The 72,089-nt window shown below is 33.8% G+C and overlaps 5 protein-coding genes, 1 long non-coding RNA gene and 3 pseudogenes across 6 annotated transcripts; 3 read left to right on the top strand and 6 right to left on the bottom strand.

The window, feature by feature from the left end:
• On the bottom strand, positions 7,426-9,271 carry LOC104767213 (scarecrow-like protein 15). Its single transcript, XM_010491256.2, has one exon. It carries the CDS (start codon positions 9,174-9,176, stop codon positions 7,656-7,658), a length of 1,521 nt encoding a protein of 506 aa, XP_010489558.1. The 5' UTR covers positions 9,177-9,271; the 3' UTR covers positions 7,426-7,655.
• LOC104767212 (vicilin-like seed storage protein At2g18540) lies at positions 15,775-18,659 on the top strand. Its single transcript, XM_019240573.1, has 4 exons — positions 15,775-16,069; positions 16,270-16,529; positions 16,628-16,957; positions 17,043-18,659. The coding sequence occupies exons 1-4, from the start codon at positions 15,775-15,777 to the stop codon at positions 18,462-18,464; spliced, it is 2,307 nt and encodes a 768-aa protein (XP_019096118.1). The 3' UTR covers positions 18,465-18,659.
• Positions 36,788-38,336, bottom strand: LOC104767211 (annotated as a pseudogene).
• On the top strand, positions 38,609-39,621 carry LOC109130911 (annotated as a pseudogene).
• LOC104767210 (splicing factor 3B subunit 4) lies at positions 39,991-42,358 on the top strand. Its single transcript, XM_010491253.2, has 9 exons — positions 39,991-40,164; positions 40,275-40,323; positions 40,425-40,513; positions 40,595-40,651; positions 40,782-40,844; positions 40,942-41,007; positions 41,132-41,218; positions 41,357-41,450; positions 41,544-42,358. Exons 1-9 carry the CDS (start codon positions 40,060-40,062, stop codon positions 42,023-42,025), a joined length of 1,092 nt encoding a protein of 363 aa, XP_010489555.1. The 5' UTR covers positions 39,991-40,059; the 3' UTR covers positions 42,026-42,358.
• LOC104767208 (transcription repressor OFP7-like) lies at positions 43,056-44,324 on the bottom strand. Its single transcript, XM_010491252.2, has one exon. The coding sequence runs from the start codon at positions 44,152-44,154 to the stop codon at positions 43,195-43,197; it is 960 nt and encodes a 319-aa protein (XP_010489554.1). The 5' UTR covers positions 44,155-44,324; the 3' UTR covers positions 43,056-43,194.
• LOC104767207 lies at positions 47,754-58,429 on the bottom strand (annotated as a pseudogene).
• LOC104767206 lies at positions 52,939-53,816 on the bottom strand. Its single transcript, XR_764211.2, has 2 exons — positions 53,619-53,816; positions 52,939-53,512 (listed from the first exon to the last, which is right to left on the bottom strand). It is a non-coding gene; the product is annotated as an uncharacterized LOC104767206 (long non-coding RNA).
• On the bottom strand, positions 68,329-69,498 carry LOC104768216. Its single transcript, XM_010492140.1, has 2 exons — positions 69,235-69,498; positions 68,329-69,081 (listed from the first exon to the last, which is right to left on the bottom strand). Exons 1-2 carry the CDS (start codon positions 69,496-69,498, stop codon positions 68,329-68,331), a joined length of 1,017 nt encoding a protein of 338 aa, XP_010490442.1.

Genomic DNA, 72,089 nt, shown 5'->3' with positions numbered 1-72,089 from the left:
TAAATAAATCATTCGTAGTTGGCTCTAGATACTTAATAATGGTGGGAGAATCATATCCAACATATATTCCCATCCTCCTTTGAGGTCCCATCTTTGTTCTCTGTGGTGGAGCAATCGATACATAAACGGCACATCCGAATGTCGTTAGATGGGATATGTCTGGCTCATGACCCGTTAGTAATTGGGATGGCGAATATCTATGCTCACTAGATGGCCTGATGCGTATAAGTTCTGATGCATGTAATACTGCGTGTCCCCAAACTGACATAGGAAGCTTCGACCTCATGAGTAATGGTCGAGCAATCAATTGTATTCTTTTAATGAAGGATTCAGCTAATCCATTTTGTGTATGTACATGTGCCACAAAATGTTCCACACTTACCCCCATGGATATACAATAATCATTAAACGCTTGGGATATAAATTCACCAGCATTTTCTAGACGTATAGTCTTAAGTGGAAAATCAGGAAAGTGGGCTCGCAGACGTATGATATGGGCCAGCAATCTAGCAAACGCAAGGTTTCTAGTTGATAATAAGCAAACATGCGACCATCTGGTCGATGCATCAATAAAGACCATAAAATATCTAAACGTCCCACAAGGTGGGTGTATTGGACTACATATATCTCCTTGTATCCTTTCTAGAAAGTTTAAAGTCTCTTTAGTGACTTTCACTGGTGATGGTCTTATAATGTGTTTTCCTTATGCACATGCTACACACGTGAGATTTTTAGGGATAACTCGTCTCTCTTTAAGAGTGTGCCCATTTGAATTCATAATTAGCTTACGCATCATGTTCGAACCGGGATGGCCAAGTCGGTCATGCCATAAAGTGAATTGTTCATTGAACATCTTGTTCATTGCCATATTAGCCTCTATCATATTAATCTTAGCATGGTAAAGACCAGTGGATAATGCGGGTATAGTCTCTAGGACTTTCTTATGGTCTTGGGTGATTTCAGTAATATATAGAAACTCTTGGTTTCATTCACCCTTAGTTTCAACATAGAAACCATTTAAACGAATGTCTTTAAAACTTAATAAGCTCCTCTTTGAGCTGGGTGAATATAAGGCATCACTTGTTTCAAGATGTGTGCCATTAGGTAAAAGTATATGGGCCTAGCTGTAGCCTTCAATTAAACTTGCTATACTCGCTATTGTGCTAATATTGGCATTTTTCATAATGAGATTAAAAAAATATCTCTTATCCTTCAAAATTGTGTGGCTTAATCTACTATCCACCACAAGTATGTTCTTGTCCTCAACCGTTTCTTAATATGGACAAGAATTTATGTTTTAGACATAAAGAATAAAACAAACAAATATATATTGAAGGAAATAAAATAATTGAATTTAAACCAAAATAATAATTCAATAAAATCATAATCCAATAAAATTCAAAGCATAAAACATGGAAATTAAATCAAAACAATATTTAAATTTAATTATCCTCTCCTAGACAATCCGAAGTCTCATAATCCAATTGGTCATCATTCTCATGGTCGAAATCTCCTTCACCATCGAGATGAACCAGGTTAGCTTCTGGATTATTTTTCAAACTCTCTTGATAGAGATCAACAAGGTGCTTAGGTGTTCTGCATGTCTTTACCCAATGATTCTCCATACCACATCTATGGCAAATGGATTTGTTATGTTGCAGTTTGAAAATTCTGCGGCCTCTACCTCGACCACGACCGAAGTCTGGTCGGTTCCCACGGCCATGACCATAATTGTTTTCTTGGTAATTTCCACGACCACCACATCCTCTACCACGGNAAAACTTAATAAGCTCCTCTTTGAGCTGGGTGAATATAAGGCATCACTTGTTTCAAGATGTGTGCCATTAGGTAAAAGTATATGGGCCTAGCTGTAGCCTTCAATTAAACTTGCTATACTCGCTATTGTGCTAATATTGGCATTTTTCATAATGAGATTAAAAAAATATCTCTTATCCTTCAAAATTGTGTGGCTTAATCTACTATCCACCACAAGTATGTTCTTGTCCTCAACCGTTTCTTAATATGGACAAGAATTTATGTTTTAGACATAAAGAATAAAACAAACAAATATATATTGAAGGAAATAAAATAATTGAATTTAAACCAAAATAATAATTCAATAAAATCATAATCCAATAAAATTCAAAGCATAAAACATGGAAATTAAATCAAAACAATATTTAAATTTAATTATCCTCTCCTAGACAATCCGAAGTCTCATAATCCAATTGGTCATCATTCTCATGGTCGAAATCTCCTTCACCATCGAGATGAACCAGGTTAGCTTCTGGATTATTTTTCAAACTCTCTTGATAGAGATCAACAAGGTGCTTAGGTGTTCTGCATGTCTTTACCCAATGATTCTCCATACCACATCTATGGCAAATGGATTTGTTATGTTGCAGTTTGAAAATTCTGCGGCCTCTACCTCGACCACGACCGAAGTCTGGTCGGTTCCCACGGCCATGACCATAATTGTTTTCTTGGTAATTTCCACGACCACCACATCCTCTACCACGGCCACGGCCGTGATACTTGTCTCTATGGACGTAGTTAGACTCTTTAGTCTCTTTAGGCTCTTTCTTGGTCATATCAACCTTGTGAGCTTCTGGTAATGGGGCAGTACCAGGAGGTCTCATTGCACTGTTCACTAGTAATAACTCATTGTTCTGCTCAGCAAGTAGCAAACAAGAGATTAGACTTGCATATGTCTTAAAACCCTTTTCATGATACTGTTGTTGAAGCAGTATGTTATTGGTGTGAAAGGTTGAGAATGTTTTCTCTAGCAAGTCTTCCTCAGTAACCTCCTTACCACATAGTTTCAAGATCGAGACTATCTTAAATAGCTCTGAATTATACTCATCCACAAATTTAAAATCCTGGATCCTTAGATTTTTCCAATCGAATTGAGCTTTTGGTAGGAGCACCATCTTTTGGTATCCATATCTGTTTTTCAACTCTGTCCAAAGGTCAAGAGGATTCTCAATGGTAAGGTATTGGTTCTTGAGGCTCTCAGCAAGATGATGGCGTATTAGCAAAATCGCCTTGTACCTACTCTTTTCAGTACAATCATTATCATTCTCAATGCACTCACATAGGTCCTTTGATTTGAGGGTAATTTTAGTGTCTAATGCCCATTGTAAATAATTGTCTCCAGAGACATTAAGTGCAGCATATTGGAGATTGTTGATTTTGGACATCTATAAAATACAAAACATGCACCCGGTTATTTTTATGCGGTATTTAAGACCGAATCATGCAATCGTTTTAGTCTTAGGCCATGCGGTATTTGAGACCGAACCATGGAATTAATTTTGTCTAGGCCATGCGGTATTTAAGACCGAACCATGGAGTTAATTTCGTCAAGGCCATGCGGTATTTAAGACCGAACCATGCCAATTTTAGTAAATAATTTCTTGTCTTTTTAATACATAATTAATATATGCACGAAACAATCCTAGATAAAATTATAATCTAGTATGAACAAGGAAATATGCACATAATTTTAGGTTTAGAAATTTTCCTTTTTTCTAGATAAGATTATTTCCTTTTTAGTTTAGTAAATTTTCCTATTCTGAATAGAATTAGGACAAGAGGTTTTAGGAAAAACTTTTCTCTAGGGTTTCGATTTTAAGTTATTAGTTTTAGGGTTTTGATTTGTTGATTGTTTAATTTTAGATTTTAGGGTTCTAATATTTTTAAGATCAGGTTCGATATATGTGTCCGATGAATTCGATTTATTTATCTTGACTGGAATTGATCCGGGAGCTAAAGACCTCGGATATACCTTGAGTTTGATCACGAACCTCGGACTAGTCACGAACAACACTTGATCACGAACAAAAGCCGAAAACGAACACGGATTGATCACGAACTAGAACCGATCGCCGAGCTTGAACAATCACGAACTTGATCCGGTTGAGAGCTTGGACGAACAAAGGATGATGTGCGGCGGCTTTAGGGTTTTAGGGATTTTCTCAGTTGGAGTTTAGGGCAAATTCGTGATGATAACGTGTTGTGAAAGTAGAGATACTCGAAGAATGTATTCTCTTGTATTATTAATCATTCAATCGAATAAGTACATTATATAGTAAAGGATAATGCCCTAAGTACAATGAGATTCCTAAACCGACTTAGAATAAGAGAAGGTGGCCAATGGGCCTTATGGACTTAGACATATGAATGGGCCGGTTATGGAGATCCATCCTAAGTGATTTACAACACTTTTTTCCAATTCTCCCAAATAAATACGTTCACTTCCTATATTTAGTGAAATCAAAAAGTTTAGAAGACATATTATATATTTTGGTAGTATATATATACTAATTTTTTCAGAGATAGAGTAAAGGAATAAAACATATTCTAACTTTTTCAGAACATAGATTAAATCGTATAATATATTTACTAAAATTTTTGGAACATAGAGTAAACAGTAGAATATATACTTTGAATATCGTAAAATTTTGAAATTCGGACTTCTAAAGTATTTAGAACAAAAAACCTTTCCTAAAATTATTAGAACATGTACAAAATGTTAGAACACAAAATCTGGTATTTACAGAACAATAAAATTTGGTAGGAAACGTTTTCTAAATGTTTTAGAACAAATTTACCAAAAATATAACTTTTTCTTTAAAAAATACAAACAAAATTCTTTATATTTCCTCTATAATTGTATATCTAAATATTTTTTTAGATTTCTCATCTTAAAACTTGTTAAATTTGGGTTTATTAATTTTTATGGGTATCTTAGGTATGAATGACAATTTTGAAATAAAGGTATATATGGACAAACTCTTTTTTAGTGATCCTTTATTTCCAATATCCCCATTAGAAATTTACTCCTTGAATGGTTGCTTAATAAGAAGTAACATGTTTAAAAGTGAGATTAGTAAAATAAAAAAATAATAGAAAAAGAGTTTCTTGAATCTTTTAATTTTGAAAACAAGAAATAGTATATGTTGTAAGATGAAGCGGTCCAACCAAATGCTGCATTTGTTGTTAAAAAAACTTCTTTTTGAGTAAATTTTACATTTTATTCAAAAAAATAACAAAAACGAGAAATATAAAGTATTGAGAAAGTAAAAAAAGATTTCTTGAAGCAGAACAATGTTCATTTGTAATTCATTTGGAAACTTGGACACTGACATTTTAGCAGACCCTTCAAGACATGAAGAACCATTTGAGTAGTTTTTTACAAACATTCAAATAAACACCTTTTTTTTTTGCAAACAATAAACTTCATTACTTAAAGCCTCAAGAGAAGAAAGTTAATACAATCAAAGGTTAAAGGAAAATAAAAAGATACAAAGAATGGTTACATGAGTTTTCCAAAGGGATAAAGTTTGGAGAATCTTTTGAGACCAAATCGACCATGAAGAAGGACTACAGGAATTTCCTTTATCAACTTGTGATCATAAATGCCATGCACAAGATATGCGACCAGGCTTTTAGAAGGGTGCTCCATGAGGGAGACAAGGATTAGGGTACTAGCCAACATGAGAAGGAGCATAAACAAAAAACCAAGGATCTTTAAACTTGTGGGCTCATAACTCTTGGCATTAGGTGAAGCTACATTTAGAAAACGTAAGTAATAGGTACAAAGCCGTAACATAGCAAGTGGATCCTCCCTCTTAAATAAACACCTACACAATGATATGTTCATAAGCATTTTTATCTAGGCCGATAGTAAGAGGAAGTGTTTGGTAAAAATCAACTCTCATAGGTTAAAAAATAATTGCTCAATGTACATTCATTCAAGCACTTTACCGAACACTTTTGATGCAAAAGTCCTAAATTTCTAGATTATGGATGATCACACCAATTTCAGCATTATAAAAACATATAAATAGTAGAACCTACAAATAATAAGTCTTTATTAAGAATCAAATCATAAAAATTTAATAACTAATCCCCCATTTAGAAACTTAAAATCTAAGTAGTAGACTACTTATACTTAAAAAAATAAAATAATAACAGAAATCATAGATGAAAAAAACATGATGTATACTAGCGCTAATGTATACCTCTTTTGATTAGTTATGTTAGGAAAATAACAAAGTTTTAAATTTTGGGTTTAGGGATTGTTTGGATGGCGAGTAGCCGAGTATGAACATAACAAAGGTTGTGATAGGTTTGAGAGTTATGTCACTAGAATGGGTACAGAGCAGTTAGGTTGGTTTTTCAGAACGGTGGTAATGTAACACTTTCTTTCGTCACTTATTTTACGAATTCCCTTGTGTTCATCGCCTATATACGGTTCCGGAGACTATCTCCGGCAAGTGGAACTACGCTTATATGGACGTTGTGCGTGTGATCAAATCCAGGCATACCAAAATTCAAAGTAAAAATTGGACGGTGGCAATCAGTAGGGGTGTCAATCGGGCTGGCTCGGCCTGGCCTGAAACCCGTAAAGCCCGCATATGTTTGAGCTCGGTCCGGCCTGGCCCGAAATATTTCCGAGCCTATATTTCAAAGCCTGAGCCCGACCCTTATAGGGCTTTTTGGACTTTTTTGGGCTTATCTTACCTATCAAAAATTCAAACTTATAAGCCTTAAAAAGTAGTGTTCGAAGGTGTACTATAAAACAAATCAATCAAAAATTTAATAACTCATCTATATTCACTACAACCAACTTAATTTAATAAAAAAAGTTTAAAACTAAATAAAATTTCGATACTTTAACCAAATAAACCAATATATAATTCATATAAAACATCATAGATAAAAATTATAAAAGTATTAAGTATGGCAATTAAGTAAATATGAAAACTAGGATTAGAGTTTACAACTTTATTTACAATAAATTATTAATCAAATATTGCAATCAAACAAAAATGTTAACAAAAACGTATAAATATAAAACTCTATTGTCCAAACGGGCTGAGCCCGAAAAGCCCGATTTTTCTGGACATATATATTTAACCCCAAGCCTGATGTTTTTCAGGGCCTGGTCGGGCCAGTCCGTGGGCTTTAGCCCTAATTGACATGCCTAGCAATCAGATTAGGAAACTAACATGTATATTATTTTGGACAAGGTGGCGTGAAAGTGACGCTATATGTGGGATCGTTCAATAAGTTTCTGAATATCTCTGGTGTTGTTGTTGCCTTGGTGGCTACACATTGCTTCAGCTACAAGCAAAATATGTGAGTGTTTCATAGTGCATGGGTTGAATGGTTCTTTATTATAATATCAAAATATAATCTTATTGAAGGCAATTAATAGAACGAACTCTTTGCACACGAATAATGAGAAGATCCATGTTACATGGAAACTAAATAATTAATCATCACATGATAGTTTCCAATTGGTCAACTACCGTGGCTCTCAATCTTAGCCACGATAATGTCTTTTATTCATTATTTCCAGATCATTTGAGTTAAGCCTTCTCGAAGAATAACTGGATAGTAGTAAATCATTATACATAAAGCAAAAACACTTTGATTCTCATTTTGAATTATTGATGGTACATCAAAGGTTACTAGCTCTTATATCAACTTAAACTCTGGCGGTCAATATTGTTAAACTTTCATCTGGTCATTGATGCCAATTTTTCGGTGAATGTTTTAGTAAATTCTCTAATGCTTACAACTTACAAGTAAGTATATAATAAAACCAAACCAAATCCAACTCAACTCAATCCCCGGTTGGTTTATTAAAACCGCCAAGCTGACGTGGCAATGAGAGGTCTTTCATGCCAGCAAAGGAATAACTCTCCTTGTCGTTTCGCCACGTGGAACCCTCTGACTTGCGCTTTCTCCACTAAACACTCAGCTTGGAAATCAACGAATTGGCTCAACGGAACCATCCTCATCCCCGCCGCGCAGAACGCTTCTTGCCACGTCATCATCTCCCCTCCTCTCTTATTCGCAGCCGTTTCGACCGCAGACGCGATTTTAGGTCGCAATACAAACGTTTCAATGATCTTCTTCACCAAATCACCACCACCACCTGCAACTGCGGCGTCGAGAGATTCAAACACCGTCGTGTAGAACTCTAAACCGCTAACGAACTCTCTCTGAAACGATCCAGCTCCTCCTGAGATTCCCGTCCAACAACCTTCGCTATCGACGAAGACGACGACCTCCGGTGAAACTCGCCGTAAATCATAAACGAAACCGGAGATTCCGTTTAAACGACGCAAGATCACCGGAGATATCAAAACGACGGTTCTCTCTCCGTCGACGAACCTAATCGATTTTAAAGATAACACCTCAAACGTACGCATCAGAACGAACTCGATTTGAAATTGGATCTCCAGATCCGCCGCGAACTGAGCTAAGTTCTCTTTAACGAGACGCGTCTCGACGGCGGAATCCTCCGTAACAACCGCCGTCACTCTTAAAAACCTGATCCCGCTGACCGATTTCTCGGCGATCTCTCTCATGAGCGACGCGTATTGAGCACCGAATCCGATTTCGAAATCAACGACGTGAGCGAACGGCGGCGAAGAAGAAGAAGAAGAAGATGATTGATGTTGTTGTTGCCGGGTTAAGGAATCGAGGATCGCTTGATTCGCCGTGAAATGAGAGAAGAGAGGGATCGGAGATACACCGGAGAACTCTTTGATTGCTCTGATCTTTTGAACGATATCGGACCATGAAGATAACCGGTTTTGATTCCGGTTTGTTCCGGTTATTAGAGAACCGAGAGCTTCCTTGAAGTAAAACGCTGCTCTCTCTAACGGCCTTCCCGTCGGAGACCTCAGACGTTGGTTGAGCCGTGACAATATCACCTGAGCGAGTTGTAACTCGTCCGAGTCAACATAATTCACAACTCGGATAAGATCTTCTACGAAATCGAGTCCTCCTCCACCTTCGTTGTTGAATCCGTAACCGTGACCTGCAGGAAACTCCGGGGGATGAAGCTGATCGGGAAAGATAGGAAGCAGTGGAGGATCGGCGGCGGTGGAGAAGTGAGGAGAAGATGGGAAATTAGGCTTGAGGTTATCGTCGTCTAAATCTAATTCTTTCATGATTGAATCCCAATCCATAGAACAACGCATCCCATGATCATCATCGTCTAACGGGAATTGATCGGAGACGAGGAGTGGTTTCTCCTCCGCGGTGGATGGGCTTGGGCTTGGGCTTCTACGGAGGTCAAGCACCGAAGTGGGTTCGTTAAAGCAAACGAGGTTTGAGTTACTGTTGGTGTCTGATGAAGCAGGGACTCTCATGTTTGAGGAAGGAGTCGTTTGTGAAAGTGGGAGGTTTTGAATTGTAATTGTTGTATTTTTATATCAGTGTAATGGTACTGTGGATATTTTTTAAATATTCTTTATTTATTTTTTTGCTTTTTTTTTTGTAAGTTGTATTGTATCACTCCTCTTATTAATTTTAAATTTTTAATCAAGAGATGTTCGACCTGCCTTCACTATGTTAATTTCTGATCAAAAAGACAAATTTTAAAAAGGGTAATGAAAAAGGGTTGTCAAAAAAGAAGGAAAAAAATAAAAAAAGTTGTGTACATATATATATATATATATATATATATATAATTCATGAAGCTAAATCAGGAAAATAAAAGAATAAAGTTTTTGTGTAACCATAATATTGTAAAACTATTTGACCAAAGAAAAACTACCTAGTTATGAAAATCATATTGTTCAGTGTAATAGATAGATTTACTATAAAGTTTAGATCGCTATGGCATATCTATCACACATGATAACTCTAGTTCGAACTTCGAACAAACAAACAAGTGTACATGTTGTTTTAGCACAATTGCACTACATGCAAATTCTTCACTTTTAATTTATATCAAACGCTTGAGGCCAAATTGGAGAGCAGTGCAAATTTTAGGAATCATTCTGGTATATAGTCTTACGCGTTACAGCACAATATCATAGTTGTTTCCCATAACTTTTCATCAGCCATCTAAACCAAACCACAGCACAATATCATAATTGTTTCCCATAACTTTTCATCAGCCGTCTGTCTAAACCAAGCCATTTTAAATGTGATCATATTTTTAAACTAATGCATTAGTCAAATGTTCTAATATTGCCAGTCTATGACTATGAGTATTTTTTCAATTGATCTTCATAATTTCCACGTTAGATTAAGAATTTGGAGAAGTTTATTAGATTAGGGATGTACTTATCATTGAGTTTACATGCACCGACAACCCTCTTATGTAACTAAATAAATTAAGTTTATCATATATTCATAACCAACTTTAATCAAGGCTAAACAGTTTCCCAACATTCTGAAAAGCGTAAAATTTGAAAATTTAAATTTTGTATATATACTCCCTCCATATCATAGTAATTTATTTTAACATTTGTACACCCCCTATCAATAAATTACTTATTTATATTTTTTTTGTAATAGAAACATGATTTACTATCTGTACTTTAACAAAATTCAGTTAATAGTAAAACAAAATGCAAAATATAAAATGATCATAAAAGACTTTAAATCAATAAATTTATCATAAAAAACTGAGAATCAAAAAAAGAAAATTCCTAAAACATCAATTATTTTGATACAAAGGAATATTGTTAACATATATTATTTAATTAAAATGAAATTTAAGGAAAACCTAGTCGTTTCCCTCTCCAAATAATAATATGGATGAAGTTCTTGATGCCTTTATATTATGATCTGAAAATCCTTGAAACTATTCCATAAGTGAGATTTTCACAAACTTTGTTTGTTGCTCAAAAGAGCACGCAAAATCTAGCATCTTATTTTCTTTTGATTATTATCTTTTTAATCAATCAAGCTGGTCCACATTAATTTTCCTTTGATTATTGTTTTTCTAAAACCATCTGTCCTACTCCTAACTAACTAAAACGGATAGCAAAATTTATATGAATCATTTCTTTGTATAAGAAACTCAGAAAGTACATCCCCCATTGGATGGATGTACACTTCATTTTGTTTTCCTTCTTTTTTCATTATCTTTCTCCATTATAAGTTCTTGAGTATGTTTTAGGTCATTCTTTGTATGTTATTAAAGCTTTAGTTATTTTTGTTTTTGGCACACCGAGTTTGTTTAGCAGAAAAAAAAAAAGAGTCAAATACTTAGGAAGTAAGGAAAACAAAGGAGATGGCCGATGATACACAACGCACATACGTTTCATTTAAAAGTAGAGAAAGCTTGAAGCTCACAAAAGCAATAAAGGTTGTTTTTTTTTCTTAGATTCTGATTTTATGTCATTCACACATATAAAAAAGATCGTTTTCGTTAAAATATAACGCAGAAAGGGAAAATTTCATAGAAAGATCGAGAAAGTTTTTTTAATTTTCAAGTTCATATATAGCGCTGTGCATATCTAAAAATAATGTCATTTAGATGGTTCAAAGTTCAAAATAGTGTCATTTAGATGGTGTTTGTTTAGCTTTCACGTAAAAAAGTAGGGTTTAAAACAGCAGACTACTTGACATTAATCAATCTGGTATCGAACCACAAATTATCATATGAACTCCTATAACGTTTATTTATTTCCTTAACTATTCGTGAATCTTGTCCACTTAGTTATACGTGATGACTCATGCATGTGTTACATAATTTTCGCTAGGTACATAAAAAAATATTTTGACTTGACTTCTAGTGTAACAAATCTTTTGAGTAAGTAAGTGGTTGCAAAGGGCAAGCAAAACATAAAAGTATAGTTGGGACTTGTGAGGAAGACCAATAATTTACATTTTTAATAGCTAACTACGTAACAATCGACACTATATGCAGAATAAATCGATTTAAAGAAAATTATTATAAGTAAAATTATTAATTTAGAACCAATATTTGTTTGTGTTAAACATAATCTGTAACTAAAGTTTTTTTATTTATTTATTCAAAGCTGCGTTTTTCGTGTAAAAAATATGTTTCACCTGTGAAATCTTTAAATATGTAAGAAAAATTATTGATAAAATGTTACTATTTATTACAACATTTCTTTTGTGTGGTTTAAAAATCAAATTCATATCTTTTATGTTTTATTTTATAATCATAACAATTTTGCATGTTTCTTATGTAACCATAACAACATATACTAAATTACTCGGTAGTTTAATTAATTAATTTTATTATATGTTAGTAACATTCGGATTCTAAACTAAATTTTCTGAACATAATCTAATTTATTGATTTAATATTTGTGATTAGGCTATTTAAATCTTTTGAGTTAGTCGGTTTGTTAATATTTTCTATAAATAACGGATTATTACCAAAAAAACCATTATGAAAAAATTAATGAAATTTCAAAATCAACGTATTCGTGTAAGAATACATTTCACCCGTGAATTATATGAACGTGGTAAAAAAATATTTATAAAATGTTAAAATTTATGGAAATATATATTTTTGTGTGCTTTAAAAATCAAATTTTTATATTTATGGTTAATCGAGTAACTATAACAATTTTTCATAATCTAAGTTTAATTATGATTTTTTTGGGTACTAAGTTAATTTATAATGATAAGGATTATTGTCTCATTCTTTTTTAATAACACATAGATTAATTTACAATTAAAACGTATATTCCTATTCGGTTATCAATATTTCTATTTTTTTAATGAATAATCACACTAAATGTTGAGATTAATTAGTTTACATACTTAGATATATAAATAATCACACATCATGATATCCTCTAATTTGTTGTCATTTTTATATTTATTTATGAATATATAAAAATAAATATTTATTGGGAATTAAGTTTCCTTTAATGAGTTGGAGATAATTCAGGGGTAATATATTTCTTTTTATAATCAATTATAATAACTATTGAAAGCTTGTTATTTAAATTATTATGGAAATAATACTAACATAAAAAATTATGTTCTTATATGATTTTGTTAATAAGTTATATGTTTAATAAGTTAATGTTCTTTATTTTTATTAACTTTATATGTTTTTATAGCCTTTTTAGAATATTTTAAAAATAATATAAATTTGACTTGTATATTTGTAAGTAAATTTTAATGAAATTCTGACTTAAAATATTATGTAATTATTTAATTAGTTTTAATATTTGATATTTAAATTTGTGTGAGAATGGATGATAAATCTAAGTATTATTCAGTTAATTGTTTTTAAAAAAAAACTATAATGGCATGTTAATGTAATTAAGCAGAAAATTTAAAGATTTTTTGCTAAATGTGTCTCGAGCTCTCTGGCGGGTCGGCGGCAACACATTAGTTTTTTTCAAGAAAGTGTTTCTCTATTAATATACACGGGATGATATCTAATTAATCTTTCAAAACCGAAATTAGAAAGTTTTATCGTCGAATATTTCCTATCAATCTATGACATATGTTCATAACTCAGTCATGATCAAAATTTACACCTTTATTTTAATCTATTAGCGGTGTTTACAAATGGCACAAAACTTAGTCACAATTTTAAAATGTTTTCTTGATCGAACACTAGAAAAATATGGAATATTAGAAATAAACAATGAACTTTAACTAGAAAAAGGAGGAAAAGAGGTAGAGTGGAGTATCTTCAATCTCTTACAATTTGGAAAAGTAACACAATGAGTAGTCACATTCATAACATGCTTTTTCTTAGACATGGGGGAATCCTTTTGGAAGGTTGGATATAGGGATGGGCGTTCGGTTTTTCGGTTTGATTTCGGTTCGGTTTTTTCGGTTTATGATTTTTTTGGTTTTATAAAAATTGAATCATATAGAAACCATATGTAATTCGGTTTGGTAACGGTTCGGTTTTCTCGGTTTATGGCTTTTTTGGTTTTATCAAAAATGAAACCATATAAAAACCATACGTATAACGGTTTGGTTTGGTTTCGGTTTGGTCTCGGTTTTTAACGGTTATTCCATAGTTAAAAAAATAGATAGTTGATGCATAACTAAAAAATAAGCATACAAAATTAAATCTAAACACAATTCAAAAAAATAGAATACAAATATAGTTTTGTAAACCCAAATACTTAATTGAGATTTAAACTTTTAAAAAGTAAAGGCTACTAAAAAAAACCAGAAAAAAAAAACCAAGAAAAAAACTTGGAGATCAATAACTATAAGCCCAATATAAATTTATAAATTGAAAAAACTAATTCTATCTAATTATCTTAAATTTTTTATAAAAAACCAAAAAAACCATTCGGTTTTACGGTTTTTAACCAGACCAAACCTAAACCAAATGGTTAGTTAAAATAAAAACCAAATGGATTTTTAGACTTAACCATAACCAAACCAAACCATTTATTTCGGTTTGGTTCAGTTCGGTTTTTTGGATTTCGGTTTTTTTGCCTACCCCTAATCGGATATGTTTGGTATTTTAGTCTTTGCTCTAGTGTCTCGATTAGGGATATTTATCTAAATGGGGCTTTGTTCCAAGAAAACTTTGAAATTGGGTATTTCTATCTATACTTCTGGATTTGGGCATTTTTTGTGAAGCTAAAATACAATTTTAACCTTCTAACTTCTTCTTTCTTTTCTTCTTCGTTCCCTTCTTCTTTCTCTTCCTCCGACGAAACCGTCGCCTCCTCCTCCAACAACAACCATGGCTCCTCACCTCATCTTCCATCAACATCATCTTCGTCAACTCCTTGCCTCCAAAATACAAAACCGTTCCACGGCTAACACCAACTCAGATCCCATTAATTTAATAAATTCAATTTAATTTTGTTTGAGTGAAGAAATCTAAACCCTAAGAGGATACTATCTTGTGAACCCAAAGGATCGAATCAAAAATAATTATCAAATTAGAAATTCCGATCAACTTCATCTCATTTACCTGGATTTTATCATTATCAGCTCATCACCATCTCGTTCACTCATCGACATCGCAGATCAATAAAAAAAAGATTTCTTTTCCTTTTTTGAGGAGAGTAAAACTGTCTTTTTATCCAACTATAAATGCTCATTTCTGCAATTAGGGACAGAAGTTTCTAATTCAATAAAAATCTAGAAAAAAATGCCTTGTTCTTCTGTAATTAATCCGTCTCGATTATATTACTTTTTACACCTTTTTCATTCGTTTAATCTACTCCCTTTCACTCACATTTCCAACATTATATATTATCAACAATTACCCTTTCACACCTTTATTCTTAACCAAATATAATCGTTCTCTTCTATTTATATTCTTCCAATAATGTGTTCCTCCCCACTTGTGCTAGCATGCTCTACTTGACTTAGATCGAATTTATGCTTAGGTCATGATTAGTGTTAGTTTCAAATAAACATGATCACTAATCTGCAGTGCCAAATTGTATAAGAACTTAATCAAAACAAAGAAAAAATGTAAGAGCCTGAGCAAACATTTTTTTCTCTTTCTTTATTTTATACACGCAAAATACGCAGTTTTCTAAATCCATAAACACACCTCATGCATGCAACTACATTTATTCAGACGAGGCCCTCGGAAGTTATCACTACAGTATATGGGAAATGTTTCACAATTATAACATAATGGGCTGGACGCCTGGACCTATATATTGCTTTTCATACTTATCTCATGGTTATGTTACCTCTATTACACATATCATTAGAGATATTGCCACTAGGATCTATAAAAATATTCAGAGTACAAACGATAACGACCTCTAAAAAAAAAGGAAAAAAAAAATTCCAATTTAATTTGCTTAAAAATGTAGTTACCAATCACATGCAACTATCTTTTCTCGACGAGGTTATAATATTTTTTCTCGACGATGGTCATTCATGAATATTAAGATTAGTATCAAGAAATAATTCACCACGTGTCAAGGTAGTGATACACGTGTTCACTTATTAAGACATGTGTCCAAACACGGACCCGTCTGTGATCGTTGATAAAAGAGATGAAAAATCTCATTTGAGTATATGCAACAAACAATGTCGAGATCTACGTTACTTCCACTCTCTGTTTTTGTCTATCTCATCACCTTCCTCTGCACACAGTCTTTTCCCGACCAAAATGGCCTCGTCTCGTCGTCGTTTTCTTCCCCACTTCTGGTCAAGAGAGACCAACGCACGCCAATCGTTACGACTGAGTTCGGAGAGATATCAGCCGTTCAGATCGGTGATGGATACCATCTTCAGTTCATAACATTGGAGCCAAACGCACTCTTGCTTCCTCTTCTTCTCCATTCCGACATGGTTTTATTCGTTCACACTGGTACGACTCAAGCTACTTATGTGTAACTTTGTTTCTCAAACTCTTGAGAGCTTCGCATGTATACTGAAACTGAACCAAATTCTTTGATACCCCCACAACTTATTTTATTTGATAGAAAAATTAAATAATTATAATGTAATTTAAAATTGATTGCTTATATCTAATTTGGTTGTAATCAAGATTGTATTATTTTTTATTAGGGAGTGGGACTTTAAATTGGGTGGAGGAGGAGAGCGAGAGGACGTTAGAACTAAGACGAGGAGATGTATACAGGCTACGTTCTGGTTCAGTATTTTACGTACACAGCGACTTCGAGAGAGACGAAGTTCAGGAGAAACTTACAGTTTACGCAATATTTGACGTGGGGAAGTGTTTAAACGATCTATGCCTTGGAGCCTACTCGAGTATTAGAGACCTTGTATTGGGTTTCGACGATAGTACTCTCCGGTCAGCTTTTGCGGTACGTTTCTGCTCGCTAGACTCATAAATGTACACATGACCTGATTCTATTTGTGGTTGTTGTTTCACTGATTTGTGTTTCTTTTTACGATATGGAAGGTTCATGGGGATGTTTTGAGGAAGATAAGAGGCGCTGCGAAACCTCCATTGATCATAAATGCTCTGCCGAAAAACAGAACACAAGGCTCGGAGGAGGATAAGTGGAAATCACGGCTTGTTAGGCTCTTTGTCGGAGTTGAAGACGTGGCTGATCATTTGGCGATGAAACCAATCGTTGATGCTAATAAGAAGAAAAGAAGAACGTTCAATGTTTTTGAGTCTGACCCAGACTTTGAGAACAACAACGGTCGGAGCATAGTGGTAGATGACAAGGATTTGGATGCTTTAAAGGGTTCACGATTTGGGGTTTTCATGGTCAATCTAACTGAGGTTAAGGCACTTACAACTAATACCATATTGCCTTGGTTTTGACATCTTGTCTTTTTTTGATGTGACTTAAAAATGAATTTTGTAGGGATCAATGATGGCACCTCACTGGAACCCTAGTGCTTGTGAGATATCGATTGTATTACAAGGGGAAGGCATGATTCGGGTGGTTAACCAACAGTCGTTGTCTTCTTGCAAGAACAATAGCAATAGCGAGAGATTCATGGTTGAGGAAGGAGATGTTTTTGTTGTGCCGAAGTTTCATCCTATGGCTCAGATGTCTTTTGAAAACAGTTCATTCGTATTCATGGGGTTTAGCACTTCAGTAAAGACGAACCACCCTCAGTTCTTAGTAGGGCAAAGCTCGGTTCTGAAAGTGCTGGACAGGGAAATACTTGCTGTGTCTTTCAACTTGAATAATGAGACAATTAAGGGATTGTTGGAAGCTCAAAAAGAAAGTGTGATATTGGATTGTGTGTCTTGTGCGGAGGGAGAGCTTGCAAAGCTTACCAGGGAGATTGAAGAGAGGGAGAGACGTGAAGAGGAAGAAATTGAGCGAAAAAGGAAAGAAGCAGAGGAAAGGAAAAGAGAAGAGGAAGAAAAGAGGAGGCGTGAAGAGGAAGAAGCTGAGCGTAGAAGGAAAGAAGAGGAAGCAAGGAGAAGAGAAGAAGAAAGGAAGAGGGAGGAAGAGAAGAGGAGACGTGAAGAGGAAGAAGCTGAGCGTAGAAGGAAAGAAGAAGAGGAAGCAAGGAGAAGAGAAGAAGAAAGAAAGAGAGAGGAGGAAGAAGCTAAAAGACGAGAGGAGGAGCGAAAGAAACGTGAGGAGGAAGCAGAAGAGGCAAGACAGAGAGAAGAAGAAAGGGAGAGAGAAGAAGAGAAAGCTAAGAGGCAAGAGGAAGAGAGGAGAAGACGTGAGGAAGAAGAAAAAGAGGCGAGGAAGAGAGAAGAAGAAAGGGAAAAAGAAGAGGAGATGGCAAAGAAACGAGAGGAAGAGAGGCAGCAGAGAGAAAGAGAGGAAGTGGAAAGGAAAAAACGTGAAGAAGAAGCGAGGAAAAGAGAAGAGGAGATGGCGAAGAGACGAGAGGAGCAAGAAAGGAAGCGACGCGAAGAAGAAGAGATGGCGAAAAGACGAGAGCAAGAGAGGCAGAGGAAAGAGAAAGAGGAGGTGGAGAGGAAGAGACGTGAAGAGGAGGCTATGAGGAGAGAAGAAGAAAGAAAGAAAGAAGAAGAAGCGGCCAGAAGAGCTGAGGAGGAACGAAGGAAAAGGGAAGAAGAGATGGGGAAAAGACGAGAGCAAGAGAGGCAGAGGAAAGAGAAAGAGGAGGTGGAGAGGAAGAGACGTGAAGAGGAGGCTATGAGGAGAGAAGAAGAAAGAAAGAAAGAAGAAGAAGCGGCTAGAAGAGCTGAGGAGGAACGAAGGAAAAGGGAAGAAGAAGAAGCAAAGCGGAGATGGCCGCCCCAGCCACAACCACCCTTCAGTACCGTGGGAAATATGGCGGGTGTGTCTTAAAGCATGGAAACTTTCGTTTTTATATTTTCTTGAGTGTTCGTTTTGGTAAATCTGGGCATATATATGTTTATGATATAAACTTTGATGTTTCTGACATGTGACAAAGGATGAGATTGTGACAAAGTGGGCTTTGAGTTGTATTGTGAGATGTTTGGTTGTACAAGCCGTCCTTAATATTATGAGACAATTCTCACATAGGTTAAGCTAAGAATGGTTTTTTCATTCTATTGAACTCGAAATGTTTTGTCGCTAATATACATCAAATTTCATCGATCGTAAACTTTTATTGCAAACATGTGTTGTTTCGTAACGTTGCTAGACCATTCAATATATATTTTTATCATGAGAGAAACCGTTTCTGGACTGATAAGGATTTATGAGAGTTTCATTATGTACTCACGTTTACTTATCTTTAGAAGGCTGATGCGTTTCATTTTTTTAATTTTAACTCGATCCGTTACGAATATCTTGTATTAGTTACTCTATACATTTCTAACTCTATAAGTGGGGAGTATATCCTAGCAAATTAAATCATCTCACTAAGAATTGACCCTATTTTTTTATGAAAGAAGTAAGAAAGATACGGTGTTAATATTCAGCTCTTGTCCTTTAGAGCAACTCCCAATTGCGGATGTCAAATGCCCCCCTCCCTAAATTCAAATATTGATAATTATTAGTGTATTTTTATAAGATTTTAGTTAAATAATTAGGCAAATCACATTTTGACCCCCCCCCCCTAAAATTATCAAATTTACATTACAAACTTATTAATTATACAAAAATTTATATAACAACCCTCCTAAAATTATAAATTTTATATTACAAACCTATCAATTAAAAAAATATATATATATATATATATATATATAATTAAGAGTGACACCGCTGAGCTTCTCATTGAAATAGGCCACCGGTTTACCACCTTGTGATAGGACAACCTCAATGCCAATGCCGGATGCGTCGCATTCCATCTCAAAGATCTTGTTGAAGTTAGGTAGGACAAAGAGAAGGGCTAGAATCAGACGCTTCTTAAAATCCTTGAAAGCTGGTACTTCTACCAAATGTTGTATCTTTCTATAACTTTAGATCTGTTTATATTTATGACCCTTTAAGATTTTCTCCTGGATTTTCTACTGGCAACTCCAACGAGAGTTGCTGAACAATAATTGTAATGAATAAAAAAAATATATTAGAAATGTAGGAAGTAGAAGATATAGGAGTTCCAAAAGTTCTCTTTAGACTATGTGTATTGATTAGTTTCTCACCAAGTTTCTCATTAGCAAAGGAATTAATAAAATATAAGAAAATAATTTTTTATTGTAAAAGTTTCTCAAAACTAAAAAGAAAGTTTCTCAAAGATTCCAAATGAGAATCAATCTCAGCTTTTATGAGAAATTCTCATAAATAAAAAATATTATACTATATTTTATTATTTTTTATTTTAAGTGAAAAATTTGTGAGAAACCTCGATATAATTGCTCTTATTGAAAGGATTATAAACTTTTTCGGCACATGTATTATTATTACCGGTCTAGTCTTATTAAAAAAACTAAAATATTGTTATATAATAAACTATTTTTATTTTTATTTTTATTTTTATTATTTTAACTGTTGTAGGTGATCTTAAAAAGCATTTTGTCACAATCTTGTCGTTTCATTTTACCGAATATTAAAATTTTACTGGTTATTCTTCCATTTTGACTGAATATTAACATTTTACTGAATCCATCTAGTTTTTGTAAAAAAGCAGTTTTTATCCTTTTTTTTCTACAAATATTATTTTCAGTAAAATGAAAGTTGAGGTGTATTATAAAGAATTTAGAACTATAGATTGTCCATGCATGACTTTGATTAAACGATATATGGTGGTTGAATGTGTTATAGTTGTAAAAGAAGTTATTAGATAAATACCATAATTTATATAAACATTTGACAAAACTAAGCAAAAACTAAGCAAAGCATAAGCAAAAAGAAAAATACATACGATGATAACAAATAAAAGCCAAAAATAAAAGTTGTGGGTTCATATTTAAGACAATAAATTTAACCAAGTAGTAACTTTTTATTTCTAAAACTTTTCTCCCCATCTCTCTAAACAAAAAGTTTAGACTTCAGATCTACTTTGCTTACCTCTTCGGTTGCCTTTCGGTACTGGAGAAGGTGTCAGTTTTTTCCCTTTTAGCTAATCTCCTTCTGTCTTCGTCTCGTCTCCTTCTGCAAGGTGGTCCCTCCTCTTCGGTTTGGTCTCTCTGGGAGGTGATTTTTGGTAAGTTTTTCGGCGCGTGAAGCGGAGTCTTGTCTGGTGGTGGTTGATGGTGAAAGTTCGGTGAAGTTGCTTGAGGACGGCATCAAATCCGTGGTTATATCTGGCAGATCGGGTTTGGCATCTCCGTGTGTCGGTGTTTCCTACTGACGGGTTCGTTGGCTTTGGTGAGCAGTGAGAGTTTGGGGTTTCTTCGGTGAAGCTCCACTGGTTTGGTTATGGTGTTTTCACCAGATTTTGACCTCTCTCCTTCCAGCCGAGGCGGTGCTTTGCGGTTAGGGTGTGGTCGCGTTGATAGGTAAGATTTGGCGGCTTCTTATTTGGCGGGCAGAGAAGCTTTTAGATCAAGCCACTTGGCCACGGTGGAGCTTTCTCGTGGTTCATCCGTCAAATTGGAGCTGAGGTTGCTGTGGAAGTCGGTGGGAGTTAGGAGGGTTTTGTTGCGCAGTCGCGGTGGTTAACCAAGAAGGTTGGCATCTTATGGGCTCTAGTGGGGTTTGGTTTATGGTGGATGGATTGAGCCATCATCTCCTATACACCGCCACGATTCTTGCTTCCACGGACCGGATTGGAAGAGTCTCTACCTAGAGGATGTGGTGTTACCATCGAAGCCTGTGCCAGTACAACTCCCGGCAACCGCTTCAACAACTGCGCCAGCAAGCCCGCTAGGTTAACATCTCCACTAGGAGCTCCACCTACTGAGACCCCCACACCTGCAAGTCCAGCACAACCAACCAACCCGACACCGACATCGCCCACACCAGCTTCATCGGCGCTTACAGCCCCATCGGCACCACCACCGGTCACACTCACAGATCCCTCCTGGAATGCCTGCGACTCGTCGACGCCCTCAACTGTCAAACTCTGGTCCACAGTGGTCAGTAGCAACTGGACCTTTGCTATTATCATGACCACGTCCGCGTCCACGACCAGCAACAACACCACCTCTAACCATCTACATTACCAAGACAGAAGGCCATACAGTTCAAACCGCATACCCAAACACACAACTTGCTGTGGAATCTCATTGAAGGCTCGAAGAGGACGATACTAGGACTCCATACCACATGCAAATTGACTAACTACTCATAATTAATTCCATCACACAACATCATGCATCAAGCAACATGAAAATAATTCAACCAATTAAATTCCTAAACTGTTCTAAACCATCCATTAACCCGCCCTAGAACCATAAGGGCTCAGATACCAAACTGAAACAACCCGACCTGTTTTTTTATAATAATAATATAATTAAACATCTCATACTACTTAATTAACCAACAAAATAAACATTACTAACCAACCATGATACCAATAATTAACCAACATCCAATAACATGCACAACGAAAACATAACTCATAACCAACTCCAATAAAACATCAAAACGATATCATTCCTAACCAATGGTTAGCAACCATTCTAATCAACAAACTAGCATACTTCTATAAAAGGTTCCAACAACATATAAACATAACCACAACACAATAATTGAGATCCTAGATCATCCTCCTCCTCATCGCCATGATTTCACGTCACATACCTGCACACCACAAACAACAATTGAGATGCGTGAGTATTATCACAAATACTCAGTGAGGCGATCCTCCCATCTACTGGGCTATACACAGAAGCGAAAAGACAAACACAAACGATACACAAAACAAGCAAATCAGACAATACTGAAGACATCCATGATTTTGCGACCTTGCGTTGACCGACGCAACACTTGCATCGACCGATGCAACATCTTTGCGTCGACCGACGCACTCCTTGCATTGATCGATGCAACCTCCAAATTCCTAGCTGCGTTGACCGATGCACTCCTTGCATCGACCAATGCAACATCCATTGTCTCCATCAAATCCTTAACTGCATCGACTGATGCAGTCGCGCGAAACATCGCCGAACACGATCTCCACCAACTTATCTTAGCTCCGTGATGCCGAATACATCCTCCAAAGGCCACAAAACTCAAGGCAAACACTCACAAACAACCCCATAAGCAATCAATACCCAAAAACACACAAAACACACATTTCATCGTTTAGATCAGCCATGTTCACGCAATCACCTTGATTTACAAAGAAAAGGACGAAGAACGCCAAGATCTCAGCCTTCTAGAAACCTCCAAACGTCCCTCCAAGTTCATATATCCCTTTCCACGGACAAATCCCTCCAAAAACAGGCACAAAAGACTCACAAAATGATTTTACTGAGATTTCTCTTTCTCTCAACTTTCAGAAACAACAATACTCAAAACTTGACCTTAAGCGTTGAATTGCTCTTATATACATGAGTCCTAGGGTTTACACATCAAACTGCGTCAAACCGGAAAAACTAGAACTAACCCGAACACAAATCGTACTTTGCATCGACCAATGCACAATCTGCATCAATCGATGCACACCCAAAACCAGAATTCTGGTTTATGGGCGTTATAATACTAAATAAAATATCAAAACAGGTAACCTATTTTTTCCATAAAATCGACATCTACTTATAAAATATTTGTAAGATGCTAAGAAAAAAATAATGCTTGTGGATCATATTATATAATGGAACGGGTTAGTGTTTACATCAATACAATTTTATAGTTTTTATGGGTTACTCTACTAAACACACATAATATTTTAACCGGATATAAGGTGAGTTAAATGAGATCTGCTATACCAATATTAAACCTCCACATCACACTCATACGCAAAATTGTATTAATTTTTTACAATATAGACTAAAAGTATATTATATTATAAATTTTACATTGTGCATAAAAATTACGAATACTAGTTTATAATAATTAAATTTCACATGATAAAAAATTTGGATATACAAGAAACAAACAATTATGTCTATATTCATATAACTTGTATTTTACTAGGAATTGAACCCGCGCGATTTCGCGCGGGAGCTCATTTTTATAATACATGTTAGGCTAAAGATGATATAGTACACATGTTGAATTGTTCATTTATATAAGTAAAGTATTTTTTTTTATATTTGAAATTTTTTATTATTATATTTTTATATAATAAAATGATCAATTTGTTATGTAATGTGTTTTCATGTTGACTGATGATATGGTTCTTGTTGAAATGATCATTTATATTAGTATAGGATGTTTTTTTAATAAATGGTCAATTCAAATATATCATTTAAGTATGTTTTTATATTAAATGAAAAATTAATATAAACATTAGTTTGGTCAAAAGGAAAAATTACATAGACATTACAATATAAATATATGTGGTTTTATAGTACACAATTTATAAGTTCTTTTCTACTTTTTAATTATTTTAGAATGCATATAATACAATTACAGTTGAGAGAATAAATAGTACAATTACATCATAATTAGTTTAATTTACAACATAAGGTAATTCAAATCGACAATTTGGGCAGGTATGATGTTTTTGAAACCATCTAAGAAGACATTCCTGGTCAAACTCATGTCCACATGGTAATCGTAAGAGTGTTTGTTCCGAAGCATATTCTTGAAGACATATAACACATGTGTTATTTTTGTAGTTTTGGTTTCTCCCGTCTGTTGTGTAAATGAACCTATGTAAATGGTTAATTGCTTCTTGAGTAGTTGGCCTTTGTAAAGGTTGACTTGATTCAAAGGAATCCTGTATAGCAAGTTGCCCCGCAATGTCTTCATTGGAAGTGAATGCTCTTTGAAAATTCACCGTCAATGTAAAAGTTAGAATGCTTGAGCTTGGATAGTTAACCAAAGACATGAGCTCCTTTGCAGTAAGAACAAGACTTCTTAAAATAGTGTTTGCTTCGGAAAATTGTACACCTTCATCGATGAGCGAGTTAAAGAAATCATCTTTATTCACAGATGAGTCTTAACTCTTTGAGTAACTATCTGTTCTTCTGAACGTAGGCGATTAATGATAGTGTTGTAAACAAATGTTTTACCTGTTCCACCTGGGCCATATAGAAAGAATAACCCACCTTGTTTATTTTGTACTGAACTAATAACAGCCTCATAAATTTGCCTTTGTTGAGCATTTAATAATGGAAATTGAGACAGGTGCTCAACGTTAAGTTTATCAATGTCATAACTCTTTTCCTCGCTTATCATTGAGTTTGATAACCTTGCTATTAAATTGTTGTCTAACTTTGGCATTCCAGGAAAATCAATAAGTGACCGATCATAACGTCTAAGAAACAACTCAATTTCCATTAAAGTATAACTCTGCATTTCCTCATCACTTAAGTTTAATTTTCTAAAATTAAACAATTTTATTTGTTCGAAATTATGTCGTCACTTAAATCTTTCCAATGGGCATTCCATAATTTTAAAGGATTTGTAACTTCACAATGAACTAAAAGCATTGTAAATAAATTACGTAGTTGATTTGCTGTAGCCCATAGAGAGGCTTCTTTCATCGCTTCATGCCACTCTTCATCTCCTTCTAGAAGTCCCATAGCTACACATGCATCTTTAAATGATATATGAGTTATACCATCAACTGTAAGAATATCTTCGTAACATGTCGGACCTTTTATATAATTTATTATCATACGAAGATAATACAATTCACCAGAAGCAGGATGAACATTATATATTCGGCCAATTGAAGTACCAATTTTTCGTTTATTCCAACTGCAAGAACTTTTGTTCCATACATATTTGGTAGGAAACTGAACATATGTTAAATTACGAGCTTCGGGATCCTTCTTGTTAGTCTCTAACCAACCAGTAAACATGCTTTGTAGATACTTCCCATTAACGGCTATTGTGTCTAGAGAATCATTATCTCTAAAAATACATTGTTGTTGATTGTGTCAATGAATACTAAGTCTTTGAACAGGCAGATCTTGGTGATGTATTTCAAATTTGAAAATTCGTCATCCTGCTTCACAGGTAGATACATATCTACAATCAAGATAATTATCTATCTCATTTACCGAATCTGTGTTCTTCTCATCACTAAAATCTTTCTCATTTGACTTGCTTTTCTTCTTAATTACCATTGTTGCCTTATCAACTCCTTTAGTAATATATTTAAATAAATATTTAATAGCACTCGTCTTGTTACAAAACTCAACGTTGATATGAGCTTTGTATTTTTTTAATAGTTCTAAGTTGTGATGAACGACGTAGAGATTATCTAACCTTATATCTCCCTTAAGTACAAATCTTGAGATGATATTCCTCCTTCGGTAAATAATATAACCATCTTTATCAACAGAAGAAGAAAAACAAAACTGACGTGGATATCTTTTACTGCAAACTCCATTTTGCATACAAGAATTAGTAGGTCGATCTATCCCACATGGTCCGTGAATCATGTGTTGTTCTAACAATTTATATCCATCTGAACCACTATCCACATCAGGTAATTCAGCATATACAAATTTATCAATTTTTTCAGATGTTGGATTTTTAAGATATGCCTTTAACCAAATAAGTATATGTGCATACGGGAGTCCATGTTTTTGGAATTTAATAGTATAAACAACTATAAAAAAACAATAAATTAATAAAAATAGCAACATAATAAATAGAAAAAAAAGTTAATGTTATATACCTCCATTGGTTGGTCCAAATTTTTTTTTTCTTTTCAATATCATTAACAAGTTGTTTTAATTTCATATGAAATACTCGTGATTCAACACCGAGTCTTGCATTTCCTGACGAATCACCAGTTAAATATAAGAACTCAATAATCTCTTCCCATTTTGGGTTTGCAGTCATTGTAATAAACAAATCTGGGTTTCCAAAACAACGACAAATAGCCATAGCATCTTGATATTTTCAGCCATATATCTTGGACTGCCTGTATGGGAAGATGGCAACACTATACGCTTTCCAATACTTCGTGCATCATTGTCCCCTCTTGTTACAGCATCTCTAACATTATTATATATATCAGCTCTTATTGTTTTTTGATTTAATCTTATCCACTATAGACGGTATGATTCTATTGTTGTATAAGCATCTACTATAAATTGATGAAACAATCTCCCACTTTTAAGTATAGTCGAATATACACACGACCGTGAATGTATAAGGTACATGTAATATTCTCTCATTGATATAAATTCTCTTTGTCCTTTTTCAGCTAAAGTAATTTTATATTGTATACCTTCATAAAATCTAATTTCACCATATGAAAATAATAAAGGATATTGCAAAGTCATATAAAGTGGATATGTGATATATCATGGTTTTGTGGTTTTTAACCATGATATTAGGAGTCTTTTAGAGTCTTTTGATTTGTTTTGTAGGATGTTTTAGAGTCTTAACAGGTTTTCTAGGATTTTGGCATGAAATGAGTAAAATGGAGCAATTAGAAGGGATTTTGGAGCAATTCAGCTAAGGAAGAGAACTTGGAGCCGAGGAAGGATGAGAGTGTCAATCGACACTGGCTTAGCATCGATCAACACCATGTTTAGCCGAGAGAGAAGCAAGTTTTGGAAATTTTACAAATATGCCCCAAAGTTTTCCATATTTGCATCATAAGTCCCTGACGTGTTTTAGGATATATATATATATATATATATATATATATATATATTGTTTTTGGGTTTTAGAAACCCTACAAGTTTTATTCTAGCAAGTTTTACTTTCTGCAATCCTGTGAGATTTTGAGAGCTTTTGGGAGAGAGAGATCTGAACTGCTTTGAGAGAAGAAGTCATAAACTCCCTCTTTACTCTTTTAATTTCAATTGCTTATTATTCAGAAAAGATTTCTTGTTCTTCATTAAACATGTCTGAGTAGTTTGCTTGTTAGGTTGAGGGTTTTTCACAAGGATTTTATGATTTATTAGATTTGTTTATTTAGGATTCATTATCTTTCTAGATCTTCATCATTGGTTGTTCTTCATATTAATCCTTGATTGGCCATCTAGAATTAATAGTTTAGGAAAATAAATTGATATGAGAATATAATTGATTTTCCTTATAAAACCTTTTGATGAGCAAAATTATTTCTTACAAAGACTTACAAAGAGATTTGATTTAGTAATTTTGTGAACTTATCTAAACCTGACTTTAAAACTGATTTTTAACCTAGAATTTTATAAAGAGATTTGGATTTTCTGGTTTTAAATTTAGATAATATTTGCAGCAAGAAATAATTTATTTTACAAATTGTGTTTAGAGTTCTAGATCTGATTTTAATTGCTTGAACCTTAATTAATTTACTGATTTAATATTTCATAATTTTCTGAGAAATTCCCTAGGCTTAACCTTTTGATTTTATGATTTCACAACACTTTTATTTTATATTTTGCATTGTTTATTTTAATTCAAATTATCTTGTTTAGCGTAATCATAAAACTCTATAATCCATTGTGTTTGATCTTGAGTCCTTGTGGAATTCGACCCCTAAGTATTACAGTGATATCTTAATTTGACAGAGTAGCTCTAGGGTTTAATTTGAGCATATCAATGTGTACTTCAAATTCGTTGTAAACTTCCAGATTTTAGTTGTAAAATTATCTCTCTCTCTCTCTCCCATTGTGGAACTAAAGCCACCAACAACTAAAGCAGCTATTTCATTTGTCGAAGGCAACTCATACTGTCTTTTATTTTTATCATATCCAATTAGATGAATTTGAAAATCATCTTCACCAGTATTCTCATACCTATCCCTTGCTTTTCTAAATACTTTTGCTTGAACATTAAATTCATCAACCATTTGTATTAGCAATAATACTGTTTGTTCATCAAGCTCATCAGTTTCACCTCGATTCATCACCGCAAGTCGATTTTTTAACTCATTCGCTGTATCAAATATATACATTTGAGAGAATTTAGGATCCTCTCCTTCACCTGGCAATAAGGATCCTATTCTATGATAACTTTCTCCATGTATCTTAAAACAGTACAATCCATATGTGTTTTGGACCGAGTAATCAATTTTTGCACCCATAGAAGTGAAAGCAAGCATAGAGTTATAAGCTCGCATGTTTCTAAGAAACAATGGATGACTTGGAATTTTTTTTAATACGGATGGAGACTCCTTGGGAATTGGTAGTGATACAAGACCTTTTTTGCAACAGACTGAAAATAATGGACGTTTAGTAACTGGATCTTAATCTGAACTTTCGTATAACCAAACCCAAAAATTACAATTTCCACATTGCATTAACATATTTTCTGGAATTTTTTTAGATGGTCGCCCTTTTTTCCTAATAAACATTAAATAGAAACTAATTATTCATTTTATAATGGAACTCAGAATAATTTTATATTATATTAATATTCTTACTTACGTTTTTCACTTGTTTGAGTGTTGACATTTGATATTGTATGAACTTGACAATCTGAAATTTTTTTAAAGTAATTAATTTTGTAACATTTTTTTTTAAAATTAATATATCAAAATCGATAGCTACTAACCAATTATCTCTGATTGTTTAGAACTATTTCCCACTTCCATCTTACAATCCATAATATATTTTTTTTTTTATCTGTTACAAACAATAAATATCATGTTGTTAGTGGAAAGCTTGTCAAATAAGATAACAAAACACTTTCTAAAGAAAAGATCATAATAACGTAACAACTTAATTATGAGAAGTTTCGATCGGCCAGCTATCATGTTGTTAGTGATCATACTTAAGTTTTGATCTTTCATAGTTAGATTCATGATTTAAATTTAAGTATACCAAAAGTAATTAATTGTTAATCATTACCCTAGAATTTATTAAGTACTTAAAAGTAATTTTAAGAATAGAATTCTATAAATAATGCAAAAGTAATTTTAGTTTAATATCTACCTTTCTGATTACCAACTATTAGTTCCAAAGGTTTGACGCTATTAACATCTAATGTTAAATCACTTGAAATTTTGTTGGAAGACTCCTCTCTAATATAATTATCAACAAAATTGTATGCTTCACTAATAGAACGTTTAGTCAGTTTTAAACTTTCTATAAAATAGCAATTTTAATTCGATATTCTATTAATAGTCATCAATATGAACAGTTGTAATCAACCATCGTGACCATTTAGTGTCGGTTATATTAATATAGAGACCAAAATCGAACATATATATTATTAACCATAAAGGTGTAACTCTTGGTAACACCTGTTTGTAATCAACCATCGTGACTGTTTAGTGTCTGTTAAATTAATTTCGATACCGAGATTCTATATATATATTATCAACCATATAGTTCTAATCAAAAATCTATATACGCTGGTGCCTATGCATGTTATGAGGAGTAATACACTAAACGATGTAACTCTTGGTAACACCTGTTCACGCTGCACAGTTACGGTGAAAACTCAGAGGTATATATTTATTAATAGTTTAAATTCATTTTTTATTTGTTCAAACAAAAAATGATCCCTTCGTTTTGGTCTACATTGATGAATACGGTGATGCATTCATTTGAAGTTAATATAGAAAGTGACTCTAATCATGTTTATGAAGGTAAAATCAATGTTGAGGCTAAAATTATTCAAACAGAAAGAGAGATTGAGAAGTTGTTTTACACATTTACAATAGAAGAATTAATTTATTAATGAAGAAGAAAACGCTATAAAAGAAGATTTGTATTACTCTTTAGTAATAGCTAGCGTGGATGCAGAAGATGCAGATGTAGTGATTTCGAATATGATTATGTTGGCATCAGATATTCTTTTGGCAGAGGGATACAGTAGGAAAAATATCCTCAATATTTCATTCATTACTTTTGCATATTTGTTTGGGAGTGACTATGACATTCATGACAACCTACTATTTGAAGAATCTTTCGAAACTACAGAAGTGAAATTTCAACCAGCATCAAAGCAAGCAATAGAAGGCTTAAGTGTACAACTATACAACGACGAACAATGTGGACTTCAGGAAGAATGCGTAATATGTTTAAAATCATTTTTAAATGGATCTGAGATTGTGATTTTACCATGTGGACATAAATTTGGAAAAGAATGTATTGTAAAATGGTTAAATACAAGTAACCTTTGTCCAATATTTCGCTTTAATGTAGATTCTTTTTAAAATTGTATATTATACTTATCATTTAATTTTTTTATTTTTTATATAGTAATGAACAATAATGTTGTAATTTTAAAATCTAGTGGGTTACAAAACAAATAGAAGTTGATGGGTTTTTATTCGTATTTTCATGTCCAATTCTTAATATTTCCACATATTGAATTAGAATTATTAATTTATTTTTTTTATCGTACGCCTACAAACGAGAAAGACAACGAACAAACGAATTATACTTCTTCACTTAAACTGTTTGATCTTTTAACGGATTAATATTATAATAGATTTGACAACAAAATGTGAACACTTTACTTATTAAAATGCGTGAAAAAAAATTATTATACAAACAAAAAGCAAATAGGAATCAAACAAAGACAACTAAGGGTTTTATTAGAGTACGAATCGCAAACTATATTTTTATAATTCTATCTCCTCCCACAAAACAACAAACGAAACAACATTAACAAATATTGAAAATATATAGTCCAGAACTATTATTAGATTCAAAAACTTCTCCACGAATGCGTCTGGCCATTTGAATGTCTTGGGCATGATACTGATCGACTCTCTTGGCATGTAGTGCACACAAATTCGTGTTCTCGAACAAATCCACCAAATATGCTTCCATATTATTTTTTTGGGCTATCTTGCGAACAAGACGTTGAAAAGGCAGTTTACGAATCAGCAATTCAGTACTTTTCTGGTACTTTCGTATCTCACGAATTGCAGCCGGTCCGGGACGTTAACGGTCCTCTTAACACCAACGTTGTACGGTACGCCATGTTTCCTTGCGGCTTTGGTGGCGAGTAGTATCCTTGGACCTTTACCCCCGATGGATATCCTTGTAGTTTGCTTCGTATTCAATAACGTTACCTTCAGAATCAGGAGCTTACTCGTTTATCAGTTCTTATTTAGCAGAAGGTAATGTTCTACTGTTCTTTTGTCAGATCAATTTGTGTATGTAATATGATTTCATGTTCGACAGATGGATATGGTACATGATAAAATAATCATTTATATTATTAAGGATGATATGGTACATGTAATAAATTAATAGTGAAGAAAGCCAAACGTTGGCCTAACCAAAAGCAGTGGTATAAATAATTTGTGATGATTTATTAAAAAAGAACTATTATCACCAATATTTGAATTAAAGTAAATAAAATATATATGTTTCATTTTATACATTTTGTAAGAAATATATAATTTGATGTCGTAAATTACATTTATAACAAACAAATAAACAGTTACAAGATTTCATAAAACTAAATTTGTGTTGACTAATTAGTTGACTAAAAAAATCTTCTCCTTTTATATTGAAGTGACGAATCAGAATCATTACTTTCCTTCTAACAGATGAAATTTTATCTGGAAAAGAATACCATTTAAAACGATTCATTTCACGTTTACTACAATTAAACCATCCAACACAAATTAAAAATATACAAGATAGCCATATGGCTTGAGGATATTTTTTTAGATCTGGACTTTGTAGTAATGTTAATGCAGCTTCCAAATTTCGATATAAACAGTTTTTAAATAGAAATCATCTTTATTACCATATTGAAAAGTCAAATCTAAAAACTCACTATGTAATCTATCTAACTATTGGAAAAACATTTTAGGTATTTTCATTAAACTTTTATATTTAAAATTAACTAAAAGATGTAAATTTGATTCATCATTCCAAATTTTTTTTGTTAAATCAAGAATTAAAATAATATCTTGACTTTTAAAAGAATGAATGCTAGAAAATAATTTAGAATAATGTATAAACCGTTGAAATTGAAGTTTTAGGTTATTTTGTGTCATAGCCAAATAAATGAAAACATTTCAAACAGACAAATATATATAGATTTCAAAAGGTACGAATGTTCCAATCAACACAACTTTACAACGAACAGTTGTAACTTTTCGAAAATAACCATTTTAATGAACCATCACGACTTTTAAAAAAATATCCAAAAGGTACAATTGAACAAACGCAACTGTTGGTCGCATTTATTCAGATTGTTATTATTATATAGATTTTTAGAAAATATTACAAATACAAGTATGTGAATTAAGTCGCATTTATTCAGATTGTTATTATTATATAGATTTTTAGAAAATATTACAAATATAAGTATGTGAATTAACAAACAAAAATAATGTTTGAATATTATAGAAATACATTATTTTTTATATGCAAGATTTTATAGAAATATTATAATATTTATTTATAATTAACTCACATTTAAACTCATAGATGATGACATATTTTTTCACCAAACAAAATAATCAACTAGCTTTTTTTTTTTTTGGTAAATTTTTCTTCTTTGTTTTTTATTAACCTTTTGTTTGACACATCATCGTTCTTGAACAAGTTCCGAAGGCAATTTGTTTGTTGTCTAATCGAAGCAACTATAGAAAAAGATTCCTAGATATTACCACATGTTTTCATCGTCGTTTCTTTGAATTTTGTTTCGTTTCTCAAGTTCATAATGCATACTATGCAATCTTTGACTTTGAAGTGTTAACAAAGTTTTTTATGCATAATAACTAATGTTTTTGGGATTAACAAATTTCTCATGGTGTTAATATTATTTCTATTAATTTGCAGGACATGTAGCATAAAAAAAATTGACTACACAAATGCAAGATAACAACATAGATTATATAACACTAGATCAACTAAACAGAAAGCGTTCTTATCGTCAAACGATAGTACGTCTTACAAGAAAGTGGGAAGCAAAATTTTTTTTTAAAAAACCAATAAGCTCATTGGAATAAAAAATTTCATATAATAGAAAAGAGATTAAAGAAAATATACAGAAAATTATTAATTCTAAAAAATATAAATACTCACGTCTATATAAACATAGATTGTCTCCTATTATTCATCTAATAAAATAATCTATTCAAAAATATTGCTTTCAACTTTGTACTATTGGTCAAACTTTTTTAATGAGAAGACAAATTTTCCATATATTTTTAAACCAAAATATACTCTTATTTTCTACTTTTTCAGTTTGGAATAGGTAAGATTAATATTTTGACCCAAAAAAATGGAAGATTAATATATGCATCTTTTTTTTTTCTAATACTATATTTTAAAATTTATTGTAGTAGTTTTAGATTGTTTTATTTAATTTATATTTTCATCTTTGAATTATTTGAGATTCATATATTATTGTGCTTATAATTTTCAATTATTTCATTAATTATGTCAAATTAATTTTCTTCTAATTTCTCAACCTTGATTGGTTGGTCATAGACCTTTTTTTTTTGTGCAAACATAATTGTTACCATTCGTTCAATTTCAAAAGGAGATAAAGATGAGAAGGTTATCAACCTAATGTTTGGATAAAATAGGTTAATCAAACACAAACCTACAACAAACATAGATAGATTGGAAAAACATAAATCGTTGTTGATAGAAACATTGGAGCTTGGTGACAGAGGCTACATCATGGTGACATTGGAAATTTAACATTAGTTACTATCAAAAGATTTTGTGACGTTGGAAAATGGTCTTTAGTTTCATTGGTTTCTAGAGCAAGCCACTTTGATAGCTAAAAGACGTGAACATCTTCTCTCCACACAGGAGGAGGGCAGAGCCGAAGTTCTCTCTATGGTGGAGTAGGTTGAACTCAAGTTTATCTTCCCAAGAAAGGAAGGGTTGGGAGGTTGGACGCAAGGTTATCTTCCCAAGAGAGGAAGGCAGAGCGAAGGTTCTCTCCATGGTGGAGGAGGTTGGACGTAAGGTTCTCTCTATAAGGGAGGAGAAAAGAACTGAGGTTCTCTCCATAGTTAGTCATACACTATTGTGATGTAATTTATTTTTTATTCAAAGTGTTTTTTGAGCCAACAATTTTATTGATTAAAGAAACTATGCAAAAGTGAAAGTAAAGAGACATATAATAGTTGGCTAAATTTGTTCATATAAACATTTTCTAGGTGGTGGTAAATAATATATTTGTAACATACAATACTAGATTAAGACCCTTGTTAGAGCACGGATTGAAATTCATTTTATTTATATTGTAATTTTTATATAAAATATAATTTCTGTGATTGTTTTTAAAAGTTTTTTTTGGATAAAACATTATGTAATAAAATAATATGCTAAATATGTTGTCTTGAAAAAGACACTTATTTTGTAAGTTTTATTTTTTAAAATAAATTTTTAATATGTTGTATTAGTTTATGTATGTGAAGTTATTTCAACAATGTATATTCTACATTGTCATTATAAGATGTAATTTTGTAAATTTGGTTTTTAAAAAGTGAGTTATTATATTATGAATAATTTAATATATTGTTATACTTTTTGTTTTAATATACTTGATTTCTTGAAATTCTTTCATATTATAGTGACATATTATTGACATTGCTATAACAAATCAATTTAGAGTATTTACAGTTTCTAACTTTTATATCAAGTTTCAATATTTTAAAAATATTTCAAAATAAATTATTTAAACTTTATTATATTATATAAAATTATAAAATTCAACAAAAAAATATGAAATTGAATTTAAATATTCAAATTTTGATCCGTTACTCAGTAAATTTTTTTAATTCAATAGATATTATTTTTAAAGAATAATATTACTAATATCAATAGATATTATTTTTAATTTAAATTTGTTTTTAAAAATTCAACTTGTTGTATATCCGGAAATAAAACTAATTTTTAATTATAATAAATAATATGATAATTTATTTTTTTTCACAAAATAGACTCATATATAAAAATGAGAGGTGAACTATAATGATAATTAACAAATTAATATTTTAAGTTAGATATCAAAAGATTTTATATGATGAATAATTTAATAAAAGAAATTAATAAGTTAGATGATATCAAATGATTTTTTAGAATATTCTCTTTAAGATTTTTGGAAACAATGTGCTCTAGTAATAAAATCTTCCAAAAATAAATTAAGGTTGCATCCAGTATTTAACTTGTAACCAATTAATGTATAACCTATTTGTAACCAACTTATTAAAATTATATAGTCTACAAAACAATGTTGTGTACTTCCGTTTTATTATAAAGGGGATACTTAGGTGTAAAAAATACACTTTTAATGGTAACATACATAAAAATTTGTATATGTATATAAATCAGTGTATTATAGCAAAAATTAAATTATAAATAATGTTCAATAAATTTTAATGTATTTTTATTAAATTTTATTTTATTTACAAAACTTTAAACCCGCACATCGGGCGGGTCCTTATCTAATTGTGCATAAAAATTACGAATACTAGTTTATAATAATTATATTTCACATGATAAAAAAATTTGGATATAAAAGAAACTACAATTATGTCTATATTCATATAACTTCTTACTTTATTTTTAGAAAATATTACAAATACAAGTATGTGAATTAACAAACAAAAATAATGTTTGAATATTATAGAAATACATTATTTTTTGTATGCAAGATTTTATAGAAATATTATAATATTTATTTATAATTAACTCACATTTAAACTCATGTGTAACTTACCACATGTATATCCCACAATTTTTTTTGTGGGTTCAACAACTCCTACTATTTCAAATCAAAGTTAGTAACTCATACTAATTCTTTTTCAAGAAAATAAAACTCAAACTAATTAATTAGAAGAACATCACTCTCACCCACTAATGTATATTTACTACTTGATTGAATCATATTGACCATAATAATAATTTATACTGTACTATCTGAATGATTTCTCACTAATTATATAAAATTATAACTCTTTAATTCCATATATTTTGTAAATGTGCTTCCACCACTAATTATAATTGCATGAACAAACAAACTAAATATTTAAATACCATATTAATAAAAATACCTCTTTTTCCATACCCTTTTTCAAAAATATCCCTACTTAAAAACTTTATCCAAAATGCTTTTAAAAATTTGAAGTATACTCAAATAAGTATAAAAGGAAATCTCTTTATTGAAAACAATTTATAATTTCATGTTTTTCTAATGATATTTTGCAGTTTCAAGTGAGAAAAAAGAATAAAAGTGTAAAAGTTAAATTTTTTACAAAACCAAAAATACTAAAAAAAACGTATGTAAAACAATTATCCAATAAGCTACGCATTGCTTGGTTACATACACTTAGTACAGAGAGCTGAAGTTTTTGTTGTGGAAATTTGCAGGTAACTAAAACTTGTAGCTTTTACAGCTATTTTACGAGAAACAAAATGTAAGAGGAACTCATAATATTATAATCTTCATCACGCTAGATCACAGTTTCCACAAATCATAATATTAGCTGAAGCAAGCAAGCACAGACAAAAACAAGATCACCTTAGCAAAATCTTGAACTTTTTATGCAGCATCCTCTCTTTCTTGATCAAACACTTCTCTTGTTTGAGAAGAAGATGACGCAGTAGCAGCAGCAGCACTGGCCTTGGAATACAATCCAAGCTTTTCCTCTAGTTTCTTCCACTCAGTTACTAAACGCGGAGGGAACTTCTTCTTCACAGTTCTAGCCACTCCTCTAGCGTCTTCCATTCTATTATTCTTCACCAATCCTTCAGTCAAATGCTTACACGTTTTGAAATCCGGAATCTTGTGCACAACCGCGCTCTTCTTAAACACTGCTAAACCTTGATCATACAACCCGTTTATACACAGATGAAATATCAATGTCCTAAACGTGGCTGCGTTCGGAACACAATCGTGTTCTTTCTCAAGCCCTTCATACACTTTCTTGGCTTCACCCATCATCCCTTTCACGCAGTACGCAGTCATAAGATAGTTATAGCTAACGGTATCAGGTTTCAATCCTACACTACTCATTTCTTCCATCAGTTCCTTGACTCTTTCAGGGCTTTCCTTGGCAGCATTCATCAGTCTAACATTATAAACCGTGTTATCCAATTCACAACCTTTACTAACCATCTCGTTCCACAAGCTTTCCGCTGCATCGACTAAACCATTCTTATACAAAGACCCTAAAATAGTGGTGAAAGCAATGATGGTAACTTCAACGTCTTTAACCTCCATATCTCTCATAATCTCCATAGCTTTTTCAGGCGAACCAGAGTCGCAATACGACTTAATCAACATACCGTAAGAGATTTTATCAGGAGTGATATTATTATACCTCTGAGGAATTTCGTCGAACAGTTAGGGGACTCTTTCAAACAAGTCAGAGTGAAGACAAGCGGCGAGCAACGCATTGAAGGAAACAACGGATCTGGGTGTGCCGAGCTGATCCACCTCCTCGAACATCGTCATAGCATGATCAAACATTGAAGCTCGTCCGTAAGATCTGATCAACGTAGAGAGGAAAGTCTCTGTTTTTATCTTTGGGCTGTTTTTGTGAGACTCGATCAGAGCTTCTATGTCGGAGAAGCGTTCAGATTTGGCGAGGCGTTGGACTGTTAGCTCCATGGCGTAGCGTGAGGAGAGAGGAGATGAGGGGTTCTTGGAGACGACGGAGTTGTAAATCGCCAAGGCTTTGTCGGGATCGTGTATTTTGCGGAGTTTGAGTTTAGCTTTGGAGATAGTGATTGGGGCGGGAGAAGTAGTGGTTACAGCGGCGGTGGAGAAACGGCGGAGGAAGTTCAGATAGAAACGAGACGGCGCCATTGCAATTTGCAAGCAAGATTTCGACCCCACCGAGCACGGAGGAGGGAAGGATAGTGTGTGGTAAAAAAAACTAATGCAAATGTGTTTAGGGTTTAAGTAAGACTTTAAAAGTGGGTTTTGCAATTAAATAAATAAAAACTTAATTGTTAAGAAAAAGGATCATTCATTCTATTACCATTTACCACCAACATTTGAATGATTTTCATGCTTTAGAGAAGCTTAATCTTAATTTTAAAAAATCATCAAATGATCAAACTCAAGTTTTTTTTTAATTTACACATTTTCTACAACATTTTTGCTGGAGTATGTAATTCTTCTATATGCTAGAAAAGTTTGTTTGTTCGTTTGTTTTTTTTTCTCTTGCAAATTGTAGAAATTGATAGATCGAAATAATAGTTAAGACCTTTAGTTCGGCCTTTCATTGTCTGTGAAGTTGGTTCTGGGGAAACTGCAAGCTTTTGGCTTGATAACTAGACTGGATTGGGACCTCTCCTCGACATCACGGGTCCCCTTGGTCCGCAAACCGCAGGAATCCCCCAAAGAGCAGTGGTGAGAGACGCTTTGAGAGGTGCAAACTCGTGGTTAGTCACATCTAGAAGCCGTAACCCCATCATCAATTTGCTTCGGAGCGCCCTTCCAGCAGCTGATGATATTATTTACTGCCAGCATGATGATACTTATTTATGGAAGACGGACCATCGTCATCCATCAACTACATTCTCTACAGCCGCGACATGGCAGGTGCTTCATCCTTCCTCTACCACCCTTTCCTGGCACAGTTCAGTATGGTTTTCTCACCACATACCTAAACATGCTTTCATTACTTGGGTGGGAGCATGGAATAGGCTGCATACCAGAGACAGATTGAGGAGTTTGGGTCTCTCGGTTCCAGCGGTTTGCATATTATGCAATTCGCATGATGAATCCAGAGACCATCTATTCTTCGATTGCGCGTTCAGCGAGGCCATATGGACCTATTTTACCAGACGTGCCCATCTTAACCCGCCAAACCAGTTTATGCTTTGTCTCAATTGGTTACAGGGGGTGTCTACCAACAAGAATATAGCTCTAATCATCAAGTTGGCCTTTCAATCCTCACTTTACCTCATTTGGCGTGAACGGAATCAACTGATACATGCTGCCACTCCTCGGCCACCTGATACTTTGCTCAAGGAAATCAAACTCCTACTCAGAGCTAAACTTGATCCTCTCTCGAGAGAACAACGTTATCTGTTTAACGGACAAACTCTGCTTCACACGTGGTTTGAGCTGTTTCAGGATTGAATCCTCCCCAATAAAGTCTCCTCACTGTAATTTTGCTTGCTTTTTATATTTCTTGTTGTTGGTGACCAGGAAGCTTAGGATTGCCGTGCTAGCGGGCGAAGATTTGTTTTTACCCCTGTACGACCTGTGGCTGGCTCTTAAGCCTTGTAAAGATCCTTTTTCGGAAATTTAAATATATATTAAAAAATAACAAATAAAAAAATAATAGTTACGGATTCAATTTGAGAAAGAGTATTTTATTTTTCCTCTTGCACAAAAAAAAAAAAAAAAAAAAAAAAACAACCCCCAAATTGATTTGTAAAGAAGTAAAAAAAAAGGTGCTAAAGAGCTTAGTGGATCTACAAGGAAACGCTTAATGGGTATTATAGGCCCATCTAGTGACGGCACCACTCCTAAAAGAAACCTCTTTTCTTCACTGTCCGTTCTAAAACGCTACAAAAATCTCAGATTTCTCAATCGGCGACGGAGTAAGAAGAAGAAGAAGAAGATGACGACTCGAATCGCTCCTGGTGTTGGAGCTAATCTTCTCGGCCAACACTCCGCCGAGAGGAACCAAGACGCCACTGTTTACGTCGGGAATCTCGATGCTCAGGTAAGGTTCTTCTTTTTTAACATTTAGGTTTCGTGTTTTCTCATCTTCCTCTGTGATTTTAGTTGACGATTCGGTGAAATTGATCCCATTTCCCTCTTTTGAAATGTCAGCTTTCTGAAGAATTGCTTTGGGAATTGTTCGTTCAAGCCGGACCCGTTGGTAAGTTTCATATCAATTTCTCATAGGTTTTTTTTTTTTTGGTTAGGGAACTTAGTACAAATTATGACATTAGCTTTCCCTGGGTTTATGAATTGTATCAGTTAACGTCTATGTTCCGAAAGATAGAGTGACAAATCTTCATCAGAACTATGGATTCATTGAGTACCGTAGTGAGGAAGATGCTGACTATGTAAGTTGTTTCTCTTTTCCCTTTACTTTTAGACTTCTGTTAGGTACTATGTTTTACAAAAGTTCCATGTTTTTTGTGTAGGCGATTAAGGTTCTTAACATGATTAAGCTCTACGGGAAGCCTATACGTGTTAACAAGGTATCAAATTCTTTCTGTATCTTCCAGTGTTTAGCATCTTATCTTCCAGAGTTTAGATGCAGAGACTTGTTTAGTTTAACTGTTATTACTTGCTAAACATTTTGATTGCTGATTTATATTTTTTTAATAGGCATCTCAAGATAAGAAAAGCTTGGATGTTGGTGCTAACCTTTTCATTGGGAACCTTGACCCTGTAAGTATCTTCGCGGGGTTCACTCTGATTTTAGTTACTCTACAGATGTAACTTATTCTCGTAGTCGTAGCTGACCAGGTTTTGTTTTGTTTTATAGGATGTGGATGAGAAGCAGTTGTATGATACTTTCAGTGCATTTGGTGTGATTGCTTCTAATCCTAAGGTATTGTCTTTATTTCATTAGATTTCAGTCCATGATTCTTTATCTCGTTAAGACATCATCGTTCCACTGCTGAAAATAATGGTCTTGCGATTTAGACTCTCATGTTAGAAACTTTTCATTTCAGATAATGAGGGATCCCGATACTGGAAACTCACGAGGTTTTGGTTTCATCAGCTATGACTCCTTTGAGGCATCTGATGCTGCTATTGAGGTAATTAATTATCTGCTTCTTTCAAAACTCTCCGTACTATGATACTTGCTTGATTCCAATATATCTAACATACATAGCTTCTCTGTTCACCTAATCCAATAGTAGTATATTCCTCTGAGCGTTGTCTGACTGTTGCAGGCAATGACTGGACAATATCTATGTAATCGTCAAATTACAGTCTCTTATGCGTACAAGAAAGACACCAAAGGAGAGCGCCATGGTACTCCAGCAGGTTAGGCTCTTTATACTCTACTCTTGTCTTCATTTTTGGATTCAGTTTCTCTCCATCATTTTGAATACAACGCATGACTTTTGGGAAATGCAGAGAGGCTTTTGGCTGCCACGAATCCAACTGCCCAGAAAAGCAGACCCCATACACTATTCGCAACTGGGCCCCCATCCAATGCTCCTCAAGTTAATGGTCTACCACGTCCGTTTGCTAATGGCGGCATGCAACCTATCCCTATCTCAGCCGCTCGTCCACCACCACCACCACCTCCACAAGTATATCAAACTCAGCCACCATCTTGGCCATCTCAGCCACAACAACACGGCATGATCCCACCGCCCATGCAATTCCGTCCACCTCCGGGTATGCCGCCGCCACCACCTCAGTTTCTAAATCATCAACAAGGTTTCGGTGGCCCGAGGCCGCCGCCACCACCTCAAGCCATGGGAATGCACCAACATGGAGGCTGGCCGCCACAACACATGCAGCAGCAAGGAGGACCACCACAACAACAACCACCACCACCTTACCAACACCATCACATGTCTATGGCTCCACCCCCACCACACCAAGGTTGATCATAATCATCTCTTCAGTCTTGGACCAAATCGACTATTTGTAAACCATTTCTTTCATGACAAGTAATCACACCAAGGATTTTCTCACTTCCCTTTTAGATTCAATGAAACCTCAGTGAGAGAGAGAAAACACAATAGTCTATATTGACTTGTCTGCAGAGAATTTCTTATCTTCGGTTTAGAGATAAGAGAGAGAGAGCGCGTAGAACTTAGTGTCAATGTCTGGTTTGTAGTGATGTTCTTGTTTTGTGTTGCAGAATCTCTGAATCTCTGATGCCGTGTGCTTTAATATCTTACCAAAACTTTGCTGTAAAAACTCAATAATTCTTGCTTCTGACCTTGGAGGTTGCTGTTTACTCTAAACAAAAAAGAAGACAGGGAGTGATCAGTGATGGGAACAGAGGTGGCTTGATGTTCAAGTTATGGACCCATTTCTCCTTTCACTTCTTACTACATCCAAACTCCAATGCTCCTTCTGACCATTCTGATTTCTGACTGATTCATCTCGAGAATCAGATTCTGTGATGATGATTCAGCTTCAGTTTTTTAGAAAAACCCTGAAAACACTAAGAGATAGAGACACATCTCTGTATATGTTTTGTTGTCTGAGAAGTGTGAAGGACAAATATTCAATTTTAAAATCAAACTTTTGTTCTTGTCTCTTATTGATTTCAATCATTTGTCACTTCGTTTGCTGAGTCAAAAATGGTCCACATCGACCGTCCAAGTGTCATCTACTAAGCATTTTATAATCGGACGTGTAAGATAAGAAAATGAAAAAGTGAACATCTGTTCCTATCTCAAGTGTTCTCTTGTATGGTAAAAACGTGAAACCCACAGTTCTGCTTCTTGGGTTGGTTCAAACTATTTTGTATACAGATAAATTAACTTCTTCTTTTTTTTTGTAATTTTATTTTGTTCCACAATAATTAATTATTGCGTGTGGATATGAATAACATATTTTTCTTTAGTGGTTGGTGTTGACGAATATGAATAAAAATCAATGCAATCTAAGCATTGGAATCTAAAATCGTACAAATATATAGTATTTTAAATTGGCCTAACGCATTTAAATGATTACATTTTTAATAATTGCACCGCCGCATAATTTACATCGATCACTTAATTAAAAAGATTATTTAGTTAGACATTAAACGTTATTATTGTTTTTAACACTCTTCATAATCGGAGAGTCGAACACTCGAGAAGGAGGATGACCTCCGTTGAACACCACTACCGTTACCACCGGCGAACAAAGCAACCCAAATCTCTGAAAACGCTCTAACGATCGCGCGGTGGTGGCGTTTCGCGTTTAGCGATAGGAAGCAACTGAGAAGCTGCTCAAGCTCAGCTACTTCGAATATCTTCTTCTCTACAATCATCTCCATCATCGAACCTTTGAAATCTTCGTAAGGATCCTCCGATCTCTTCACCACCGCCACTCCTTCAACCATAACCGCAGCCGCCGTCGTACACGGCATCAATCTTTGAACAAACGAGGAAAGCCTCGCCGGAGATGGTGGTGGTGAAGAAGACTCGCTTTCTTCCACGATCGCTGACTTTTTTGGAATGTGTCTCCGACGCCTTGTGACACGTGGCAGCTCTGAGGAGGAGGAATTTTCCGGCGAGAGGTTTGTAGAAGAAGGTAAGAGACTCTCTCTGTCCGTCTCTTCTTCGGCGGAGGAAATGCTCCCTCGCCGCCAAGAGTTTGATCTCTCCTTCTTCTTTAAACGCCGGCGTTTATCTTTTTCCGACCCACCGTCGTAAATTTTCCGGCGAGGCGTTTCGTTTTCTTCTTCCGTGACATGAGCGATCACGTGCCACTTCCCCTCGCTTTCCCACTGAAACGTCGGCGTCTGCGGCGGAGATAACGACGGTGAAGTCTTTCGATCAACAATATCCAGCGTAGTGGAGGAGCGTCCGCGGCCAAACACGGTTAAAACGTGTAGTCTGAAAGAAGAACGACGACGTTGTGGCACGGTGGTGACGACGGATGTTGAGTTGACCGATGGTGGAGTACGACGGAGACTTGAAGGAACAGGATTAAAAGGGAGAGAGGATGGATCTTTTGAACGACAACATTTGAATGAGAGGATTCTTGAAATCTTTAATTTGAAACATTTTGTCATTATTTTGTTTTCTTGTATTTTTTTTTTGTTTGGTGTGTGGAGAAGTGAGTATGGAGCATTTATCAAATGAGAACTGTTGTGCTTGTCTCTTCTGCTTCTACATATATGCAAACACTTTCGTATGTCTATAGTATTTTACATAAAATTGTGATATATTTCCTTGCTTTTATGCCGACATTAGATTTACTAATTATATAATGTATCTTATTTTTGTTGACAAGTTGCAATAAAGGTTAATTGTAGTTAGTTTTTAATCCTAGTAAAATGGTCAAATAAAAATTGTATGTTTAAAACTGTATGTTTTCAAAAGCAACCCAAATGAGTGAGTTGACGAAGGTTGGATACTTGAATTAGATTTGCAGAGCTGCTTTGTGTATGGCAATGGTACATTAACCAAAAGAAACATATAGTACAAGTGAAATCCCTATGATAGATACATGTGGAGTGCTACACAAATCATAAACAAGAGTTTGAATTGTGATATAACCTTTTTGACTTGAGAGCATGTAAATAATCGAATTTGGTTCATAGGAATAAGAAGATAGTTTGTACAAATTTGAACTAAAGTCATCAACATGTGTGAGGCCTGTATAAGTCAAAAAACACCTGTGAAATTGAAAGGTCGAGAAAACGGCTAAATTAAACTACAAAACAACAAATTCCTGTCTACATTTTTTTTTTCCTTTTTGACCATAAAATACGTTTTTTTGTTTGTTTTGTCTTTGTCTTTTAATACATTTTTTCCTTTCTATATATTTAGATGATTAGATCAACGAATTTGTTAATATATATTTTCATAAATCTAAAAGACTCTCGTAACGTCGCATAGAATCTTGTTTAGCCGTATGCAAATCTTGTTTAAACTTGGTCAGTTTTGTAACGTAACGTGTATGTTGAAACTTATGATACAAATTGACAAGCTAATTGTTATGCTCACCGCCTCACACTAATCCTAAGAAGTTTATATACAAAAAGTCCTAGGTCATCAAAGAGATGAAATCGACATTGGCAGAAACAAATACATAGTACGAGTTAGCTTGCATTTGGACTTAGCGATTAACAAGCAAAAGTCCACACAATTGTGACTAACAATTGCAAACCGTAGAGACTATTTTCTGCAACATGAATTTCAATGCCATCAACAATTGTGATTTTTCATTAGTTTTGCTTCTACCATATACAACACATCGACCATTCGTATACTAATCAAATACGGTAGCAAATTTTAAAAGTTACCGCGCGAAAATGAATGCAAGCAACTTAACAATAAAGGAGAAAAGTTGTATGATGAGACAAAAAAAAACAAAAAAGTCCATCTTCGAAGAAGCCTCCCCTCGAAACGAACGACCAAAGGATCCAAGGAGACAATATAATCTGCTCATGCCCCAAAAGTCACATTTCTCCATTTCTTTTCCTTATTTTAACATATTCCAACTTTATATGTTTTTCTTTCTAATTAATATATGAAAAAGTATTACAAAATGATTACAATTAGATGCTCCTTATTAGATAAAGAGTCCAAAGATAAATTGTCAATTCAATCGATTCCATTACAAAATCAGATTTAAGTGTTTGCTTTTTTTAATAAAATAAAACGTATTTTCTTTTCTTGTCTTCAACAGTTAGATTAGAATTTAGAACACATTACATAAAATTCGAGTTTTTATGATTCTTGATCAAATTGGGCCTTTGGTCATATCTTTAAAGAAGCCTTTACATCCAAATCAGAGCTTGATTGAAGTTAGAAAAAACACAAATTTTATGAGATATTTCAGAATCTCGACTGAAATTTACTTCGATACTAGGTGATACCCCGTGCTGTATACTATAATTAATTGATGTATATTTCAAATGCATAAAATGTTTTGATTTATGTGTTTTTTATAATTTTGAAATTTTAAATAGTGTTGAGTAGTATATTTGGTTTACTTACATGGTAAATGTTAAAACATATTCAGATAAGTACGTTGTTTAAACATCATTAATTATTTGCACGGTGATAGATATATATTGATCGTTTTGCAGTTTTTAAACGATAGTGGTATGCTTAAAAGTATTAAATCCAAATATCATATTTTAATTTAGTTTTATTTTGGATGATTGCACGTATATAACCTACGCATAACTATTTTAGAATGACAAAAACATCTCATCCCATCCCATTTTGTCCTGTCTTGTCCTGTTTTATCTCGTCCATACCCGTAAACATTTTTATGTCCCATAACTGTTCTCTTTTAAATAATTAACTATTAGACAATTTTTATCGTCCAAAAATTTTGGGTTAGAACATAATTAAAATTTGTGCTTTTCTCACATTTTTTTACATATAATTTATTTCCTTCTGCAATAGAAGATTTGTTCATAGTAAATAAATTGAAAAACTACTTATTAATGTTCAATTTTGCATAAATATATAGTAATACAATATAGTCAACCAATTGTAATTATTGAATTTTAGAGTTTTAAATACTTATTTTAGGGTAATTACTATTTAAAAATACAAATATAAATTGAAATTTGTTTGCTTCTTTTTTTGTATTTTAAAAATGAAATATTTTATAATTTTTCTTAAACAACAAATGTAATCCATGAAATAGTTTATTTTCATAAAGATATCTTATTTTTATTTATGATTACAAAATATATTAGTTACATAAGATCTTTTTAAAGATATTTGTTGCATATCTTGTGTTTTAGAGAGTATTTACAAATAAGTTGATTTTAGATATATTTTATATGTCCATTAAAATAAATTCGAATTGATTTGTATTAATTTCAAATATCTTATATATTAATTAACTTTATATTATTAAGGCTATAATGAATATTTTACTATTTTAAAATATCTTTTAACAGTAATTTAATTTTTATTTTAAATTATTTTTGAAAATTAAACTGGATTTATTTATTTGTTTCGAAAACTGTGAGAAAAAATATGCACAAAAAATTAACTGTAATTTTCTTTTCTTGTTTTTTTTTTCCGTTTTCTCCTAAAATATATATAAAGAATCAGAAATTTAGATTTGATTTATTATGTATTTAAATGTTTTCCTTATTTAATTCTGATGTATATGTTTTCCTTAATTAAATATTCTAACCTATTACGATTTAGGTAAGATTATCGTTGATTTAATACATAATAAATATATTGTTAGAGAAAATCGAGTCACTAACTGGGTATTAAATAACCCGTGGGTATCCGATTTAATTTGAATGGTTAGAAAATTATATACTAATGTATCTATAATTACTGATTACTTATCATTTTATTTAAAAACTACCAAAACAAAGTCATGGTCCAAAAGTTGGTTCACGAGTACTCCTGCTTTAATAGTATAGACTAGATTAAGACCCGTGCTAGAGCACGGGTTGAAATTCATTTTATTTATATTGTAATGTTTATATAAAATATTTTTATATGATTGTTTTTAAAAGTTTTTTTAGATAAAATATTATGCAATAAAATCATATGCTAAATATGATGATTTGAAAAAGATACTTATTTTGTAAGTTTTATATTGTTAATGATTCTAGATAAGTACTCGTGCTATAACACTGGTTAAATTTTATTTTATACAAAATTTTGTATATTTTCTATTTTAAAATAAAATTTTAATATGTTGTATTAGTTTGTGTACGTGAAGTTATTTCAACAATATATATTCTACCTCATGACTGGAATGTCATTATAAGACATAATTTTGTGAATTTGGTTTTTAAAAAGCGAGTTATTATATTATTAGTAATTTAATATATTGTTATACTTTTTGTTTTAATATACTTGGTTTTTTGAAATTCTTTCATATTATAGTGACATATTATTGACATTGCTATAACAAAATTTAGAGTGTTTATAGTTTCTAACTTTAATATCTAGTTTCAATATTTTTAAAATATTTCAAAATAAATTATTTAAAGTTTAATATATTATATAAAATTATAAAACTCAACAAAAAGTATGAAATTGAATTTAAATATTCAAATTTTGACCTGTTTCTCAGTAAATTTTTTAATTCAATAGATATTATTTTTAAAGAATAATATCAATTAAACTTGAATATTTTATAGATTGGATCATTTATATTTGTTTTTAAAAATTCAACTTATGGTAATATCCGGAAATAAAAGTATTTTTTAATTATAATAACTAATATGATAATTTATTTGTTTCACAAAATAGACTCATATATAAAAATGAGAGGTGAAGTATGATGATAATTAACAAATTAATATGTTAAGTTAGATAACAAATGATTTTATTTGATGAATAATTTAATAAAGGAAAATAATATGGGTAAGTTAGATGATATCAAATGATTCTTTAGAATATTCTCTTTAAGATTTTTGGAAACAATAAATCCAGACTATACAAATATAATATAAAACTTAATATATACCCTATTTGTAACCAACTTATTAAAATTATATAATCTACAAAACAATGTTGTGTAATTCCGTTTTATTATATAGGGGATATGTTTTATTTAAAATACGAACTATATATAGAATTGATTTAACATAAGAGATTATTTTCAATTGTTAGTAATTCGAAGCATGTATATGGACTATATATAGAATTGACTTAACATAAGAAATTATTTTCAATTGTTAGTAATCCAAAGTATGCATATGAACCTCATTATTCACCTCCTTATAAAATAAGAAAACAAAATTTGTATACATTAAGGTTAGGTAAGCTCAAGCTTTGACTTGTTTCTCTAACCACTTGTTGAACCTTGCCTTCATCGTCGCCTCTTGTAACGTCCCGAACGCCACCTCTCAATGGGACCATGTATAATCCCAGTCAATGGGCCCATCTTCCTTAATGAGCCTCACGTCCTCTCACTAAGCCTGTGAGCCCATACGTATCCGACGGCCGGTTTGCTATGTCTGGGAGGTTTTAAATACGTGTAACCGTCCCTACAAATCACCACATGATCTTTTCCTGTATTTTGTCCTCACTTGCACAATTCCGACAGTCACTTCCCGGAAGGTCACCCATCCTGAGACTACTCTAGCTCAAACATACTTAACTCTGGAGTTCTCTCAGGACCCTTGACCAAAAAGATAAGTGCACTTTGGTGACATAGGTGGCCAAATCAATTCTTTTAAACCTCTCCTTGCATGTCTCTGAAACTGAGTGTCACAATCCACCCCCACTAACAGATCGCAACATCCTCATTGCGCACCAAGACCGTCACCCCCGACGGTGTGAGTCCACTCGACTCCACACTTGTCATGGTTTGGCTATGATACCACTTGTAACGCCCCGAATGTCACCTCTCAATGGGACCATGTCTAATCCCAGTCCATGGGTCCACCTTCCTTAATGGGTCTCACGTCCTCTCACTACTCCCGTGAGCCCAGCCGTATCAGACGGCCGGTTTGCTACGTCTAGGAGGTTTTAAAGAATTGTTACCGTCCCTACAAATCAGCACATGATATTTTCCTGTGTTTTGTCCTCACTCGAACAGTTCCGACAGTCACTTTCCGGAAGGTCACCCATCCTACGACTACTCCAGCTCAAACACGCTTAAATATGGAGTTTTCTCATGACTGTTAACCACCTATGTCACCAAAGTGCACTTATCTTTTTGGTCAAATGTCCTCAGAGAACTCCATAGTTAAGCGTGCTTATGCTGGAGTAGTCTTAGGATGTGTGACCTTCTGAGAAATAACTTTCGGAACAATGTGAGTGAGGACAAAACACAAGGAAAGATCATGTGGTGATTTGTAGTGATGGTAAACAAGTCTTTAAAGCCTTCCAGACGACCGTTAGATACAAATGGGATCACAAGCCTAGTGAGAGGACGTGAGGCCTATTAAGGAAGATGGGCCCATGGAGTGGGATTGGACATGGTGACCACTAAAAGGTGACGGTCGGGTCGTTACAAGTGGTATCAGAGCTGAACCCAAATGAGTGTGGAGTCGAGTCGGCTCACACCATCGGGGATGATGGTCTTGGTGCGAAACGAGGACATTGCGATCTGTGAATGGTGGTGAATTGTGACACCCCGGTTTCAGAGGCTTGCGGAGAGGTTTAAAATAATTGATTTGGCCACCTATATAACCAAAATGCACTTATCATTTCGGTCAAGAGTCCTGAGAGAACTCCAGAGTTAAGCGTGCTTGAGCAGGAGTAGTCTCAGGATGGGTAACATTCCGGGAAGTGACTGCCGGAACTGTGCGAGTGAGGACAAAACACAAGAAAATATCATTTGGTGATTTGTAGGGACGGTCGTGAGCCTAGTGAGAGGACATGAGGTCCATTAAGGAAAGTAGGCCTATGAACTTGGATTGGACATGGGGCGCACTGAGAGGTGGCGGTCGAGGCGTTACACCTTTGGCTCCCAAGTCTCCTCTAACACACCATCACAGTTCCACTAGACTCTCATCAAAGAGATCTTCTTTCACCAAAGTTCCTTGATCCACCTCTCGAGAACCCTCACCGGTCTCGCCACAAGAGAGTCATGTTGGGCTGAAAATCTGTAGGAATCTTAGCCAACACCTCGTCATCCTTGTGAAGACACTTCCTCAGCATCGACACATGGAAGACCTTGTGGAACGCATGCATAACCTCATGCAACTCCAACCTGTATGCAACCAGTCCCACCCGCTCCACAATCCTGAAAGGACCCATGTACCTCGGACTCAACTTAGTCTCTGAGATAGACCTGTTTGGACTCTGCAACATGACCATCTTGAGGTACACTCTATCATCCACCTGGAACTCAATGTTCTTCCTCCTCTGATCAGCATAACTCCTCTGCCGATCCTGAGCCTCTCTCATGTTCAGCTTGAGCACCTGGATCTTCTATGTGGTCTCCTGAACAAAATTTGCATCCAATATGCTCCTCTCGTGATCATATCCCACTTCTATCATCCGTGACACAGGCAAACCAACCACAAAGTCCATCGTGATCATATCCCACTTCCATTCTGCAACAGGTCACTCGGCACCTGATGTTTAGCCTTCACTAGCTAGCAGGTATCACACCTCGAGACCCAGCTAACGACATCCCTCTTCATCCCGACCCAATGATAATACCGGTTGAAGTCACGATACATCTTAGTCGCTCCAGAATGAACAGAAAACTTGCTGGAATGAACCTCTCTCAAAAAGATCTTATAATAAAGGTTGCATATACAAAGAAAATATCTTTAAACCATCGTNCACAATGCAAATCAATTTCCACTTGGTAGATCGGAAAAGAAACCATATCCAGAAAATATTATGCCTTAGGGGTCAATCATGCTTCCCCATTCTTAGATGAGCACACNAAAGAGCTAGAATTCATGGTAGCAACAAAAATTATGGACTCCAATACTAAATAGTTGCTACCATAAGCCAACTCTAGTATTTATTTAAATAAATTACGGAGTTAATTACTTAAATAAGTATTGAAGTTAGCTTGTGGTTTGTGTTTGTGGATTGGAGTACTTATCTAAATAACTGGAGTTTTTTCCTTTGGTAGTTATTCTACAACAAAAATATGTACACCACTATGCAATCTACAATGTAAGAATGTATACATTTCATAAGNCCATCTTCGCCACAGAATAAATAAACTAGATATATGCCTAGTTTTAACGCTGGAGACGTGAAGTTAATCCGATATATTCGCATTCTCCGGCGTCACGTCTCCCTACCGTAGTAACAGTAATTATTCCGTATTAGTATGTTTTTTTNTTCGAACCATTATATTAAACCACAAATTACAATATTAAAAATTATCATTAACGATTAATGTAAGAAAACATAAAAGGATTAGCATATAATCTTTACGATTAAGGAGAGCCACAAGAACCCATAACAAAATAGAAAAAAAAGGTTACATGTTATATATTAATCAAAGAAATATATCATANTTGTATCTACGAGAGATGAATCACTTTATCCCATCCAAATTAAAAAAAAATTAAGTGTTCGCTAATCACTTGGTATATGTGTTTGTTGTAATCTGTTAAGGCTATAGAGGTAATCACTTGGATCCAAAGAAGACTGCTCAACTATTGGACAAAATTGAAGCTGAAGCTGATGAGTTTCTTCTAGCTCGGAATCAAGTACTAGAAATCTCTTTTGGTAGAATCGAATGGAGAAAGAAGACTGACTACTCTTTGTTTAACCAAATGGAGCTTGTAATATGTGTAATAGATGGTAGAGAATGACAAGGAGAGGAATGTGAACCGAGAGGCCCTTACAAACAGACAACAAAGACTAGTGTATAGGACTTAAGAGGGTCGTTCGTATTGGTTTCTATTATTTTTCTCTCATCATGGCTTTTATATACACTTTTTATAAGGAGCAAGCGGTGGTTAGTCTTGATTGATGCTGCAAAGGGTTGTGCTACACTACCACCTGATTTATTGGAGCATCCTGCAGATTTTGTTGCTGTGTCATTCTACAAGGTAGGTCCTGGATTATTTGTGAACCTTTGCAGCTACAGCAGCTCCTCTCCCTGCTCCAGGTATACATTTGTTTTGGACAATTATATTAGGTTTATTGACAATTGTATACACTTTAATATGTTATTAACAAAGCTAATCGTTCATAATTCACAGGGCCTTCGTCTTTCAGTCCGACCACTTCTCCTGCAGATTCGCAAGCTCCTAATTCTGAAGGTAGAGTGAATGAATACTTGCATTCGGATAGGTAATCAAAAATGAGAATGGCGTCTTTGAAGAAGTACAACATGAAGATTCTTTGGGAAAAAGCAGTTGTGTTTTGTCTCTGTTCATTGTCTTTTGTTTCTTCACACAACAAGAAATTCACAACACCAAGCGTAAGCGACAATTCATCTGGTATTACATAGATTAATTAAATTTACTAAAAAGGCTGTAAATTTTTCTTTTAATTATTGTGAGTAAACAACTTTTCCAGTTTTGTATATAAATACTTCTTGCTGGCTTGTAGTCTCTTTCACTTTCAATCCTGATATTCCCTTTCTTTTGAGTTGATTTTGTTACCTTGATCCTCCCATGTGACTCAACGCCACATGTCCAACAGAAGGTGCGGCCACACAAAACAGACCACATCGAAATCAACTTCGGCATCTTCGTTAAGCAGTATGGCTATTCACAACCCGATAAAGGACACCATTTGATGGTTGCTTTATGGCACTCCATGAAGGATCCAATAAGCCATCCCTCCTACATCTGCTTCACTGGGTCAGTCAGGATCTGGATGGTATCGGGTCCAACAGAGGGGACACAGCCTTAGTTAAGGCAAGAGATGATGAATAGGCAACCGACTTTGACACAGAGAAGAATTCCGAGATCAGATTGATTTCTTCCATCATCTTGTCACGAACTTCGGTTTTCACGAGAACAGAGTATTTCTGACCATCGGCTTCCATTGCTGCAGAAAAAAAATAAAAAATAAAGACTTATAATTTTGAAGATATTTTGTTAAATCGATATACAAAAAAATAAATAAATATAGAGGTGCTTTTGTAGTTACTAACCTGCGGAATCTGTTGCCTACTCATCATCTCTTGAGTTAAACAAGGCTGTGTCGCCTCTGTTGGATCCGATACCATCGAGAAACTAACTGACCCAGTGAAGGAGATGTACGAGGGATGGCTTCTTGGATCCTTCATGGAGTGCCATAAAGCAACCATCAAATGGTGTCCTTTATCGGGTTGTGAATACGCCATACTGCTTAACGAAGATGCCGAAGTTGATTTCGATGTGGTCTGTTTGTGTGGCCACACCTTCTGTTGGACATGTGGCCTTGAGTCACATGAGAGGATCAAGGTAACAAAATCAACTCAAAAGAAAGGGAAGATCAGAATTGAAAGTGAAAGAGACTACAAGCCAGCAAGAAGTATTTATATACAAAACTGGAAAAGTTGTTTAAAACGATTTTAGAATATGAATGTAATTATACATTAAAATCGTAATTTGTAATGATTTCCTTATCTGAAATTAAGATTTTAATGTATAATTACAAATTTCCTCAATAATATCTACCTAAATTAAAACGATAAGATTCAATTTTTTATTTAAGGAAGAAAATCAGGCAATCTTAATAAATAATATCTACCTAAATTAAAACGATAAGATTGAATTTTTTTATTTAAGGAGAAAATCTGGCAATCCTAATAAATAATATCTACCTAAATTAATACTATCCAAATTCTTCAGAATAACAAACGTTAATAATAACTTTGGTAGTTGTCACTGAAAACCATCCTAATAATATCTACCTAAATTAAAACGATAAGATTCAATTTTTTATTTAAGGAAGAAAATCAGGCAATCTTAATAAATAATATCTACCTAAATTAAAACGATAAGATTCAATTTTTTTATTTAAGGAGAAAATCATGCAATCCTAATAAATAATATCTACCTAAATTAATACTATCCAAATTCTCCAGAATAGCAAACGTTAATAATAACTTTGGTAGTTGTCACTGAAAACCATCCTTATGAAAAATTACAATTATTGTTGGGTGAATTTAATTATATTATATTAACGAGGTAGTAACCCGTGCTATAGCACGGGTCAAAATATTTACTATATCTTTAAATAATAATATCCTGTATTTTTTATATTTTTATTATTACATATACCAATCATATTATTTTTTATATTCTTATTCTTGACATCTAATACTTGTGAGCAGGATATTGACTTTGACACATAACCCCTTCCATTTATATCTAATTACCTCTTGCCTCTATCCAGTACTCCATATCATATCTAATAACTTGTCTAATTACCTCTGGCCTTTATCGTGTACTTCATATCATATCTATTAACCTGTGTATTGTATCCTCCTGTATTACCTGTTGTGTTATGGATTTATTCATTATAATTGTATATATTTTATTATAATTTCTTTAAACTATAAATATTACACAGTTTGATTTTTAAAGATTTATCATGAATATAATGAATGTATTAATTTATTAAACATGGACTAATAATTGGACATAATATAGTAATAGAATATCAAATATTAGAAATATAAGAAATAAATTAAAGAAAAAAACTCAATATGTATATATGGGATAAAACTTATTTCTCAACAAACATGAATAATAACATTTTAGCATTTTATTTGATTGTTGAAAATATAAAAGAAAACCTGTAAAAACAAACAAAAGCATAGATCAAATAATGTTAATTTTCGATTTTTTGGAATTCAAAAGGTCTCACGATTAAACGTTGCGTCAATCGTTTTAGTGTCTTTCTTTTTTTGGGTTATAAATTTTTTAATAATAATATGTATACAGTTAATAAGGAAGCCTATGTAGTTATTAGATTATGATGTTAATCTAATAATTACTTTATATTTGAGAATTTATAGTAAATATACTTGATGATACTAAATTATTCTAAAGAAAGATTAAGGGAAAATGAAAGATTCAGCATCTAAAACCACAAATGACATTTTTAGTATCGAAAAGGGTAAAGAGTTGTGCTGAATTAAAAAGGGAAATGACATTAATTTCACAAAAAATATTTTAGAAATTCTGTCCAACTGCCTCTTCTTGGTTAGACTACTCGTAGTTTATTATAGTTCTAGCCTTTAGTACATATTTGTAATTTTCATAAGATTAAAATTATTAGATTATAGCTTTAAAGAACTCAAAATATTATTTTTCTTAAGAGACATAATTGAATATTGTTTAACAGTTAACTTACGCTTTCCTATCATATTTAAGCTGAGGGAATTTAGTATTAATGTATATTTTTGAACATCCATCCACATTTTGAATGCATGATCGACCTTCAACATAAATCCATTAGCTTTTAGTCCCAAGTATTAAAACTACACTACAAATCACAAAGACACTTTTTTCAGTTACCTTCAAAAGTTGAAATTTGAAAACCCCCAAAATCTGAGAACACAGTAGAACGGAAATGTTTCCTAAATTTTATACTATAAATGTTAGTATCATTACTGTATCAAAGGAAGGTTGTTTATGTTTTTTAAAAAATACCTGTTTTTCTTTGTACAATCATCAATAGATTCATCTGAAACTGAATTCATGCATTAGCTTTCATCGTTGGCGAATTATTAATAGTAAACAAAAATTTAAGAATAACAAAACACATCTCTTATAAACGATGGAGAAGCAGTAACCAAAGATCGATGTTTGCTTGACCTCGCCTCTTATCTCTATTTGTTAAAATAATTAAATATAAGCCACAATCATGGGAATAATTTCCAAAACAATAGTAAAATCGTTTGTTATGAAAAGTACCAAAAACGTTTCATTATTATTAACACCAACCGTAATTTTTCTGCAACTATAAACATTAGCATTAAAAGTTAGCATCGTCAATGTATCAAAGAAATAAGATTAGGGTTTAAAAAAAAAAAAAACAATACGAGTTTTTCTTTGTATTCAAATTTGTGGATCTTAACTCACGACCATCTATGAACTCACTTGAAACATAATAAATTTGTATTAGCTTACAAAACTATAGATCAAACCACGAAACATCGGACAATATACTTATTCTAAAAAGTAAATAAACCATTCAAAAAGATATAGGTATGCTTGATCTTGCGTTCCAAACAAATACTACAAAAAAGGATATGAATGATTAGAATTCGATGAACAATATAAAAGATCATGATTATAATACAAATATAAATATAATTTTGAAAACATGATAGTAATTTAGGTTTTTTTTTTATGTTTCTTTGTTTTGGAGTTATGGAAAATAGTTAGGGTATTCAATATTTATATTAGTAAACGACTTATATTTTTAGGGTTTTGAATGCGTCGGTATAATTTTTATAAGATTCTTTCAAAAGCCCATTTATATCAGATTTAGCCTTTTTGTAATTAAAACTAACTTACGATTTTTTCTTCATATGTTTTCATTTTTTAAAAAATTTTAAAAATTAGAAAAATGGTAAAAATATCTAGAATTGATTTTCATTAATGGCAAAAGAGTAATTTTAAGTCTGAAAGTTGATGTGGTGCGTTTGTGCGTCTGAAATAGGGGAGAAAATTTTGGCTGAAAATATTTTAAGGACTTTTCATTAAGGGTATTTAAGAAGAAGTCGATTTTCTAAGAGTTAACGTGTGTGTGATATGGTTTAGCATGTATTATTTCATTTGCATTATGTACTCAAATTTAAGAGATATATATATATATATATATATATATATAACAACCAAACCTTAAAAATTTAAAGACTTGATAAAAAAGTACAATTAACTGTGAATAAATGCATATTCACTCATTGTACTAACAAATATGATGAAAATACTAGAAAGAAAAGATAATAAGCAATTTTTTGAAAAATAAATGTTGAAGAGATATAAGGCAATAAAAACCTAAAGAAGCTCTTCCTTTACAATCTTATCGTCACTTCTTCCACCGCTATTAACTCCATCCTCTGGATTGATTTTTTGAGACTCGCCATGTACTTCGAGATTGAGTTTACCATACTTTCTTTTATTTCTTGCACTGACTCTCTGGGCTCTTTCTTTGTCCGTCTGAGTCTTGTAGTGAGATGACATATGTGCAGCAAATTTTTGAGAAGTGTCAAATATACCATTGCACTTAGGACATGTATATGGACCGTATTTCTCATATGGTAGACTGTGTGTTCGACCATCATCTTCACTTTTCTTATTTTCTTCACAACTTCTATCGTCAATAGTTTCTTCAAAAACCTTGGTTGGTTTGAAGATTTTTTCCAAAGGTCGACCATCTTGGAGATTATTTTGATAATGGTTGTGCCTCGATGGTGAGGAAAACATGTCAGCTTGTTGACGATATGCATAATCTTGCCATGGAAAAATGACACTAAGAGGTTTAGGGTTCAAAATCTTGCAATGTTTATCAAAAAAATTTGGAGAACGAAATGCAGGATTCCAAATATTGGTTTTAGAACCCATGCCTCGTTTGACACGTTCAATACCATATTGAAAAGTGTCAAGCGAATTGGTGGGAACGATGGAAGTATCCTTATTTGTGATGGTTTGAGTGAAAGAAACTTTAGTAAGACGAGAATTATCTGTCATAGGCAAATAATCAGCACTAGAAACAAAATCAATGTTTCTTCTCATCATATGACAGGTCATATGTGAATGGTTAACTCCAAAATAAGATGAAGAGACATGTGGATTTTGGATAAATAGATAATGATGGAGAAGAAGAAAACAAATCTCCATGGTTGGTACAATCAGATGTAATGAACATTGATCGAGCCATTCTGGAGTTGTGATCCATGTCAATGGGACAAAATTCACGATGGCCATCACCGTAAACATTAAATCTATTTGGGATGGAAGACATTGCGAAAGATTTAGTGTATTTTACTCTTGATTATGTATCTTTTTATATAAAATTTGCATTGAAAAAGTAATGGTATGAACTTCATAACCATTAAATTTGAAAAGGAAGGAAATCTAACAGATCTGCTTTATGCAACTATTATCAGTTTTTATTTAATCTGGAGAAAGAAAAAATTCTTTGATATTGATTTCCTCCTTTATATAATAATATATGGGTATATTATAATATTGATTTCCTCCTTTATATTGATAAAATATAAATTATAATTTCCCCCATTAGCAGTAATATATTATTTATACTAAGATATATGTAGGACACAGGTTTGCTGGCGTTTTTTTCATATACTTTACTTTTCTTTGATGATATATATGATTATAAAATATTATTTTATCATTTATAACATATATTTAACATTGAAGTTACGCATTAATTAATAGTATTAGAGAAATATTTATAAGTTTAATGGTGGGGTGATTTTCATTAAAATTTTACTTTGTAAGCTATATGTATAAAAAATGGATGAATCAGTCTAGAGTAACACATATGTTCCATTTATCATGGAAATGAGATGGCACTTAACTAATAAATTGGCGGGCAGAGAAATAATTTGTAAAGAAAACTTATTTATATACATATGAAACTTATTTATATACATATGAGTAAATTTATATACATATGAGTAATTTTATTACATAAGCCTAACTTGCTCTTGGTTGGCTTCTTCTGATTTTTTAACCAACCATATTTAATTATACGTATTTAGTTACATGTTAGAAAATTTTAAATATTAGTTAATACTTAACAGAGAAAAGGTTACAGATTCCTGCCCACTAAAATGATCATGGAGTCTTCAGTCTTACCAGGGTTTGAGTGTCGACACTGGTATAATTACAATTAACAACTAATACGAACTTCACCCGTATCTTCTATCACAAAGAATCATGTCTTTGGTGGTAGCCAAATCAATTTAATCTAAATTACATCTGTTTAGTTTTAGTTTTAGTTTTTAACCTTCAATCGACTTTTGAGTGACCCAACCAACTAGGTTTCTAAAGACAGTCCTTAATTATCACCAAAAGTCCAAAACACGTGACTTTTGGTGAAAGTAACGCGTACCACAAGCACCGGGTGAAGAGAAACTCATGTCTTACGGTTTGTGGTGTGGATATGAACCAAGTAGAGAGGTAACTATCAACACATTGGTCAGGCCAGTACAGTTAGGCGTGATGCACCTCGTCCACATAAGGTTGGTCTTACTGTTGCTACAGGAGGACTGCTCGTCTCAGAGGTCAAGCTGTTGTTGTTTCTGTGAGCAATACAGGTCCATTACCTCAAGCCCAATTGAAGAAGTCAGGCCCAATTGGGAAGTCCACAACAGAGCTGCAGTAGAAGACAAAATCTGTACCTGCAAAGAAGAAACAAGGAAGATGAAGACTGTCTCAATTTAAAACCGATTTGATTCCCTCTCATCCATAAGCAGTGACTAAGCACTGTACAGCTGTATAGCCTATAGAAAAGTTGAGAGAGTTCTAGAGTGTTCTAAGGTTGTATATAACTCTCTCAATCCTCATTTGTAAAGATTATCCAAGATAATAATAATCCAAAAGTTTTACCACTTGGTTCTTGTTTTTCCCAGTTTCAGCCACCATGGCCGACTAGTGTTTGTTCTAATATTAAACTTCATATCAAACGAACTTAAATTACAGAGTAGACTATCCATTATAGCTCAAGAAAGAGAGAGTGTAATTCGTGGAACGTTTGAAGACATTACAAAATTTCTGAAGTACAACCGAAGTGTAATTCGAAGAGAATAGGAGATTCAGTGGGAGGAAGCGAGAGCAATCAATCAACCGGATTGAACCATAATGTAACATGTTTTTCTTTTCTGATTATGGAAATCTTTAAAAGAGAACCGGACTAAACCTAGAATTAAGTTGTGTGTTTTATCATAAAGTAGCTATTAAATTAAATAGAGGAAAAAGGTCACCAATACTCGAACAGCAAAAGTGGTGGTGGCTCAGCATGATTTTGGAGCCTGACCACGGTTCGAGTAACGATATTGGTATCCCGAGAGAGAAGGACATCTGTGTCCTCTCTGCTTCTACTGAGCGTCGGTCAAAGATGAAAGGCAGAGGCTAGGCTCTGTTCTAGAACGTCAGACTGAAGTATAGTCTGAGGCTGGGCTTCCATAGTTCCATTGACCCTTGTTGGAAGCATAAATGGCAGAGTTGGTTTCTCTGGCTTGAACCGGGCACAAAAAGTCTGGTTGTGAGATCTTCCCTGAAGTGGAGGATAATTGACGGAGTGGTTATGGAAATGTTTTGGTAATTGGAAAGATGGCAGAAGAAGAGCTTGAGAAACAAGCTGTAGCCACAAAACTAAACGGTTACGTATACAGCCGAGCTCTGTCCGCCTAGAATCCAGAAACATGAGATCATTAAAAAAGGTTGGGAGGCATCTGATAGATATAAGCCGTGATCGTATGCTTATCACATCACTGTTTATGTCTTACTCATTCCCCTTGAGTGGTGATGTTTCGGATCCCTGTCAGAGTACGCTTATCATATCACTGTTTATCGTTAGAGCTATTCATTACAATCTTGCTTTGTATAAAAAACTAGATTAGGACCCGCGGTATACTGCGGTGCAAATTATTTATAACTAAAACATTTAAATTATAAATTTTATTTGTTGGTTAAATATGTTATAATTATATAATAATTTTTAATTTTATGATTTAAAGTTTAAACCATATAATACCGCACTATAATTTGTTTTTTACATAATATTTATTTAATCAATTAAATTTGATATGTCTATTCTCTAATACAGATAGTGTTAACAAAATAATGAAATGATGTTTTACCCGTGTAACACCAATTTAATGATATTTTAAATTTATGTAAATATCGACAAACCCGTTCCGCTATATAACTTCGTCCCGAGATATTTTAACTCGCACTATATCATCTTAATTTTTTATATTTATTGTCTTGTATTATAAATATTAGCTTGAGTTGCTATGTTAATTATTAAGATTGTAACCATTTACATTTTATAAGATTGGCGCTTCTTATAAAGTTTAAATATTTATAATACTTAGAATTCTTAAAACGGTTGAGTATTTCTCATATTTGAAGTTTCGTAAAAGTTTAAATATATATTTTAAAGGTCTTTTAACTTTTTAAAAAGTTGAAATATTTATAATATTTAAACTTTATAAATTTGAAACTTCATGAACGTTTAAATATTATTAATATTTTAAACATTTTATAAAGTTAAACTTTCTAAAAAATATAAATATTTATAATATTTAACTTTTTAAAAATCTTTAATAAAGAATTGGAATAAACCAAATAATTTTTTTTTTAATTTGAATGCCTGATAAATCAAAATTTTTGTATTATAAATCATTTTGGTCTCTTTTATAGTATGACTCTAAACCATTGCCCAAATTTTTTAGGCGATGTGGGATATTATATCTGTAAATTGAGTAATATATGTCTGTTTTTAAAAATTTGTATTATATCATATGCAAGAAAAAATCACAATGTTTATGAACTAAATGTATTATAGAATAATTCAAGATAATTTAAATATAAATTCAAATAAAAATGAAAAAGAATCATATATATATATATATTTATGTTTAAATGAGGTAGAAAAATTTCTTTACTTCTTAAAATCTTACTTATAATTAATTTGAAATTTTTGGTAACTAATATTAAAGTCAATGCATTAAATGCAAAAACTTTCCAAAAAGTATTTTTGAACAAAAACTGCTACAAAAATACTAGTATAGATAAAATATAAAAATAACAAAAAAACTTCCAAGCACATGAGATGAGGCCTAACAATTTTCTGGTTATGGAAATCTTTTACTGGACCGTATTAAACCAGGAATTGAGTTGTGGTCTTAAAGGCTAGAAGCATTAAGTAGTTATTAAAGATAGAAAAGGTCACCAATCCTCGGCCAGCAAAGTGGTGATGACTCAGCATGATATTGGAGTCCCAACATGGTTCGAGTGACGATATTGGTACCCCCGAAAAGAGGAAACACTTTCCTCTGCTTCTACCAAGCGTCGGTGGAAGATGAAAGGCAGAGTCTAAACTCTGTTCTAGAACTTCGGACTGAAGAGTAGTCTGGGGCGACCGGACGCAAAAGTCTAGTTTCGGGATCAATGTATCTCTGCTTCTACCGAGGATCGGTGGAAGATGAAAGGCAGAGTCTAAACTCTGGCTTGACCAGACGCAAAAGTCTGGTTTCGGGATCTTCCCTGAAGTGAAGATTTTTGGTCGGGGAAGTCTACCACTGAGAGAATCATGCCTTTGGTGGTAGCCGAATTGAGGTAATGGCAAAAAAAACAGAATTTAACTTTCCAATGAGTTGAATGAAACTTTCCAAATCTATTATTCATCCACACATAACTATTTTGTTAAAGTCAAAATTGTACTTTTCTATGGGAGGGACCAATACACACAGTTTCAAAATTGTTAAAAAATCTATAGATTTTCGAGTACAAAAGATACCAATATACGAAAATATCGAAATTTTATTATATGAGTACAAAATTAAATAAAGAAAAACTAACTCATAGAGATGTCATGATTTACTCTTCTACAACATATATCATCCAAATCCTCGAAGCGGAAATAGTTTTTTGGACTCAATGGTTGGAGCAGTATCATGGTTGTATTATCCATATATTTGATTTGGTAAGGATGATGTGTATTTCTTTCTTTGAGGGTTGGGTTGATCATTTTGAAATCTCTGAAATCATACCACTCACCTTCGTCGATATACTTTGGAATTTTTGTGAATATATTAGTTAGTAGGAAGGCGACTTCTATTGTGTCACCCTTTAAAGTTTGTTAACTGTTGTGTAAGAAATCTTTGATAGAAGAACTGCTAGAATTGCAAAATTAAGTAAAAGTCTCTTTAAATTCACAACTCTAACCTTTTCATCTGCAAAAAAAAAAAACCCTTTTGGCGAAGAAATCGTGAACATACCAAGAATTTAAAACCTTGACATGGATCCTCCAATTCGTCCTTCCTGGATCAGCAATGTAATTGAGTCTCATATTTTTCTCGACATAGGGTTTTTTTCTCTGTTATCGAAGAACGAATAAAAGGAGATTTTCGATTTTTTAGAATACAAAAGGTCTCACGATTAAACGTTGCGTCAATCGTTATGGAGTCTTCAGTCTTACCAGGGTTTGAGTGTCGATACTGGTATAATTACAACTAACAACTAATACGAACTTCACCCGTATCTTCTATCACAAAGAATCATGCCTTTGGTGGTAGTCAAATCAATTTAATCTAAATTACATTTGTTTAGTTTTAGTTTTAGTTTTAGTTTTTAACCTTCAATCGACTTTTGAGTGACCCAACCAACTAGGTTTCTAAAGACAGTCCTTAATTATCACCAAGAGTCCAAAACACGTGACTTTTGGTGAAAGTAACGCGTACCACAAGAACCGGGTGAAGCGAAACTCTTGTCTTACGGTTTGTGGTGTGGATATGAACCAAGTAGATAGGTAACTATCAACACATTGGTCACGCCAGTACAGTTAGGCGTGATGCACCTCGTCCACATAAGGTTGGTCTTACTGCTGCTATAGGAGGACTGGTCGTCTCAGAGGTCAAGCTGGCCTACTAGTGTTTGGTTTAATTTTAAACTTCATATCAAACGAACTTAAATAACAGACTAGACTATCCATTATAGCTCAAGAAAGAGAGATAAATTCATGGAACGTTTAAACACAATTACAAAATTTCTGAAGTACAACCGAAGTGTAATTCGAAGAGAGTAGGAGATTAACCCAATTATGTGGGAGGAAGCGAAAGCAATCAATCAACCGGATTGAACCATAATGTAACATGTTTTTCTTTTCTGGTTATGGAAATCTTTAAAAGAGAAGCGGACTAAACCTAGAATTAACCATCACCACATTGGTCACGACTCACGCCAGTACAGTTAGGAGTCATGCTCATGCACCTCGTCGACAGAAATTTGTTTATGGCTGTGAGCCTCAGAAAATCTTAGGTACCAATTTTGTGGTTATGGAAATGTTTAACCGGGAATTTAAGTTATGTTTTTGAAACATTAAATATAGTTTAGATATTGGAGTCTCACCAGGTAGGGATGGCGCAAAGGTTTGAAAGCGAAAGATTCCTTGTAGGGGAAATTTATCACAAAGAATTCTTTCTTAATTTTAATTTCTGTTACTAATAAAAAATATAGGAACAGCGCATCACCATACTTATCTGCAAATGACATGGTCTTTGAATCTTTTTTTTTTTTGGTCTTTGAATTTTGTGTTTGGCTTCCTCACACGAATGACATTTCAACAAGTTTTGGTAAAGTATCCTTCAAGTTTGATCCTACTTAATATCTAAATACTATGTTTTGGTAATTGGAAAGATGGCAGAAGAAGAGCTTGAGAAACAAGCTCTAGCCACAAAACTAAACGGTTACATATACAGCCGAGCTCTGTCCACCTAGAATCCAGAAACATGAGATCATTAAAAAAGGTTGGGAGGCATCTGATAGATATAAGCCTTGATCTTATGCTTATCACATCACTGTTTGTCGTTGAGCTATTCATTACAATCTTGTTTTATACAAAAAATAAAGTATAATAATAACAAAAAATTTCCAAGCACATGAGATGAGGCCTAACAATTTTCTGGTTATGGAAATCTTTTACTGGACCGTATTAAACCGGGAATTGAGTTGTGGTCTTAAAGGCTAAAAGCATTAAGTAGTTATTAAAGAGACAAAAGGTCACCAATCCTCGGCAAGCAAAGTGGTGATGACTCAGCATGATATTGGAGTCCCGCCATGGTTCGAGTAACGATATTGGTACCTCCGAAAAGAGGAAACACTTTCCTCTGCATCTACCTAGCGTCGGTGGAAGATGAAAGGCAGAGTCTAAGTTCTGTTCTAGAACTTCAGACTGAAGAGTAGTCTGGGGCGACCGGACGCAAAAAGTCTGGTTTCGAGATCATTGAATCTCTGCTTCTATCGAGAATCGGTGGAAGATGAAAGGTAGAGTGTATACTCTGTTCTAGAACGACTTCGGACTGAAGAATAGTCTGGGGCTGGGCTTCCAATGACCCTTGTTGGAAGCATGACAGAGTTGTTACAACTCTGGCTTGACCAGACGCAAGAGTCTGGTTTCGGGATCTTCCCTGAAGTGAAGATTCTTGGCCGGGGAAGTCTACCACTGAGAGAATCATGCCTTTGGTGGTAGCCGAATTGAGGAGGTAATCCAAATTACCTCTTTTTTAAAAAATGTTCATTCTTAACTTTAATTACTGTTATTATTACAAACTAGGAACAGAGCATCACCATATGACATGATCATTGAATCGCATGTAAGGGTAGTGTAAGCACAACCATGACTTGTTCATCCTTCCCCAAGTATCACCTCCTTCCTTTATTTCCAACGCAATCTCTACGAACCAAAATCCTCCCATCATATATATACTTACTAAACCGACTCTGATCAGTGCCAAAATTCACCATTTTAGACTCCTTGCGAAGCACGAAAAACCTGTAAAAACTCTTCAAGGGTTTCCAATGCGTCTCCTTTGAATCATACACGATTACTGGATAACTGATAACACACTATCATCAATCGCACAAAACGGCTCTTGCCACAGAGCACTCAACTTATTTACGTTTAATTTCTTTGGGCTCGTAAGCATAATTAAGAACAGGGCTCCAGACCACATGTCACAAATCAGTCGCAGATGTAGGTTCGGACAGATGTAGGCTAGGAGAAGAGGTCAAGCTGCTGCTTCAGCCGCCAAGGCCGACTAGAGTGAAAAAACATAAATTTTGTTTCTCGTTTTCTTTTTTTTTTTTTTTTTTGGTCAACATTTCTCGTTTTCTTTATTTTCACGTTTTGTTGTATTGTATGTGGTTTCCTTTTGAACTTTGTTCTCAAATGCTAACGATTTTTATATGATAATCTTTGTCTTCTATATCTCTACGAAAAACTTATATAGTAGACATTGCAAATTTTCATCACAGGTTTTGATTATTAATTGTTCTCTATCCGAATCTTGTTTAATATATAAGTCCTAATTCTATCACAGAAGCTTAACTTGCTATTGGTTGGTTTGTTCAGATTCTTTAACGAACCATAATATTAAACTGGGTATTTCGTCATATTGCAAAACGTTAAAGTATTAACTAGATTGACTATATGTCACCCCAAACCCCTGCCGTTCAAGGAATGCCAGTGGAGGTAGAGCCATGTAGTGATCATTATTGACTGGCTTAACTCGGTTCTCGATCCAAAAGTAGTCCTTAATTATCACCAAAATCCGTGACTTTTGGAGTTTCGGTGAAAGTAACGCACCGGGTGAAGAGAAACTCATGTCTTTAAGGTTCGTGCATGTTGTGGATATGAACCTAGTGGTGCATCCTCGTGGAGGAGGTAACCATGTTGTGGATATGAACCTCGTGGTGATTGGTCACGCCACTACAGTTAGGCGTGATTTGATAACGTTTAATCAATCTCACTTCACACCACAAAAACAGAGTAAACAGAGGAAATAACTGAGCTGATTAAACAACTAAACCGATAAACTTGATATACTGTTCAAGGAAAACGCAACATCAACTTCTCATCTACAAGAGTCTCAAGAGAGAAGCTCCAGCAAAAGGACGAGGAACAAGGTCATCAAACCCAGAAAAATAGAAAACAACAATCAGGTTTTGCATAATAGAAAAGATGAGCTAACATGTGCTCTTATAGAAGGATAACAAACCGACCAGCGTTAACCCATTTTATTCTTCTTCCGTGATGTTGACAAACTCTGATCCGTTACTCCTCCAGCTGTTATATTGCACGTGCTCTTCTCCTCTGCTTCTTCTCTTAGTTCTACATGTGCAGCTCCGGATTTACTGTAACATGATTGCACCTCGTCGACAGAAAGTTGGTCTTATTGCTGCTAGGAGGACTGATCGTCTTAGAGCTCAAGCTGCTGCTTCGGCCGCCAAGTATGATTGGGGTTGTTAAAACAAAAACTTTGTTTCTTATTTACTTTGTTTTTAGGTTTAAATGTTGCTTTATACAAACCAAACTTGAAACAGCAAGTGCAGAGTAGATTGAGTTGGTTATTTCTCTTTACTTTTATCTGGAGTTTTTCTAGTCCCAAAGATTACTTATGATAATATTTGTTTTTTGCGCATTGCAAATTTTCGTCACATAAATTTTGATTATTGTTGAGCTTTTCATTATTGGGCTGAATATTCCTCCCCTCTATAAATTACAAACTGGTAACAACCCGCACTATATGCGGGATAAATAGGCTCAAATAAAATTATTACAAGTAAATTTATTATTTGGAATTTAAGAAGTCATAATAATAATTTTACACATACTTTTTTATTTTATTCAAATTTACATTTAATTATTTTGTGTAAAAATATATTTCACCGTGAAATGTGGAAAATACTGTTAATTATTGTGATAATGTTATTTATTTTTAAGATTATTGTAATAATTAATTTTTAATATATACTCCCTTTGTTTCATAAAAAGTGTCATTTTAGAATTTTATTTTTGTTTCACAAAGAGTGTCATTTTACATTTCCAATGCATATTTTTCATTAGATTTTCTAGTTTTACCCTTAATCTAAGACTAAATTAACCCATTAAACATTTATTAAATAAGGGCATATATGTATATGTTAATATTTTCTTAATTTGTGTGAAATGTGTCAAAATGACACTTATTATGAAACGGAGAGAGTACTTGAATAGTCATCTAATTTTTAAAAATCGGAGAATAAGTTTTGTATTTCAAAAAGTTAAATAGATGAATAAGGTTTTTAATTTTTTTTTTTTTTTTTTTTTTTGACAACAAAAGAATCAGCTCAAAAGAGCCAATTAGGGGGTAAATTGTTTACAAACAAAACATGCTGCGGAGACAGACGCGCTTGGCTTGCCAAATAATCCGCACTTACATTCGCATTACGAGGAACATGAGATAGGGAAAAGGAAGAAAACTCCGCTTGATCTATCTTGATGTCGTCGAGGTAGGGGGTGAAAGCCGGCCAGTCGTGAGGAGAAGACACCATCTTCACCAAGTCAGAACAGTCCGTGTAGAAAGCCACGTCCCGGTAGTCATGTCCGATCATGCACCGCATAGCCCAAATGAAAGCTTCTACTTCAGCATGTAGAGGAGACAAACTTCGTCGGAAATTGGTTGCTCCCATGTTTGACCTCGAATCTTGAAAGGAAGAACAAACCCAACCTGCACCTGCAAGAGCGTCAGTCGCTTTCCAAGAGACATCAACGAAACACCGATAACCCGTAAAAAGGTTGGGGAGGGAGCTTGTGGACCCCCTTTGTCTAGAATTAGGGACAAGGGAAAGATTGGGACTATCCTCGTCCTCAACCTCCACCTGGGCCTGCAGCCAGGCATTCGCCTCTCCCTCCTCCAACTGGACTACATCCAGGGGATTATCCATTACATCCTCAAAAACGCGAGCATTTTGCGCTTTCCAAATATACCACATGAGCCACGGGAAAACTGTTATCTGAGAAACTGGATTAGTAGAGCCTAAGAAATGATCCACATTAGCGTACACAGACTCCGTCGGGAAAGAGTCAGGACCTACGGGAACCTAAGCTAAAGCCCAAACCTGCCGGGCCAGTGGACAGCAAAAAATAGCATGATTTATTGTTTCCTCCTCTGCCCCACACCGTACACACCCTGAATCACACGCAATTCTGCGTCGCCGCAGATTTGCCGAAACCGAAATACACCCTGTCAAGACCTGCCACATAAAATGTTTAATTTTCGGTGGACAGTGAGCACCCCAGTCACCGGCCAAGAGAGGAGTAATCTCTGGACCCGACCGAGATACCGTACTAAGCCGTGATGCAGCAAAACGCTCCGTGTCATACCCAGATTTAACTGTATACTTTCCAGATTTTGTAAAATGCCAACCCAGGGAATCTTGTGGCCGACAACTTCCCAAAGGTATAGCCCCTATCAGATCAACATTTTCCGGGGCAAAATGCTCCTTGAGCATATCCATATGCCAAGTATTCGTGTGACAATCAATTAAATGAGAAATTTGAAGAGAAGAATCCTTAAGAGGACCCTTACTAAACGCTGGTCTTGGGGATTGAACTGGTATCCATGGATCCGTCCATATTGAAATGGACTCTCCCGAACCAACCCGTATAATAAGCCCTTTATTAACATAAATCTAGCAAAAATAATGCTCCTCCACCCATAAGATGGAGAATAAGACCGTATCGGTTACATAGGATTAGAATTCCGATAGTACCTGCCCTTGAAAACCCGAGCAAAAAGTGTGTTCGGAGCCTCAATCAGCCGCCACAGTTGCTTTGCCAGCAATGCTGAATTAAAATCATCAACATGCCTAAAACCCAAACCTCCCAACTGCTTACTACAACAGAGCTTATCCCAAGCTAACCAGTGCATCCCCCCAGCTTGTCCTGTAGTACTCCACCAAAAATTCGCCACTGCACTCGTGAGTTTTGACGTTATTGTTTTCGGTAACCGGAAGCACGACATTACAAAAGTTGGAACAGTTGTGGCTACCGACTTGATCATCACCTCTTTTCCCCCTTTGGAGAGGAGTTTTGCCGACCAACCCGTCGTTCGACTCTGAAGTCTGTCCCGAACAAAAGAAAAAACATTTGTCTTGGACCCTCCCAAACTCTCTGGTAACCCTAGATATGATCCCATGCCTCCCAAATTTGATATCCCCAACACCCCATGCATCTCCGTCCGCACAGCCTCATCCACCTTATGACCAAATTGGATTGAAGACTTGGCAAAATTTATTTGTTGACCCGAAACAGCCTCATACTGTTTTAAAAGATCCAAAATAGCACCACATTGAGCCTTATCTACTTTGCAGAAAAAAATGCTATCATCCGCAAACAACAAGTGCGTAATTGGCGGACACTTGTTCGCTACTTTAATAGTTTTTAATAGTTTATGAAATGTGATTTACTTTAAATAATTAAATATGTTATGAAAATGATAATTAAATTATTAACTATATTTTCTTTTTTTAATAGTTGATGAAGTCTTTCATTTTAAAAAACTAACAAAAAGAAACATTACCTTATATATTCTAATGACACATTTATGTAAATAGTAATGAAATAAAAAAAATCTTATATATTTTGATGGCACATTTAATAAATTAAAAGAATTATTTTGTAAATATATTTATCTTGAAATACTTAATTGCACTTAAATCTCCAAATCGCTATGACGACGACATATCAACATTTTCAACAAAATGCTTTTCTATTAATATATAGGGAATTAGGAGAGTATCACCATGATTCTCTGCAAAACCTGATATTAAAAGGAGAAAATTAAAGACATTGACATTGTTACAGAAAAGCAACGTCACATTTGTTACAAATGACCTGTTAGTCTTAATGTCACAACACGGGGATGCGTTGAGTGAGTCTCTCCAGGGTTCGAGCTTGTTAGCTCTCTCTGGCTTAGTTCCATTTCCTTGCTCACCAACCTCTGTTCAATGCTTTGTCGTAACCAAGGTTTTGATTATTGTTCTCAAATGTTCATATATTTTGCCCTGTTTTCCCTTAGTATATTCACATCTTTTGTATGATTTTCTATCTCAGTTGTCCATTATTGCATAGTTTTAGAACAGTTTATGCATTAGAGTAGATTTGCATTGCATTTGCATAGTTTCTTGCTTAAACAGGTGATTTTGGATCCTAAGGAGCATGGAAGTGATGCTGAAGAAGATTGGAGCTGTCAAGAGAAGGAAACAAGGGATTTGGAGCTGAAGAATCAAGGTCCGGAAGTCCACTCGACCACCCACTCGACCCAGCACTCGACCGTGTGCGGAGAAGGACTCGACCAGATGGGAGAAANTAAATAATTAAATATGTTATGAAAATGATAATTAAATTATTAACTATATTTTCTTTTTTTAATAGTTGATGAAGTCTTTCATTTTAAAAAACTAACAAAAAGAAACATTACCTTATATATTCTAATGACACATTTATGTAAATAGTAATGAAATAAAAAAAATCTTATATATTTTGATGGCACATTTAATAAATTAAAAGAATTATTTTGTAAATATATTTATCTTGAAATACTTAATTGCACTTAAATCTCCAAATCGCTATGACGACGACATATCAACATTTTCAACAAAATGCTTTTCTATTAATATATAGGGAATTAGGAGAGTATCACCATGATTCTCTGCAAAACCTGATATTAAAAGGAGAAAATTAAAGACATTGACATTGTTACAGAAAAGCAACGTCACATTTGTTACAAATGACCTGTTAGTCTTAATGTCACAACACGGGGATGCGTTGAGTGAGTCTCTCCAGGGTTCGAGCTTGTTAGCTCTCTCTGGCTTAGTTCCATTTCCTTGCTCACCAACCTCTGTTCAATGCTTTGTCGTAACCAAGGTTTTGATTATTGTTCTCAAATGTTCATATATTTTGCCCTGTTTTCCCTTAGTATATTCACATCTTTTGTATGATTTTCTATCTCAGTTGTCCATTATTGCATAGTTTTAGAACAGTTTATGCATTAGAGTAGATTTGCATTGCATTTGCATAGTTTCTTGCTTAAACAGGTGATTTTGGA

This window comes from Camelina sativa, chromosome 19 (genome assembly GCF_000633955.1).
Source record: "Camelina sativa cultivar DH55 chromosome 19, Cs, whole genome shotgun sequence".
NCBI classification, from domain to species: domain Eukaryota; kingdom Viridiplantae; phylum Streptophyta; class Magnoliopsida; order Brassicales; family Brassicaceae; genus Camelina; species Camelina sativa.
The sequence above is the reverse complement of the archived record's forward strand: the minus strand, read 5'-3'. Positions and strand labels throughout refer to the sequence as shown.

Bases quoted from the DNA above. Each gene is read 5' to 3' on its own strand.
- LOC104767213 (XM_010491256.2), bottom strand. From the start codon at position 9,176: ATGAGAGTCCCTGCTTCATCAGACACCAACAGTAACTCAAACCTCGTT.
- LOC104767212 (XM_019240573.1), top strand. From the start codon at position 15,775: ATGCAACAAACAATGTCGAGATCTACGTTACTTCCACTCTCTGTTTTT. The intron at 16,530-16,627 runs GTACGTTTCTGC...ACGATATGGAAG, and splicing joins CTCTCCGGTCAGCTTTTGCG to GTTCATGGGGATGTTTTGAG. The intron at 16,958-17,042 runs GTTAAGGCACTT...TGAATTTTGTAG, and splicing joins TCATGGTCAATCTAACTGAG to GGATCAATGATGGCACCTCA.
- LOC104767210 (XM_010491253.2), top strand. From the start codon at position 40,060: ATGACGACTCGAATCGCTCCTGGTGTTGGAGCTAATCTTCTCGGCCAA. The intron at 40,514-40,594 runs GTAAGTTGTTTC...TTTTTTGTGTAG, and splicing joins GTGAGGAAGATGCTGACTAT to GCGATTAAGGTTCTTAACAT. The intron at 41,219-41,356 runs GTAATTAATTAT...TGACTGTTGCAG, and splicing joins CATCTGATGCTGCTATTGAG to GCAATGACTGGACAATATCT.
- LOC104767208 (XM_010491252.2), bottom strand. From the start codon at position 44,154: ATGACAAAATGTTTCAAATTAAAGATTTCAAGAATCCTCTCATTCAAA.
- LOC104768216 (XM_010492140.1), bottom strand. From the start codon at position 69,498: ATGGATATGCTCAAGGAGCATTTTGCCCCGGAAAATGTTGATCTGATA. The intron at 69,082-69,234 runs GTCTTGACAGGG...GCTTTAGCTTAG, and splicing joins TTAAACATTTTATGTGGCAG to GTTCCCGTAGGTCCTGACTC.